At 38.5% G+C, this 72,089-nt stretch overlaps 3 protein-coding genes across 11 annotated transcripts in view; all 3 read right to left on the bottom strand.

Annotated features, from left to right (window-relative positions):
• LOC131351819 (NACHT, LRR and PYD domains-containing protein 3-like) overlaps positions 1-3,873 on the bottom strand; it is a 17,178-nt gene extending 13,305 nt beyond the window's left edge. For 2 of the 9 annotated variants that reach the window (XM_058387430.1, XM_058387436.1), the window contains exons 1-5: positions 3,804-3,873; positions 2,061-2,147; positions 1,528-1,629; positions 910-1,002; positions 559-616 (exon numbers count right to left, since the gene is read on the bottom strand). In XM_058387430.1, the coding sequence (XP_058243413.1) occupies positions 559-616; positions 910-1,002; positions 1,528-1,629; positions 2,061-2,089 (282 nt within the window). In that variant the 5' untranslated portion in view covers positions 2,090-2,147; positions 3,804-3,873. The other 7 variants (XM_058387438.1, XM_058387437.1, XM_058387432.1 and 4 more) reach the window with 6 other exon arrangements.
• Positions 3,874-21,281: 17,408 nt separating this feature from the next.
• LOC131351823 (NLR family CARD domain-containing protein 3-like) lies at positions 21,282-29,636 on the bottom strand. The gene is made up of 8 exons (XM_058387445.1): positions 28,814-29,636; positions 28,566-28,658; positions 26,497-26,595; positions 25,875-25,929; positions 23,942-25,782; positions 23,521-23,697; positions 22,947-23,117; positions 21,282-22,404 (listed from the first exon to the last, which is right to left on the bottom strand). Exons 2-8 carry the CDS (start codon positions 28,598-28,600, stop codon positions 22,398-22,400), a joined length of 2,385 nt encoding a protein of 794 aa, XP_058243428.1. The 5' UTR covers positions 28,601-28,658; positions 28,814-29,636; the 3' UTR covers positions 21,282-22,397.
• Positions 29,637-29,786: 150 nt separating this feature from the next.
• atosa (atos homolog A) lies at positions 29,787-66,599 on the bottom strand. Its single transcript, XM_058387441.1, has 12 exons — positions 65,743-66,599; positions 40,068-40,252; positions 39,781-39,974; positions 38,894-39,019; positions 37,002-38,595; positions 36,514-36,639; positions 33,802-33,890; positions 32,811-32,907; positions 32,467-32,625; positions 31,412-31,480; positions 30,998-31,197; positions 29,787-30,885 (listed from the first exon to the last, which is right to left on the bottom strand). Exons 1-12 carry the CDS (start codon positions 65,756-65,758, stop codon positions 30,732-30,734), a joined length of 3,009 nt encoding a protein of 1,002 aa, XP_058243424.1. The 5' UTR covers positions 65,759-66,599; the 3' UTR covers positions 29,787-30,731.
• Positions 66,600-72,089: the final 5,490 nt, after the last annotated feature.

The following is a 72,089-nucleotide window of genomic DNA, read 5'->3' as shown; positions in this document are numbered from 1 at the left end:
ACAAAAAGAACAAATCATTACAGGCAGACACAAACAAAATCAGAGATGGAAACTAAGATCGAGGAAAGATATAAACTTTTCCAATGTTAGAGGAAGACCCAAAGTACTGAAGAAATAAATGTGGTTTAATTTGTGATTTAAAAGATAAGACAGAGTTTCTGGAGGAGTGAATTCCAAAGTTTTGGAGTTAAGGCCACAAATGATCTACCAGTCATGGTGGAGAAGGTGAAATGTGGTAGCGTGAAAAGGCCTGTATCAGTGGACCTGAGAGTCTGCGTTGGGATGAAAAGATGGAGAAGCTCGGATAGATATGAAGGAGTGAGGCTGTGGAGGGCTTTAAAGGTCAGTAGGATTTTGTTAAGTGACTGGAGAAAAGGTTCTTATGTGGTCATGAAGAGAAGTACCCACTTTAAACTAAGGATTAGACCAAAAGAGGAAATCTCTACATACTCTAGCAGATATATCGAATTTAACACAACATGGAGAATTCATCAGGTTTCAGATCAACAAGCCTAATAAAACTTCCTCTCCCAAACTCACACACAATACAGTACATACCAGGTCCTGGGAATCAGCATCGAGCACCATCGAGGGATTTGTTATGCCATGTTCATCTCTTTAATAAAAACAATTTTATGCTAACGTTAAGTAAGTAATAAAATATTTGTTAATGGGTTATTCAGTGGATTTACCAACCTGATATTGATTATTTTGAGGAACAAGCAACGATTACATTCATAAATAGCGAATATTCATATTATTTTACATTCAACTAACTGAGTGAATTTAATTGTGGATTACACATACTCTGTATGTGTGTGTATGTGTGTGTGTGTGTGTGTGTTTTAATAGACCAAAAAGGTTTTCCTATAGTCCGTTTACAGAGTATTATTTGTAAAATAAACTTACCTTTCTTTCTCTCCCTGAAACACTATTGGTGCTCCCATTGAATGATGACTCCTCATAGACACAGCGCTGGCTTCAGGAGTTTTTCTGGATGAACTTATAAGCAAGATTTCATGTGTACAATAACATTAATAACAAGCCCAAAAAAAGCTACCCAAACAGGTGTGTAAACTGACTCTGAATATGAGGAAATCTACCCACATAAGTAACAACAATTTTTGGACTCAAGTCACCAACACTGACACCAACACACTTTTGTAGAAACAAAAGTATTTTTTACTTTATCTATCTTTGTGACATAAAAAATACACACACCAATGTGATAAAAAGTAATTTACGTTTGTTTTAAACATTTCATTATACACAAGCATTTTCTTGTTCATTCATAATAACAAAATTGCTCCTATAGAGAACTTTTTCTGTGGTTCTGTGTTTTTTTTATTCCTCAGACACATCTGATTTTAAATTACATGCGAATATTCATATTGTTTTACATTCAACTAACTGAGTGAATTTAATTGTGGATTACACATACTCTGTATGTGTGTGTGTGTGTTTTAATAGACCAAAAAGGTTTTCCTATAGTCCGTTTACAGAGTATTATTGGTAAAATAAACTTACCTTTCTTTCTCCCCCTGAAACACTATTGGTGCTCCCATTGAATGATGACTCCTCATAGACACAGCGCTGGGTTTAGGTGAGGCAGGTCTTTCATTCTGATGTCTAATTAAATACAATGTGCATTGTGTATTTCTGTTATTACACAGCAGGTCTACAGCATTAAAGAAAAACAAGGACAATTATGTCACTGAATAGTGCTTTCATTTTAGGTTTAGCGTGAGACTTCCCTTGGGCTGCACCAAATTGCAATGATATGGGCTCAGTACTCATTACAAATGATCTCTGTCTGATTTCCTCTGTACTCTGGGCTATGTACACTAAGTACAGTGAGGCAGCGCCATCTAGCGATCATTGCAGATGTTTAACCTGCTATACGTAGGAAGGCATTTGGGAGACGCTGTTATCCAGAGCGACGTACAAAAGTGCTTCAGAGTCTGTATCAATGAATACATTAACAGAACTGTCTGTTCTACATGTTCCATTCTACCAATTCTACATGTAAAGTCTTCCATGAGATATTTTAAATGTCTCACCTCTCATCTTTCTCATCAGGGGAACTCATTTTCACAGGACTGTGCTGTGTTTTCTTAAAGGTGTGTTCGTCAGGAATAAAAGCAGATCTGCAATCACACAATCAATAAATAATAAAGTACAAATCAAGACAAATGAAGACTGAATTGAAGAACTAATCACTGACGACCATCATTCCCAGTAACCTTTCACTGATCACCATTGTTCTCACCAAACATTCACTAACCACCCTTATTTCCAACGACTTTTTCCTTTGTGTCTACTTTTTTACCCAGGGCTTAATCTGTGGTCTTCATAGAAATGATCTCATTGGCCAAAGACTTTATCAGAAACAGAGTAAGACGCCTGCCAACACAGACTAAACACTAAGACATAGATGAAGTCATTTAAAACACGAAATGCACTGATTTATATTATTTATACTCGGAATAATAATTTCCCGGGTTCATTCCACAGGTGTAGCTGAGCAACAAATGATCAGCTTAATCAGAAAATAAAATTTAGTTAAAATTTCCGAAGTTTCCGAATGTTTGAATAGAAACCTAACAACAGGTTCACACAGACGCTTTACTTCGATCCACTCCGTACAATCAGTACCAGATACACACAAGAACAACTTTATAACTCGGTGAAAAAAAAAAGTGCTGTTGTTTACTGTAATCATACCAAAGTCCATTCATAAAACCTTACGGGAAATATGAAATTTAAAGTACTTACCGCCGACGGAACAAAAGCGAGTAATTTATTCACTTTCGGTTTAAGAAACGGAACATCAGGAGGAAATTTCATAAATTTCTCGTATTCACTGGCTGCCATCCCAACACCGTGTGTAAAAAATAATCACACTAAAATTTAAATAAATCAGTAAGATATTAAAAGATCATTTCCCCACAGCAAAAGTAAAGTTTCTCACAGATGTCAGCTCTGTATCTAGTGACCATTTAAAACAAGGCAGAGAGAAAGACGGAGAGAGAGATTCTTTATTGTCATTGCGCAGAGCACAACAAACTTAAGTGTCTCTCTTTATGGTGTAATAAAAAAAAGAGAATACCAAAAAAATGAAGGATAAAAATTACATAAAAAAAAATAGCAGAAATGCAGACAACCTGTCATGTGACACGCCTTAAGAGAAATATGAGGAACAAAGACTGATGGACAATCCCTTCGTTAATTCCGTCAGTATCAGCAGACACTACCCTTTAGACCTGTGATTTGTGTGTAAAGCAGGAGGTTAAAACAGTGAGAGGATCATGTTTATCTAAACTAATTAATAGATAGTCTACACATAAACAATCAATCAATCAAACAAACAAAAACAAATAAATAAATAAACCACATTTGCTTCATGTTCTTATTTATATGTCTTTAAAAATTCATTTATAAGTTATTACATGATTTTATTGGGTTATCTTATGTTATTATCTTATATTATTACGTATATCTTACGTTATGAATTAAAACATGTTAAAGCGTCTGAAGGTCTGATGTATAGGACACAGGAATCTGGAGAAACAGCAGTCTGTAAGTCGGCATCTGGTTCTACAAGATTTCCGGACTCGTGTTATTCAAAACAAAGCCGTCGTGATGCTCTACTTCTCTCACGGATGAAGGAAGTGTTTATAAACGAGACATTGAGAGCTCATGAGGATCAGCTAAACGCTGGAGTTTCTAAATGATGTTAATTTCACGTTGCATGATCATTCATTTACACGACTTTCTAATATAAATAATAGATGGTTCCTTACCGGAATGTTTTTGTAGAGACTTTACATTGCCACAGCTCTGAACATGACCCCGAACAAACCGAACTGTGATTGGTTGCTGTACATGTCAATCAGACTGGAGTTTGAGCTTTGTAAAAAACCGCAGCCTGTTGGTGGCGCAGTCGTGCATTGTGGGAAATGGAGTTCAGAGCAGATTCTGGTGACTACGTAGAGATCCAGAGTTAATTAATTAATAAACTGAATAACAGATCGATTGAATGAATAATTAGTTAATTAATCATTACATTTTCTCATTTTAAGTGTTGAATATTACTGATGCTGGCTATTTTACTATAGAGCATGTGAGTGTTTTTCCCCTCTTATAACACAGCAAATCGACCATGATTGCATTTTTAATTTAATAAAGAATCATATTTTTTGTTGTAGTTATAGTTAATGTTGTATTGTTATAGTTAATGTGGAACGTCCATGAAACCTCAGGCAGTTAGGTCCTGTTCTCATTTATGCTATCGCAGCTACAAAGAAAGCGCAAGTTCTTCTGTTGGAAAACAAAGATACAGCTTTACCTCTGAAACTGAAAAATAGCAAAATATTTAAAATATACATATAAAATATGTAAAATGAGACTTGAGAACAATTTTTCTGTTAATATTTATGTTATACCTAAGATAGTAACAAACTAAAACCTGATAAAACACCATACAGATGTTGAGGTGACACATTTGTTTGTTTGTTTGTGTGTGTGTGTGTGTGTGTGTGTGTGTCATTGTTTACAGAGTACAGGTATTTGTGCATGGGCACTACACAAGAAAAAGGACCATTATCTAAAGACAGGGTCTGCGGCTTGAATGGTGTTTCCTACATAAAGTGCTTAAAAATGAAAACATAAACATCACTGCAAAAGAAAATAGTAAGTAATACAGTGGGTAACTAATGTGTGCTGGACACACCTGTGTCCTGGGAATCAGTTTTAAACAAATGACAAGCAGGGATCTAAGCAGATTAACTTTAACAGAAACCTGGTGCTATACAGATTACAAAGAAAAAAAGTTTAAAGAAATCTTATAAGACAAATTCTTATGTTACTGAGGCAGAACAAGCATCTGAATGTGAAAGACTCTATCTTCTGTTCTACACCTTAAAGCAAATCCTGCAGGTATGGTCAAGGGTAGGGATAGGATCAGGAATTTCTTACATCATAAACTACAGTATTTCAGACTGGGACAGCGTAGTTTTACTGTATTTTAGCATTTGCAGCATTTGTTTTGATGGGGACCCAAGGTTTCTCAGCAAAACATTGCCCAAAGTATGACGCTGCCTCTGCTGAACAGTCTGTGGCTATGCAGCCCCAAACACAACAAACTGTGATACACTGTGTATTCTGACACCTTTCCATCAGAACCAGTATTAATTTCTTCAGCAATTTCAGCAGTAGTAGCTCATATGTTGGCTCAGACCACACGAGCTAGAGTCATCCACAAGGCTTTGCGGATGCAGCGTGTGGTGTAAATGTCCACGATAGAGGGAAGAGAGACTCCAGCTGTCCTCACTATCCGTTGCAGGGTCTTTTGTGATCCGAGATGGTGTAATTCCCAAAACAGGCAGTGATGTAGTTGCTTAGGATGATCTTAATGGTCCATCTGTAGAATGATGGGGAAGGGAGAATAGCTTTAGTCAGACTTCATAGGAAGCAAAGTTGTTGCTGGGCTGATTGTTTTTTATGCCGAACTGAAGTCTATGAACAGCTTTCATACGTATGTGTCCTTTTTTTTCAGTTGGCTGAGGACCAGATGGAGGCTTGTGGCAGTGGCATCATCCATGGAATGGTTTGGATGATACACAAACTGCAGGTGGTCAGGTGAGGGTAGTAGCTGGGTCTTGACATGCCTCATGATGAGCCTATTGAAGGACTTCATCATTATAGGTCTGAGTGCGACAGGATGATGAAGCAGGATACTGTAGACTTCTTTGGCATGGGGACAATGGAAGGTGTTTTGAGGCAAGTAGGAACAAAGGGACACTGCTCTGGGAAATGTTGAAGATGTCAGTAAAAAAATCTGGGAGGGAGGCATCATTGTCACAGGCAGGTGAAGTTGTCTTGTAGTTTGTGATCTCCTGGATGCCCTGCCACATACACCAGGTGATTCTGCTGTCCTGGAAGTTTGGCAGTGCATGCACCTTTTCATTTAAGATTATTTATGCTTCATGTTATCTGACATACAACATGCATCATTAGGAATCCCACATTTTATATATACTGATCATCCACAACATTAAACCCACTGAGAGGTGTAGAGAATAATGTTCATTATCATATTACAGTGGCACATCTCAGGGGGTGGCATATATTTAGGTAGTTGGAAAAAGGAAATATGGTCTAAAAGAATCTGAGAGACTTTGACAAGAAAAACCTTTCTAGAGGACTAGGTCAGAGCTTGGCCAAAACAGCAGGTGTTGTGGGTGTTCCTGGTGTGCAGTGGTTAGAACCTACCAAAAGAGCTTCAAGAAAGAACAACCACTGAACCAGCACCAGGATCATGGATGCTAAAGGCTCAGTGATCCTCAAGAGGAGTGAAGTCTAGTCTGTCTGGTCCGATCCCACAGAAGTGCTACTGTAGAACAAGCTACATTTCAGCTACAGAAAGGTTTCAGCTCAAGCAGATCATCACAGTGCAGAGTGGCTTAAGTATGTTAAGACCCTCAGGAACTACAGCAATATCTCTGAGGGTATATACTTGTGAAGTTTCCAAGACAATAGATGATGTGCAACCTCTGAAACCAAGTCCTAATTTGGTTAGAAGACCTGTAAGAAATCGACACAACCCTGGAGTCAGATTCTACATGAAGGGAATTAGACAAATAACTTGGGGGAACTAAAGGAAATAAAAAAGAAACCTCTAAAGGGGCAATTCAAGGACATTTTGTTTAAGAGTCTAGGACAAAACAGCCCTGGTAGTATTTGATGGGAGATATCTGAAGTGAATAAACTTACAGTAAAATAACGGTTTAAGTGTTGAGGCAGGACTTGAAAGAACTCAGGAGCCAAAAACCTGGACTGTGTGCTATAGGCCAAAAAATACTGGACCAGCTGGATCTCCAGGATAAACCAAAAAAGATAAAGAAAAAGAGTTTTTGTTGTGTGTGAGTCGTGGTAAATGGGACGTGGTAAATGGGCCAAGACTCACACACTGAAGCAATGACCGGAGAAGGTAGTTCATAATAATTCACTTTATTCATAACATAAAGATTAAACTGAGATGAAACCAAAACATATATTCAGATCAAGACATGTTAGAGCAAGCATGGACCAGAGCAGCAACAGAACCTTAATCCTCACACACATGCAATCATACTGTAAATACATACCTGGAGTTTAGTTTCCTTCCCCACTGGAGGACTGGAAATAGCAGGTTTGTCACTTTAATTAAAGACAGCAATAAGTTAGTGAGGCAAGTAATTCAGTCTTGCAAAAAGTTACTGAAACAAATAACTGTTAATTTTGTATTATTATATACATATATATGGAAATATTTTATTACAATTGTTTGTTTCTGTATTATTTTAAATAGTCTAATGAAACATCTGTACTCATATAAAGACTGTATTGTTGTCCAGTTTAAAAAGCTTTAGCACCCATAATTGTTCAAGAGACATTACTTACCTTTCTTTCTGTGACTGTTGAAACGTTATTGGCAAACCTATTGACTGGTCACTCATCACAGACACACTGCTGCGTTCAGGTGAGTTTGAGTTCTTTTGCTAAATCAGCTCTGACTCCTGTCTCTTCCTCAGTGATCACACAAAATTCACCAGGAATACACATTTCACTGTCTTTTTCATCTTTCTCTGAATCTCTCTCTCTCTCTCTCTCTGCACATCTAATTGCTCTGCAATATGAAATAAACACATTGAATAATATATATTTATATTAATTGTATATTACAGTCCTACTACTGAAGATCTCATAAATCATAAAAGCACATATTTTCCTAAGAGTATAGCCTGCATGTTTAGGTTTGCTTAGCTTAAACTTAAAAAAAAAGAAAGAGAAGACATTTATGGTCAAATTTGGCACTAGAAAATACTCCATCTCCAACATGCTCTTTAAAACTTCTATATATTTTAAAAATATATATATTTTGTGAACATCATTAGCTTGCAGTTAGCCATGATGTAGATGCGCATGTGCAGGTAATTCATTTTTATTTATTAAAAAAATAAAATCTTTATTTTTTATTTAATCTTTAATCTTTTTTTATTTAATCTTTAATTATTAGTATAATAAAACATGCCACAGTATTGCGTTAGACCACACGAGAGCTCGTTTCTTGGTACGATTTTATAAATATGATCATTATACCCAAGCATTTTCTTGCAGTTCATTCATAATACCAAAACAGGAAGTTGTTCCTATGTTCCATACCTTTCTTCCTCTGCTTGTTGAAACGTTACTGGTGCTCCCATTGAATGATGACTGCTCATAGACACAGTGTTTAATTAAATTCAATGTGCATTGTGTGTTTCAGTTATTACACAGCAGGTCTACTGAATCAAAGAAAACAAGGACAGTTATGTCACTGAATAGTGCTTTCATTTTAGGTTCAGTGTGAGAAAGAAGCAGCGCCATCTAGTGATGAATGCAGATATTTAACCTAAGGCCTGCTGCTATACAGAACTTTCAAAGATTGTCCGTTCTACATGTTCACATCTACCAATTCTACATGTTAAGTCTTCCATGAGATATTTAAAATGTCTCACCTCTCATATTTCTTGTCAAGGGAACTCATTTTCACAGGTCAGACCTGCAATCACACAATCACCGTCAATAAATCAAGACAAGAATGAAGATTGAATTGAACGACTAATCACTAATGACCATTCCCAGTGACCTTTCACTTATCACCATTGTTCTCACCAATCACTAACCACCATTGTTTTCAATGACTATTTCTTTTGTGTCTACATTTTTACTCAGGACTTGATCTGTGTTCTTCATAGAAGGTATTGTATCTCATTGGCCAAAGACTTTCTATAAAACAAAGTAAGATGTCTGCTAACACGGACTAAACACTAAGACATAGATCATTTAAAAACTACAGGAAATGTACTCATTTATATTATTTATACTTGTCTATAATTGTCCAGATTCATTCAACAGGTGTAGCTGAGTAATAAATTATCAGCTTAATCGAAAAATAAAAATTTAGTACCAAAAAAAAGAAAAGAAAAAAACATGCATTTGTTCAGAGTTTTCTGAACGTATGAAGAGAAACATAACAGCAGCTTTACATGGATCCAAACAGAGCAAATCTCAGTACAACACAAGCACAAGAACAACCTTATAACTCGGTGGAAGAATATGTTGTTTACTGTAATCATACCAAAGTCGGTTTATAACAATAACTTTAGAGTAGTGCTTCCCAAACTGTGGGCCGCGGCCCCCTGCTGGGCCGTAGCGGTATTGCAGGGGGGCCGTAGCTAGGCTAAATCAAAATATTTAAAATAATTAAAATATTTTAGAATAGAATATAAAAAGCTTCTGTTACACACTTTGATTCAATATAATTGTAAATAGTATGCAGACAGTATGTAGTGTTAAGGATTTAAATATATTTGTAAAGAATGTTTACATCATTTTATTTTCACCAGCATATAAAAATATTACATTTTATGGTAGTTCTCATAATTCACATGAAATTCTTACAAACTGGTTAATAAATGTTGATAATTTTCGTGCAAATAGACAATCTGCTTTATTAAATATATCTAATATACAAGTATATGTATAAATATATGTTTATACTATTAATCAATATACCGTATTTTTTAAGCAAAGAGGTGTGTGTGTGTGTGGGGGGGGGGTTGTGGAGCTTTTGCTATGTATTTGGGGGGCCTTACCCCTCTGAAGTTTGAGAAGCTCTGCTTTAGAGGAAAGATGAAATTTAATGTACTTATTGTGATTTCCAATAACCACCGACAGAACAAAAGAGCGTAAATGTTTTTACTTTTGGTTTAAAGCCAATACACGTGGAAGATCAGGGGACGCTAACAGACTGCATTTACTGGTTTCTATATGATTGAATTTCTTGTATTCACAGTACTCTGTTGGTTACTGCTGTTATCAGGAGAGACTTACCCTCAAGACACCAGCACCTTTAGACTTCATCTGCTCTGTACTGTGGCTTGTGTGTAAAGGAGGAAGCTGAAACAGTGAAAGGATCCTGATTGTCTAACCTAATTCATAAATAGTCTACACATACACATCATAAATATATAAATAAATAAATAACCAATTGCTCCATTTTCTTATTTATATTTATTACAAAATATGTGGTGTGCAAACATTTGAGACTAGCTTCTATTTGTTTTATTATAATTATGTGTTTCATTGCTAGCGATTAGCACTAAAAACATCCTGTTAGAGATCGAAAATAGAACACATTTGCTGAAGAGAACAAAACAAATAATGAACTTACTTAACAGAAATTACTTTACTTTAAAACAGTAAACAAATCATGTTATATAAATAAACTACAACCACATTGTTTGTACAGTGTTTTTTACACAACAGCTTAAGAGAATATAAAAATTCAGAATAAATTATTTTATCCCTAATGAGGGACAAGCCTGAGGCAATAGTGACACTGTGTTAACTCACAATTTACTACAAATACAGGTAGCTAAGTCTAGCAATCATTAAGTGATCATCTTTCAACAACCTAACAAATTTATCCATTTACATTTACATTTCTGGCATTTGGCAGACGCTCTTATCCAGAGCAACATACAAAAGTGCTTTAAGTCACTATCACTGAAAACATTAACACATAAAATATGGCAGAATTATAGTGGTACAGACGTGAAGAAATGACTCGCATAGTAGAGAAGAGTTTACATAAACATACATTCTACCCTAACATTGTTTTACTATACCGTAATATTCTTTTTGCTGTACAGAGATCATATAGATTTATATATATCTACAGCTCTGGAAAAAATCAAGAGATCACTGCAAAATAATAATGTTTTTTTCTTCTAGGTTCATGTATTGGTGAGATGAACAGTTTTGTTTCATTTTTTGCGAACTGCTGATAATATTTCAGAATATAAATAAATTCAGAATATAACTTTTGTTATTTAGAGTGTATATTTAAAGGAAATGACAACACATCACAATAACCCAAGATCATGCAGTATCAGCTTTACTTGATGGTTTGTGACCATCCATCTTCCTCTTGATGACGTTCCAGAGGTTTTCAATAGGGTTCACATCTGGAGATTTGGGCAGTGCTCTCTTATTTTTTTCCAGAGCTGTATATATATAATGCTATTATTGTTTTGTTATGTTGTGTAGCCTCCAGAACACCACTAATGTTTTCTTGATTAGATAAAAGATCACTTCCCCTAACAGTATAACGAACTCTTTAAAAATAAGTTAATTGTACTTAAAATTGCTTAACAGTTCATTCATCTCAAAACTTTTGTGTTTTGACCTCCAGTAACTCAAATAAAATAGTTGAAGTCATTCAACTCAAAAATTTTAATTATAACTTCGAAATGATGTAATCTCATTACCAGACTTATTATTATTATTATTATTATTATTATTATTATTATTATTATTATTATTAAAAACAGAGAATAATTGTCTTTAATCCACGGGTTGCATTATGGCATTCTATTTAATAAAATAATGCGAAGAAGAAGAGTCTTGAATTGCAAATGCAATTTATTTAAATTTTAAAACATATAGGTAAAAAATCTCTATAGTACTATAGAAAGAGAGAAACATTTAGACTATCGTGCCGTGTCAGATTATTTATTGTTTTACATAAAGTACTATAATTAACAGCGGATTTGAAAACGCGCACGCGTATTTGAATTTGGAAACCCGCCATTTTTTAACGGTCGGTCCTGCAGGAGTCATTGCCTCAACACGTTTCTCTGGAAATAATATTGGCCATCGTTGCCGTGGTTGCTGCGGGTGGTTTAGCAGTTATAATCTGGTAATTACTTTACAAAACATTCTTACTAATAGACCTAGATTATTTGTATTATCAGGAACAGTTTACATGTTGTAATGTTATTTTTGTTAGCTGTGTATTATGGGTGAACTAAATTTAACCATGATTTAGGGGTAGACTTGTTATATTTGCTGACACTGTGGCCCTGTTGGTTATCGCGGTTACTTGTCTTGAAGCTTTTCAGTTCCAGGAAAAAAAGGTCAATGATTTTGTTCATTTTGTGCAACATAGCCATTTTTCAAAGCTTAGCCCTTTACCTTGTCTCTGTGACTCATGCATTTGCACATTTGTTTCATTCGGTGCACTGAAAATTCATGTATCACGAGAAGGATAAGAGAATGAGAAGGATAAGATGCATGCATGTCCAGGAGTCCAGCTGGTGTACAAATGTCCTTTATGTGGGTGCAAGCAACCTTTTTCAGAGAAAACTCTCTTCGGTCATTTAAGAGGGCATTTGAAAACTCATGAAATGGTGATATGCCCATATAAGAATTGTAGGTATAGCACAAATGTCTACTCCTCATTTAATGCTCACAAAAGCAGGGCCCATGGAATAGATGTTAGTTTAACTTGGGTAGATCTTTTTGATGATGTAGTTGCTGCAGATGATGTCAGTTCTGTAGCCACAGAGCCTGTGTATGAGGATCCTACACAGTCTGAGATCACAGATATGTTGAATGTCGTTGATGATATTCAGTGTGACATGGGCCAATTAAAAGTGCAACTACAACACAATTTAGCCTCTCTGTTTTTGAAGATGCAGGCTATACTTCATGTGTCAGATATAGCTTCGCAGGAAATAGTAGAACATTTGTCTCAGCTGTTTTCTTTGTCAAGACCTCTGCTGAGAGAGGCGGTAAATGGCGTATTACAGAGACATTGCAATACTGTAAGTGAAGCTGCTCTTGATGAAATTGTTTGTGTTGTTATGGACAGTAATGTTTTTGTCAGTGCAACTGCTAAAGGAGCAGAATTATCTTCAAATAAGCGGCGGAAAACCTTTATTGAGAGAAACTACCCCATGGTTATGCCGTTTCAGTATGTTGTAGCACCTGGGCACACAGCTGTATATGTTCCTATACTTCCCATGATTCAGTTGTTGTTCAAACATACTGATATATTTGACCGAATACAAGAAGCACATTCTCCACAATCCAGTCAATACAAAAGCCATCGTGATGGTTTGTATTTTCAAGAAAATAAGCTGTTGTTAGCATCAGGTGAGTTTAAATTGCCACTGCTGTTTTATATTGATGAGATAGAAGTTGCAAATCTGTTAGGCACTTCAAGGAAAATACACAAACTCTGTTCAGTGTATTGGGTACTTGCTGATCTACCTAGCAAATACCGATCAGCTTTGCATGTGATACAGCTGGCAGTGCTGTGTAAAGTTCCTGTTGTCCAGAAATGTGGCTATGAAAGTGTTTTTGGCCCTTTGTTGCAAGACATAGGTACATTAGAACAAGATGGTGTGTTCATTGAATCTCTTAGTCAGTCTGTTAAAGGTACTGTTCTTTTTGTTGCAGCAGATAATCTTGCAGCTCACGGATTGGCAGGCTTTGTACAGTCATTTCGTTCTGAGTATGTTTGCAGATTCTGTCTGGCCACTCAAGACCAGTTTCAATTGCATGATGTTGCTGAGGGTGAATTCAGTCTAAGAACTAAACCAAGTCATGATCTGCATGTCCAGAAAGTCTTGAGTACAAATGGGGCAAGTAGTTGTGGTGTGAAAGGTGACTGTATCTTAAAACAAAAGCTGCAGTATTTTCATCCCATCACTGGCTTCCCCCCTGATATTCTCCATGACCTCCTTGAAGGTATTGTGCCACTAGAGTTGGCTTTGTGCATTCAGGAAATGATTCGTCTGAAACACTTCACACTTGATTATTTGAACAGGAAAATAGAAACATTCCCATATCAACATACAGACAGGCTGATAAGCCAAAGCCAATTTCCAAAACATATACCACAAAAATGACAATAGGTGGTAATGGGCATGAAAATGCTGCATTACTTCGACTGCTTCCATTTATGGTTGGCAGTGCAGTACCTGAGGGAGATGGTGCATGGGCAGTATTAATGGAATTGAAAGATATTGTGGAGTTAGTGCTGTCCCCAACATTTACTGAAGAGATGATTCAGTATCTACAGAGTAAAATTAGGGACCACAGACAAAGTCTTCTTGAAGTATTTCCAGACTTTAAGCTTCGGCCAAAGCATCACTACATTGAACATTACCCAGAGCTGATCAGTTGTTTTGGACCTCTTGTACATTTATGGACCGTGCGTTTTGAAGGCAAACACCGCTTCTTTAAAAAGGTTGTTCATGATACACAAAACTTTAAAAATGTGTTAAAGACACTGGCAAGCAGACACCAGCATATGATGGCTTATCATCTAAGTGCTCCAGCATTCTTCAAACCACATTTGCAGGCATCAACTGTTACATCTGTTTTAGTTTCAACACTACCTGAAGTGGCAAAACAGTATGTTGAACAGAAGACTGATAGTAACACTATATACTGTGCATCTAGAATCACAATTGATGGGACAAATATTTGTACTGGGGATTTTTTTGTGGCTGGTTTTGAAGCAGGGTTACCTCAGTTTTGTAAAACTGAATCAATCCTCCTTGTGAATGATCATGTGGCCTTCCTGTGCAGGGAGCACAAATCCCATTATATTGAACACCTAAGGGCCTTTAATCTGTGTTTAGGTAATATATCTGTTAAAGCAATAGCGGATTTAAGTGACACATCCCCCCTTTCTGCGTACACTATAGAAGGCCAGTTGCGATTTCTACCATTACAATAAGGTACAGATTTCTTCATTATTTGGAAATCCACGTACAGTCCATCTTGTTGAAAACTATTTGTTTAACCTCACTTTTTATCTTGTTGTATTGGTCTCCTAGATGGCGGAGTGCCAGAAACTTTTATTGAGAGTTTATATTGCTTCTGACATTGCCCACAAGATGACCTTTTCTACACGCCCAACTACAGTAGAAGAGCTGATTACAACGATTAGAGAGAAATTCAGACCTCGTCTTGATTTTGATTTCAGCCTCCAATATGAAGACCCAGATTTTGGGGGGCAACTCTGCTTTCTAACAGACATTTCAGAACTTCCAGAGAAGGCTGTATTAAAAATACACATATCTGAGAGTGATGCCAGCTCAGCTGCAACTTCAGACACTGAAATACTCCCTCATACCCTGGAACGCATGCAGAGTTGGCCTGACGTGTTCCCAGTTCCTCGATTTTCATATGATGTTGAGTACAGACTAGAAGCTGGAAATGCAGTCTATGAAAACAGCAGAAGGTCTTTAAAATTAACAAAAGGCCAAAAACATGACATTCTAGAAAATATGGCCAAGGCAATGCACAGCTTCAAGGCTTACCCCAGTGACAAAGAAGTTGCAAAAGCAGCAGAGGCTCTTATTTCTAAGCACCCATGCCTCACAGAACCAGGAAGTCAGTGTGGATGGTATGGCTGGAAGACAAGTTTAAAGTTTAAGATGGGCAACTATCGCACAAAACTCAGCAGATCTGGTTGTGAAGAGGTGGCTGTAAACTCGGGGAAGAGAAGCCAAAGTAACCCAGAGAGTGAGCCTCCCCACTCCAACATCAAAAGAGCTCGTCGAGCTGAGGTAAACTACCTACCAAACTTTCCAAGGCGAGAGAATGCTGAAAGCCTGGAACAGCTAAGATTGCAAATTGTTGAGGAAGTGTCCAAAGCAGAAAGAAGTCATGGGCTAATAGAAAGACTCATGCAAACTACATTTGCTCTGCGTCGCAAACAGATTGTTGTAGATAACCCATCACAACCAGTGAAGGACTTTTTGGAAAAGTGGCCTGCACTTCGACTGGAGTCTCAGGTAGTTTTCTCAGTTCCTTTTTCTTAAATAAAATGCCTGTTTCATTTGTTTTCTTGTTTAACATATATTTTTAAATGTTTTGTCTCTATGCTTGCTTGCAGATTTCTGCAGAATTTCATAGAATAACGAATATCAACTTGAAGAACAGGTTCTATGCAGAACTGGACAAACATACTCCTCGACTCATGGCTGTCTACAGGCGGAAGGCTGCCCGCACTGGCCAGATAGCAGAAGCATTGAGAAGCATATTTAATGCCTATGATCTTCTGGTAAATTTAAATGTTAATTACAATCATAGTATGTTAATTGGTTAATGGTCACAAGTTTCACTTCATAAGGAAACACTGCAAGCTTTGAATTCTGTCACTTTAAATGTATTTCCCATTGTCACCTGTCCTTTATCACTACTTTTTCTCTGTTCTTTTGCACCTCTAATACTTATTTTACAGGAGCACTTTGATATCAGTAACAGACGCACAGCTGCACTTCGAGCTCTCCCTGTTTACTTGCGTGAAGATGACTCTGTCTTTTTCAAGACGTGGAATGTAGGTTTTATATATCTCATATGACTTATAAAATTATTTATCTGCTTATGTTCATGAAGTTCCCTCATGTTTTTTAGACTGAAGAGATGGAAGAGCCAGACATCGCAGATTCAGCTGTAGCTCTTCTAAACATGGTGAATGGAGACTCAAGGTCCACTGTTCAGTTTGACCCTGCTGGGATCGTTATTGTGCTGGAAGGTGACATTATTCTGAGGGACATTTCCAGGATGTCTGATGCTTTTCTTTTGATATTTGGCATGATATATGCATTACATCTGGATTATCCAAAAGAGCTGACTCACACCTTCAACTTCATTCAGAAAGTGTTACTGGGCTTAGATGACTCAAAGCCACTAGCACCCCGATTGCTAAGCCTTAAAAATGATCTACTGATAAAGGAGTAAGAGATGTGAATGCACGATCCCTGTACACTTCATTTTCTTTCTTTCTTTTTCTTTTTTCCAGTTGTGACTAATATGGCAATGTTCTGTTCAAATATTTGAAGATTTGAAATATAGAAGTTTTGAAATATTCCATGACACAGGAAAAAAAACTGAGTAAGAGATTTTTACTCATCGATTATTATTTCACTTGTTTTGACTAATACAGTCACGGTATATTGTAACTGAGCTCAGGTTTTCAAAGTTTTCAGAAAACAGATTTTTTTGTGTTCATGTATATTTGATTTTTGTTTAAGGGCAGAAAACTATTCTGTTGTGTATTTCCAGAATTTCCACATATTGTGTCACTTTATTTATTTATTTTTTTTCAAAAGCTAATGGCAAGATGTTAATTCATGAAGATTGAATGCTCCTTTTGATTGAAATATTGAATTCCTGTTGCAAAGTAAAACATTTGCTTCTGCATATGGAGTTGAAAAGTCTCTTCATTTCTAATGTTTAAGAATGAGATTTTGTTATTGAATGTAAATTTTGAGGTAATATATCTTAAGTTTTTTTACTTTTAATTAATGAAAATTTTATTTTTAGGGAATTAAAGACTGTAAGTATTGAATACTTAGAAATATATAACAAACATGTAATATCTTTAATTTTTGATAAATTGAATTAATTGAGCTTATTTATTATGAACAAAAAAAGTTTATTCAAATAAATAATTTTGAGTTAATCTGTTCTTATGTATTAAGCGTGCTTAATTTAAAGCAATTAAGTTTATCTACTTATAAAAAATTGAGGAAACTTATTACCTCAAAACTTTTGAGTTATCTTAACTTGCCGGGGTTTGCAGTATTGATATATAAAGAACTGATAAAAAAGATAATAACAAACTGCAGTAGAGTTGGTCTGTTCCGTTAGTTGTGATCTCTGCACAGCTTCATCCATACATCAGGTCTGGTCTGGAGATTCAGATTCTGTAAGATAATTGGTCAGTATTGTCAAACATCAATACACACTGCATTAATATATAAAGCCAGGTCCATGTCCCACTACACATCTTTTCAGAACTTTTAAATAAATTTCAATACAAAATTGGGTAAAAGGTTAAAACAATGAATTGTTGATAGAATTTGTCTGCTGGCAGCTCTAGAGTGGACCTCTGGAGCTTCCTTCCATAACTGATCAGTATCAGCATCACTAATTCCATGTCCAGCTTCATTCTCATCATTAGATATAACACTGCATTCAACTTGGAACTTGGAATGATCATGAACAATCATTTCTGTGCATTCGAGCCACAAAGTGGGAAAAATATGAAGCCTCCATGTTCATCTTTAGTTTTAGCAAAAATATAGCAAGCTAACTGTGATGAGTGAAGAATATTTTCCTCCTCAAAATGAACCCAGTATCATGGGTTCAGCCAGAGGTAGGAAATTCTATGTTATTAAATTTCAGTAAACATTAATTATTCTGGGTTTATTCTGGTTTCACTTTGTTACTTGTTATTAAGTTCTTATTAAGTTATTTTTTTTTTGCTGTTAAGTTGTTTGCTGACATGAGGATTGTTTATCTTTCTGGGCACTTACAGGCAACAGGTGTTATGACGCTCTTGATCATTTGTCCTTTGCTGAATTTTCTGGGCTCTGGGGCAAAACAGAAATGTAGCTAATTAATTAATTACTGAATTCATGACAGATTAATAACGATGTATAACAGGAAATACTGGAAGTGTTTTTCTATCAGAATTCACTCAGGTACTTCAAATAAAAGGTGTATAATAATAATAATAATAATAATAATAATAATAATAATAATAATAATAATAAAACACCTTTCCACTTTTTAAGGACAGCTAATAGGAAGACAGAGACACTAACAACCAACATCACACAAAAGTGTCACCAAATCATTACAGGCAGACACAAATAAAAGAAGAATCAAAGTGCTGAATAAATAAATGTGGTTTAGTTTGTGAAATTAATATATCGATCTTAATTATCTATATTATTAATTAATATAGATATATCGAAATTAACATAAGAATGCATCATCCTTCATATCATCAGGACCAATAGAACTTCATCTCCCAAACTCACATAAAATACAATACATACCAGGTCCTGGGAATCAGCATCGAGCACCATCGAGGGATTTGATGTACCATGTTCATCGCTATAATAAAGACAACATTAAGCTAATGTTAGCAATAAAACATTTCTTAATGGTTTAATACAGTGGATTTACCAACCTGGTATTGATTATTTTGTGTCAAATATTCAGAAATAGTAAATATGCATACTGTTATAAATTCAAGAAACTGAGTGAATTTAATTGTGTATTAAAATACACATACTGTGTGTGTGTGTAGTAGTAGTAGAAGTAGTAGTAGTTTTAGTAGTAGGCCAAAAAGTTCATTTACAGAGTTTTTTTTTTTTTAAAGAAACTTACCTTTCTTTCTTTCCCTGACACACATTTGTTGCTCTCGTTACCAGTTGACTGCTCATATACACAGTACAGGAGACACACAATGCAGTTTTCAATTAGCAACAACAATTCCCTTTTTTTTGTAACATTAAAAAAAACAGTCCAGCGTGGACAAAGTTACTTTTATTTTTACATATCCTTATAATACATATATTTAAATTCCATACCTTTCTTCCTTTGGTTGTTGAAACGTTATTCCTACTCCCATTGACTGCTGTCTCCTCACATGGCGATCACTAGGTTCAGCTGAGGAAGATCTTTTATTCCCATGTCTAATTAAATACAATGTGCATTGTGTATTTTTGTTATTACACAGCAGGTCTACTGCATTAAAGAAAACAATTATATGGGCGCTATGCTCATTAAAAATGATTTGGGTCTGATTTCCTCTGTACTCAGGGCTATGGAGTGTTTCCATTTTCGAAGGAGTGTGTCTCTGTAGTGCTGTTTACATTCAGCAGTACAGTGAGGCAGCGCCATCTAGTGATCAATGCAGATATTTAACCGAAGATCTGCTGCTATTCTTACAAACACTGTCTGTTCTACATGTTCACTTCTACCAATTCTACATGTTAAGTCTTCCATGAGATATTTTAAATGTCTCACCTCTCATCTTTCTGGGGATGAGGGGAACTCATTTTCACAGGTCAGACCTGCAATCACACAATCACCGTCAATAAATAATAAAGTACAAATCAATACAAGAATTAGAAGAAACCTTTATTATCACCACACATTCATTACAGCACAGGGGAATTCTTTCTTTCACATATCCCAACTAAGGTAGTTGGGGTCAGAACGCAGGGGTAGTTATGATACAGCACCCCTGAAGCAGAGAGGTTTTAGGGCCTTGCTCATTTACCCAGCAATGGCAGCTTGGCAGTGCTGGAGCTTGGACCCCGATCAAGAACCCAGAGAGCCTTAACCCCTTGAGCTACCACCACCCCTAGACTATACCATACAGAGCTGGGACACATAAATAGAAACATAACAATAGCTTTACATGGAAAACCCCTTTGATCCAAACACCCAGGATGGAGCAGAGCAAATATCAGTACAACACAAACACATGATCGACTTCATAACTCGGTGGAGTTTATTGTACTTATACCATAGCACTCGTTTAATTGTAATCATACCTCCGGAAGTCCGTTCATAAAGTTTACACGAAATATGAAATTTAAAGTATTTACTTTGTGTTTTCGGATATCCGCCGATGGAACACGCAGGTGCAAATTTCTTACACTTTCGGTTTTTAAGACAATAAACACGGAAGACCAGTGCAATGTATGCACTATTGGTTATTATTATTTTTGTGATAAGTCTGCCCTCTAGTGGTGACCTACGTAAGCGCTATGGAGAAGTAAAACAGTTCAGTAAAAAACAGTAATGCGAGTTGTGCAGCAGATCAGTGTGCCGTGTCTTTACTTATCTGCCAGCATACACCACAACCAGGGAAAGCTAACAGACTGCATTTACTAGTTTCTGGTACGATTAAATTTCTCGTATTCACTGGCTGCCATCCCAATCCCATCCGTGTAAATAATAATCACACTGAAATTTAAATAAATCAGTAAGATATTAAAAGATCATTTTCCCGCAGCAAAAGTAAAGTTTCTCACAGATGTCAGCTCTGTATCTAGTGACCATTTAAAACAAGGCAGAGAGAAAGACAGAGAGAGAGATTCTTTATTGTCATTGCGCAGAGCACAACAATACTAATTGTCTCCTTATGGTTTAATAAAAAAAAAGAGAGAAAAAAATGAAGGATAAAAAATAAATAAAACTGAGTACGAATGTTTACTACCTGATCAGATGAGACTGTTCAAAGAGGTGTGGTCATGTGACAGCAAGTGTAGTGAGGATTTATTTAGAATAAGTAGCTTTATCAAACTAATCCCAATCACTGGGGAGAACAGAGAGCAGGCAGTGGGTCAGTGATCTGAATATATAATATTTGATTGAATCAATTCTATTTGTTTTATTATAATTATGTGTTTCAGTGCTAGCTATTAGCTAGCAGATTACAGATCAGAAATAGAAAACATTTAATGAATAGTACAAAACAAATGGTGAATTTAAATAAATTACTTCACTTTACAACAACAAAAAATCAAAAAAGAAATAGAGCAGAAATAAACTACAACCATGGTCAGTATAATTCAGTACAAATTTATTTGTATAGTGTTTTTGACAACAGCTTCACAGAATATAAAAAATCAGAATAAATGATTTTAGCCCTAACGATCATGCCCTAGGTAAGAGTGACAAGGAAAAACTCCCTACGCCAATATGAGGAAGAAACCTTTAGAGGAACCTTAAGTAGAAATGTTTTACATAGCAAACAATACTAATCTATCAGACTCTAATGCCACAGATAGAGTTTAGACTTAAACACAGTCAACAATCACACTGCTAGTGTTAGCTCTCGGTAACAATAAACACAGTTAGCTAAGTGTAGCAACAGGTGCTTTGAGTGATCACCTTTCAAACAACCTGCTGTAACTCTGATGGCTGTGAATTATTCCATGAAGATTTTCTTTTCTTTTATTTACTGTGTAAAATTTTCTTGCAGAGTCCGCTAACTTTTTTTCAGAGACATTTTACAACATTATATCTTTGCAACATAGACAAATACAAGGAGAAAAAAAAAATCTTTTCACTGTGAGTAAAGGTGATAACACCAGTAGTAGCAATTACTTTACTGGAATTTAGTACATCCTGTATTTTCTGTTTCATTTATCCATAAAATAGTGGTAGTATTAAAGTGGTACAGAAGTAAAGAAATGACTTGCATAGTAGAGTTTACATTAACATACATTCTACCCTAACATTGCTGTGCCTGTAATAATTTTGCTCTACCATAACATTCTTTTTGCTACACAGAGATCTTAACTAAGTAAATATTGTTAAAATCCATACATAAAATAACAGAGCTGTCTTTTAGGGAGCAATTCAGCTCCTTAGTCACTATATTAACAGCACAATATACAGTAGTGTATGATATAAATGTAGTACTTTACCCTATGTAGTGAGTCCCATGAGATTGAGTGACATGATATATAAAAAATGCTATTTGGTTTTGTTATGTTGTGTAGCTTCCAGAACAACAAACACCACTATTTTTTTCTTGATTAGATAAAAGACCACTTCCCTAATTCCCTCTACTGTACTGATATAAAACGAACTGTTAAAAACAATAATAACAAACTGCAGTAGAGTTAGTATTTTCCGTTAGTTGTGATCTCTACACAGCTTCATCCTTACACCAGGTCTGGTCTGGAGATTCAGATTCTGTAAGATAATTGGTCAGTATTGTCAAACATCAATACACACTGCATTAATATATAAAGCTTGTTGTTAAATTACTTGTAATTAAGTTGTTATTAAGTTATTCTTTCCTGAATCACACTACGTTATTTGCTGACATGAAGATTATCTGTCCTCCTGGGCACTTATAGGTAGGCATCCATCCTGTTTTTCGGAACTATTGCATTTTACAGACAAATGTGTATATTTAGGCCATTATGGGCAAAAATGCAAACAATACTGACCATTGAACAATATACACAATTATCCCATAACACCATAAATACATTTTTTACTTGCTCATGCCAAATAATTGCTTAAAGGCTACATATTAAGCTTGACATTCCTTACAACATGTTAAGTATTGGACATGCCACAAAATTTATGGGTACAAATTTAATATGAAGCCATAACCATGCTAACATAATGATACTGGCTCCAGAGCACATGCACAAGGAAAATTCTTTCAAGCCTTTCCAATGTAATTTATCGATATTTTATGTGAGAAAGGATTTGCATTAACTCACATCAACTTCTCCAGTGCGTATTTTTCATCCTCCTTTATATCAGTGAGCAGCTTCACTCCCTGGCCTCCTAAATCATTACTGCTCAGATCGAGCTCTTTCAGGTGTGACTCTGGCCTCAGAGATTCAGCAAGAGCGACACAGCCTTCGTCTGTAATGTTGCAGTTACGCAACCTGCAGGAGAAAAAGACATATGACTTTGTTGAACAATAATCTAACACTTGCTGCTGGGGGTAAAGATTGTTTTGAATTTTTCAGCATTTCCCACATATGATCCCCAAATGTTTTATTCCTTTTATCCCTCAGCACGAAACACTCATAGGGACAACAGACAGCACACAGAGAGATAATACAAGAAGAACTCACATGAATAATTTTAGTTTGGATCATCCATTATATTTTTCAACATACCTAACATTGCTCAGTTGTATATACTGTAAATCGCTCTGAATTACGGCGTCTGCTAATTGCCATAAATGTATCTCCACCCTTTCTCTCTTAGTTTTGTTTAAACTATTAGGACTATAGTCACTCATTAATTAATTTGATTAACATAATTAGTAAATCAAGCTCTTACCGTAGGATCTCCAATCTACATTTTGGGCTTGCCAATCCAGGACAAAGCAGTTCGACTCCTGAATCCTGCAGTTTATTGTCACTCAGGTCCAGCTCTCTCAGACATGAAGATTCGGATATGAGAACTTCTTTTGCTAGAACTTTACAGCTTTTCTCTGTGAGATTACTATCACACAGCCTGTAGGAAAAAAAGTTTATCATTGTATGGCCTTTAGTGTTTAGATTTAATCCTGTTAACACAGCACAACTCTACCAGCATTTGGCTACAATAAGATTTACTAAAAATGTAAAACATAGATGTCATTTTGGACTAACCAGCTAACTACTGCATGGGAATGACTCCAGTAGGTTAAATATGATGTCATCATTACTGAAATTCAACAAATAAACCACATTCACAGAAAATGCCAGGAAAAACTTACAGAGCTTTTTTGGATGCAGTGATAACTGGGTGCAGGTAAATCAAACCCTCATCTGATGCTACATACTTCTGTAGGTGAAACTCTTCCAGCTCCTCTTCTGAGCCCAACAACAAGAAAACCACAGCTGACCACTGAACTGGAGAAAGTTTGACTCCATGGAGGCAATGATTTTCTCTTTTATTCAAAAAGGCTTGAACTTCCTGTATCAGAGTCTGCTCATTCAGTTGATGCAGACAATGGAACAGATTGATGGTTCTAGATTCTGTTGGATTCTTTCCAATCTCCTTTTTGATGTATGTGGTTATTTCCTCATGTGTGACAGCAGCATCTTTGGTCAGAGAGCTGCGTCCTGTCTCTGTCAGTAGATCTTGTAGGAGAATTGAATTGGACTCTAGTGAGAGACCCATAAGGAAGCGGAGGAAAAGGTCCAGGTGTCCATTCTTACTCTTTAGGGCCTTGTCCACTGCCCTCTTCAGGAGGTCTATCAGTGTTGCCTTGCTCGAGAGTCCGAAGATTCTAGAGGATTGTTGTTTTGAGAGATTTCCATTGATACATGAGAGAAATGCATACATAGCTGCAAGATGCTCCTGAACACTCAGATGCACAAAGCTGTACACTTTCCCCAGTGAAGTGATTTCCTCAATAAAGATCTGAGTGCAGACTCCTGAGTACACTGTGGCCTCTTGGACATCAATCCCACACTTAATGATGTCGTCCTCATAGAAGATCAGGTTTCCTTTATCCAGCTGCTGGAACGCCAGCTTTCCCAGTTTGAGTACAATGTCTGAAATCTGTCCAGGATTCATTTCCTGTTTTTTGTATTTTAGTGATCTATGTTTGATCTGTAAGATCAGGAAATGTGTGAACATTTGAGTCAGGGTCTTGGGGACCTCTCCAGTTTCTGCTTCACAGAACATTCCCTCGAGAACAGCTGCTGAAATCCAACAGAAGACTGGAATGTGGCACATAATGTAAAGACTTCGTGATGACTTTAGGTGTGTGATTATTTTATCAGCCAGGGTTTGATCACTGATTCTTTTCCGGAAGTACTCATCTTTCTGAGGGTCATTGAACCCTCGTACCTCTGTAACTCTGTCAATATAAACAGCAGGAATCTGACTGCATGCTGCTGGTCGAGATGTTATCCAGAGGAATGCAGATGGAAGGAGATTCCCTATAATAAGATTTGTTAACAGAACCTCTATTGGAGCTGACTCTGTTAGATCAGTCAACATTTTGCTGTTTATGTAATCAGGAGAAATACGAGACTCATCCAGTCCATCAAAGATGAGCATGATTTTGTAATGATGATTGTCTATTTGAAGTTCTTTGGTTTCTGGGAAGAAAAAGTGGAGAAGCTCCAAAAAACTGAGATGTTCTCCTTTGTTATAATTCAACTCCCTAAAGTTAAATGGAAAAATGAAGTCCAAATCCTGATTTGCTTTTCCTTCAGTCCAGTCCAGAACAAACTTCTGCACAGACACCGTTTTCCCAATTCCAGCAATGCCTTCTGTTAGCACAGTTCTGATGGGTTTCTTGTTTCCAGGTAAGGCTTCAAATATTTTATTATAGTTGATGGACTCCACTGTTGTTGTTAGTCTCCTACATGCCTTTTCAACATGTCTGACCTCATGTTCATCATTGATGTGTCCACAACCACAGTCTGATGTGATGTAGAGGTCTGTAAAAACCTCATTTAGAAGTCTTTCGTTTCCATACATTGGAATTCCCTCATTAATCATCTGAAACTTGATCTGATATTTCAATTTGAATTTGTGAATGACGTTCTGTACTGCATCTCTGGTACTGCTGTGATGCTCTTCATCCGCCATCACTAGAATCTAAAGATAAATATTTAATCAATTGACCAAATTAACTAGTTAATGAACTAAAGAGTAAAAGCTAAACTTCTTACAAACACTGAAGTACATACCTGTGATTCAGCTTCCAACTTTACAGTGGAAGGACTTGATATGTCATGTTTCTCTCTTTAATTCAAGATAAAAGTAAGTGAGTGTAAAACGCTTTAGGATGTGCTTTCATAATAAAAGCAATAAAAAACAACATGGTGTGATGAAATGGTGGGAATATAAACATTCCTTTATATAGGACTTCTTGACATAATTGAACTGTCATATAAACAATATACATACTGTACATGTATCGACATACTCTATGCAGTTATGCTGGTACACCTCCTAATTACTGAGTTCAGGTGTTTCAGCAACAGTCATTGCTAAACAGGTGTATAAAATCAGCACACAGCCATGTAATCTCAGGAGACAAGCACTAGCCATAAAATGGGTTGTACTAAAGAGCTCAGTCACATAAAATGTGGCACGTTTATAGGATGAAACCAACTGGTGAAATTTCTAGATCTCTGCTTGCTCAAATCTGGGCTAGTATTGAGAAACTGTAGTATCTAGAAGCAACAATAGCTTAGCCACAAAATCACTTTACCAGTTTTCAGTCAACAGCGGTTCATATTTTGTAGAATAAAAAGGATAATGAAGCATAATGTCAGTATATGAAACTGCTTAAGAAAGTTTACTCACACATCGGGTTCTCGAAACATTAATGGAAACTCCATTGACGTGCCACTCTTCATAGATAAGACACTGGGGTCAGGTGGTCTGAGTCTTTCATTCTGATATCTGAGTGTAAAAGTTTCCAGTTAAACAGAAGTTTTCAGATGAATGTTATATGTGTTATTAGAGACTATGATACTATGGTACCTATAAAGTCTTGAAGTTTGAATTCACAATAATTGCACAGTGATTGCTTATTTATGTTTCAAACTTAGCGGCTTAGCAAATAATGGACAAATCTGTCAGTCTCACTCAACTCACCAGTGTGTAAAGACATTGACAAGCCAACACTGATCATCATTGGTTCTGATGACCAACCACTGATCACCACTGCTCTCAGTGACCAATCAATGTGACATACACTTATTTATGCATATACTTTATTTTTTTTAATTTCTTATTCACAACATACTCTCTACATACAGTATATTCTGCACATTTTCTCAGCCACTATTTCATGTTTTTGCAGATTTTGCTTAACATATTCAAACTGACATTTGTTTAACATATTCTTCAAACATATTTCATACACTTTTCAGACAATCGTTATATAGTAGTGTATAATTATATATCATACAATTACTATTATAATGTTACCATTATAATGTAATATTATAGACTGTTTTCATTAAGTATTACTTTTCCTTAAAAAATAGCAATACAATTTCCTCTCCAGATCAACGTGTCAGCATGATGATTCATAATTTATGTCTATGCCATATTTCTCAATTACCATTTTTACCTGTTTTTTTTTTCTATGAATTAACCTTTATTTGTTTTGTCTGTCTATGCACTTACCTCTTCAATGGACTTTGATGATATTTAATGGACTGCCCTTAATAAAATCTAATGCTGAATTTAAAATATAGGAATTCCCTTCTATTACAGCAAACAAAACATCCATAGATACAGCAGATGGTTCAAGATTTTTTTTTTTTGCATCAGACTAGGTCCTTTTACAGCAGTTCATATTTTGTAAAATAAAAAAGGAACTTCAATTGGGGTTTAATTAGAGCTCCCTTTAAGTGGAGCATAATGTCAGAATATTAAACTGCTCAAGAGACACCTCTTTTCACCATCTTCCCCTTTAAACATTAAAGGAAACTCCATTGACAAGTCACTCTTCATAGACACACTGCTGGGGCCAGGTGATCTGGATCTTTCATTCTGATATCTAATTGTAAAAGTTTCATGGTAAACAAATGTTGATCTGTGTTATTAGGGTCTGAAGCTGAAAATGTGGTAGAACAAACTGGTGAATGGTCGCATTTTGTATTTTAAATAAACATCGTTCTCACTAAAGCAGGGGTGTCCAATCTTATCCGCAAAGGGCCGGTGTGGGTACAGGTTTTCATTCCAACCAAGCAGAAGCTACACCTGATTCCAACTGGCTAATCAACTGATCTTGGCTTTCAGTAGAGTCTCAGGTGTGGCTTCTGCTCAGTTGGATTGAAAACCTGCACCCACATCGGCCCTTTGCGGATAAGATTGGACACCCCTGCACTAAAGCCTCATAAACACTCTGCTTACAGAGATGATGAAGGTCGTTGGTTGTTTTATTGTAATATGATTATAAAGCTATTATAATGCAATAATGTCATATTTTTCAGCAAGACAGCTATGTGGGGTCTAATAAGAACTCAAGACTTTACTTACCTTTTTTTATCTGCCCCTTTAAACATTAATGGAAACTCCATTGATGTGTCACTCTTGATAGACACAGCGCTGGGGTCAGGTGATCTGGATCTTTCTTTCTCATTTCCAATTGAAAATAGTGTGTATAGAGTAAGTCCACTGAGGTGCAGAAACTGAGAACACTGGATGGTCACTGAACCGAGCTTTCATATTGGTTCTCATAATGAACTTTCTGCAAACACACTAATACTGTATGCTTTTACTCTTCTACACCTGAATAATGTAATGATTAATAATCTCAGTGTCTGGTGTCACCCAGAAGAGGACAGGTTCCTTTGGAGTAGAAATGAAAATTGAATGCTGCATGATCAATGTTTTAAACAATACTTTAAATGTCTCACCTCTCAGCTTTACCCTCATTATCAGGGGAACTCATTTTCAGAGGTCTGTGTTGTGTTTTCTTAAAGGTGTTTTCTTCAAGAATAAAGGTAGACCTGCACAATCACACAAGATAAATGATACCAAGGTAAATATAAAGTTTTGAAGATTGTAGATCTTCAGTTTTGCAAGCAGAACTGTCGGATCTGTGAAACACTTTGGATTTTAAGAGATAAAGACATAAAAATGAAATTTTATTCTATTCACAGACTTGTGTAGTTGATAATGTGCCTTATGCCGCCATCTACAGGTAAGACCATGTAACTACAGGAAAGAGAACCGAGAAAAAACATCGTCACAAGAAAGACCATTACAGTACTCAAAATTTCCAATTATACAGAATTTTGTCCTAAATTGTCATCTGTGTAATTAGAGACAGAGAATGTAGTAAAGCAAACTGGAGAATGATCGAATTTCAGATTTCAGATAAACATCGGTCTCACTAAATACTCTGTTTACACGGAAAATGAAAACCTTTGGTTGTAAGCTTTATAGATTTAATTTATAGTTTATAGTTTAGTTGTATGTCTGTCTGCGTCACCCTGTGTTTTGTCTTGTGTCTCATTGTTGTTTCATTTCACAGTGTTTCATGCGGTTGAAAAGACAATAAAGCTTCTTTGACTTTCATTAGAATGCTTAAAAACAGGGGCGGACTGGCCATCAGGAGCGCCGGATAGAATGAAACAACAGATAAAATGAAACCAACAAACGAGGAACAAACATGTAAGTACTGTGCTGTGACAAGTCTCGCTTAGTCTAACTTAGTACATGTAGCATGGTTTATATAATAAATAAAAAGAATAAAAAGTAGATAGAATAGAGAGTACTAGTGTTAATGGGTCAAGGTTTTTATATAATAAATAAAAAGAATAAAAAGTAGATAGAATAGAGAGTACTAGTGTTAATGGGTCAAGGTTTTTATATAATAAATAAAAGAAATCTAGTAGATAGAGTAAATCTCACCACGTCAATGGTTGAGATTAATGCGGAGAATCCGCAGTACACATCCCTGTGAATGAGCGGTTACTATAGCGACAATAACGCATCAGAAGACACACATTAATCTCTACTGTTATACAGATCTACAGTTTATTGTATGATCATATGCACATTTATCAGGATTAAGTACATGCCCTGAATGACTGTATTGTTGTTCTGTATATAAAATAAACACACACTCAGTCTTTTTCATAGATATATATATAGATATAGATATATTTCTTTTATTTCTGATTTGAATATTAGTCAAAAATACACGGTATGATTGAAACATATTGCACTACATCATAATGCTGAGCACGACAGGCGTCACGTGTGCAGTAAATGAAATATCATCTTAAATATTAAATAACTGACAAAGTAAATATGTAAACACTAAGCTAGTTAAGATATTCTTTTTTCTCTATTGCAACACTTCCGATTAAAGTGGTTCGGTAACAGTACAAAATCAAATAAAAGAGAACAGAGAGAGAGAGAGAGAGAGAGAGAGAGAGAGAAAGAGGAGATTATGACTCATTTCCTTTTCCAGTTGGGGTGGAGGAACACAGTGCTCTATCCAAAGTCTTTATTCTGTTCATCTGCTTATCGGTGGCTTTTATTCTGTCATTAAAAAAAAAGAAGGTCCATAATCGGGTTATATTTTTAATCTTTAAACTTCAGTACGTTTTTTTTTGTTTTCCTTCACAAACGGCACCAAAGCTCGAGGATGAGCTTCAAAACTGCATCAAAAACTCAACGTCCCCACTGAAGCACAGAGGACAGAGAGAGAGAGAGAGAGAGAGAGAGACAGGTGATAGAAAAATAAATAAAATAGAAGCAGTGATGGAAAAAGAAAAGGAAAAAAAACAAGACACAAGGAAACAAAAAGGAGAAAGAAAGACAAGAATGATAAATAAAGTCTAATAATAGTTATATAGAGGGAAAGGAGAGAAGAAAAGAGGAAAACATATATAAGGGGAAAAAATAAAGAGAAAACAGTGAGAAACAGAGATATGGTAGATAGAGAAAGAGTGGGAAGAATATGAACGTGTGTGTGTGTGTGTGTGTGTGTGTGTGTGTGAGATCAGACTTCAGTAAGGCCCCTGTGCTGGAGTGGGAACAGGACGTTAGTTAGACGGCTCGTGAGTGGATCAGCATCTCGGGGAGAAAGGAGGATCAGCTGGAGTCTCGGTGAAGGATTTGAGCTCGTAGGCAGCACCACTGTCCACTTCCATAGATTTGCGTGAGAACAGAAGCCGGATGTCTCGATGGAGGTAGATCTTTCCAGATTTGGAGCTCTGGAACCTGACCGAAACATCAGAGGGACATCGGCTGATTAGCGATGATGACATCAATCAGACAGAAGAATATCAGGTGAGATGTACAGTACAGTACAGTACAGCAGGGGTGAACTCACCTCAGGTGTATGAGGTAGCGCAGGGTCCGCCCCTGGCCAGGGGGGAGGGGCTTCCTGTGGTTTTGTCCGTTTGATTCGCGTTTGACGGGGACGGAGAAAGTCCTCTGCCTCAGGAATGTCTGATGGCCGGCTGGCATTTCTCTCAGATCATACATCACCACAAACATCTTCACCACCGTCTTATTGGGGTTAAATAAGGTCTGAAACGAAGATGACATCATTATTACGTCAGGAATTAATACACAATTAATGTTATGTTACACCATTTCACAAAAGAAGTATTATAAGAGTCATGCAATTCCCATGTCCCGCCACCAGATGGTGCTGTTTAGTGTTTAAAGAGCAGGAGCGCAGATTTGTTCTGTTTATCTGAAGACATTTCAGTGGACATTACGGGTCCATTAGCATTCTCACCACTTGAATGGTTCCTGATGGAGGCACTCGATAGCCCCTCTTCCCCAGAGACTCCAGGTTTATGACCCCCTGCAGGATGCAAAAAAATATATATATTTTAATACAGAGCTTTTAAAAAATATAAAGAATAAAGTAGTGTATAAAAATACTCATAAGGAAAAGACTCTCTTCTGATTGGTTCTGAGGTTATAAAATGATAGACAATATACACAGAAAAATATTTAATAATAATAAAAAAGGTAAAAGTTTACACAACCCACTTAGAAAAACGTTTACAATTTTTTTTCTACTTTTATTTATTTATTTATTTAATATAGATTCAGCTTATTTGTGTGTGTTTGATATTTATATTAATTCTACTTTTTTTTTTTTTTTTTTTTTTACATAGTCTTTTGCACTCTTCTGGCATTCACTATGGACAGCAAAGAAAGAATTTCATTGTACAGGGAAACTTGTTTCCTCACTGCGCACAAGACAATAAACGCTTGAATCTTAATCAGAGGCACTGACGATCTCCATGATGGATCTTTTAATCAATAAAAGGATGCATAATATTCAAGATGGAGCTTTTACTGTTACATTACGACTTCATGACTTCAATTTAATATCTCGTGGTTCATTAAGTTGAAAGCACAAGTAACTGCTGAAGCATGGTATAAAAATAAATAAATAAATGAATGAATGAATAAATAAATAAATAAATAAATACATAAATAAACGAGTGCGTTCTGGCTCAAGTGCAGTTCTAGTGTGTTGCTGTATAACAGACATCTGGGAGAACTTTATTAAGATTAGACCCATGTTATTTATTTTATTAATTTTTTTGTATTGAGCCTGTTGTGTTAACGTCAGTGTTGTACTGAGTGCTATATCATGTGCAAAACAATAAAAATTAATTTATAAAAAAAATAATTTAAAAAAATCTTATCATGGAGCTAAAGGATATCCGCTTCATCAGGTGTGTAACCTGACACAGAACTTTCCCCCGTAACACCGATGTCCCTGACTCTGAATATGGCTCATATATAATCTGTGTGTGTGTGTGTGTTCTTTACCATGTAGGGAGACGGAGCGTTATCGTCTGACACGCTGTAGAACGACACGTCTACCGGGAAGGTCATGTGACTCGGGCAGAACGAACCACTGGCGCCGACTTCAGCCGTGAAACCCTCGACAGTACCGAGCGGCTCCAAGCGGTAGTTTAGGACACACTCCTACACACACACACACACACACACACACACACACACACATGAATAACACTTCACAGTAGTGAGTACTACTCAACAGTGAGTCAGTGTGTGTCAGTATATGACTCAGTAACAGCGTGCATGTGTCTGACTGAACAATTCAGGGCCTCTACTGACAAGCTGCTCTGTGTGTGTGTGTGTGTGTATACCTCAAAGTTTCCCAGAAGGCTGAGACTGGCGGGAGGGGCACTGGCGCTCAGGAGCTGCTGAGGTTCCTCTGAGTCTTCAGATCGCTTCAAACACACTCTATACACACACACACACACACAGGTTAGATAAACAAGTCAGGTTAGTGTACTCTGCTTAACCAGGACACACTAAGATAAACCCGTAACTCTACAGAAGTCCTGAGTAAACAGTGTGTGTGTGTGTGTGTGTTTGTGAACACACAGCAGTACGGTGTGTAACACACAACAGATGGAGCTGATATTCAACACCGGAGCTGTAATGAGTGCATATGGAGCGCAGCTTTCTCCCTGAAAAACACTGAATTACACATTCACTCTATTCTGCTCTCAGAGCTACATGCTCTTCTGGAAAACGGGATTTCAAAAGAACTGAAATCAAGAACAAAAACAAAACAGAACTGGAAAAAAATGACACGTGTGTACGCACTGGATCTTTTAATATGGAACATTATTACTGGATGGAAATATAAATAAATAAATAAATAAACAAACAAAGAAAAAAAAAATAGAAAATGTTTAATTTAAATAAAAACAAACAATATAGAATTTTAAAAAATGACAGGTGTGTATGTACTGTATCTATGATATGGAACATTATTATGGGATGGAAATAAAAATAAAATAAATAAATAATATAAAAAAAGATCTATTTATAAACTAAAAAAAATAAAAAAGCACTACAGAATACTTTAAGTATATATGTATATATGTAGCTATATGTAGATCCATAGCTAAAAAAAAAATACTACTTTCTGATTGGCTGGCAGAAATCTAACCTAAAGTGAGCTGCAATTTTTTTTTCTTTTATTGTTCTGAGAAACGAAACCACACGCCAAAGATTTAAGAGGTTTTGTTGGTCAGAATCAGTGGTTTGGTATTTGATATGGGTTTATAAGGTATATAACGTAGCAGTAAAACACACGTGTGTAGGCACGTGTCACAGAACTCCTACCTTTTACTGGAGGCCCACGGTGCTCCTTTACACTGAGTCAGAGACGTGTCCAAGTCAAAATATCCCGTCTGACTTCTCCTCTGAGGAACCTGAACAAGACAGGAACAAGTCAATGTCAGCAGCTGGTTACTGAAACGCAGTAAACGCTTCATTTGTGAAGGTTCCAGACATGAGGGAGGTCCTACTGCAGTGTTAGTGATGAATCTGTACACATACACTGCGTATATACACTAAGTGTAGCGCTGTAGCCTGTGATTTCTCATTTTAAAGACAATTTACTCGCATTCACGCTCGCCACTGATGTTTGGCTCTTGTGGGCGCGGCCTTCTGACAGTGATACATCCCTGGATGTATTTTTGACTTTTAGTGTGTGTGTGTGTGTGTCTCTGTTTCACAATTGGAAGAAAACTAAATCTGATTGGCGGATTATGAACGTCATCACATTAGAAGAATAAATAACGGAGACCGTCAGTGACCACGTGCTTGAGAGCATCACAACAGCCGACAACCACCTTCATATCATTTATGTGCTTAGTCTGTACTTTGTAGTAAAGTAGCTTCATACTTTGTCGTACGTAACTTCGTAGCTCCCTGCGTGTCTGAACTTAGTACACTTGTTTTCTAACGTGTGTGTGTGTGTGTGTGTGTGTGTGTGAGGATAAGCTCTACACTCAGCTGTACTCTTCATACGTCAATATTTTGTATTAGCTTCTTTGCGTATACAGTTAAAAAAGATATTAGACATCACAGACGAGGATAATTTACCTATTTAATTGTAATCATTTTAATTTAATAATGTAATATTGTAGCTGCCTGGATTACAAGGAGGGTGCCATTTCTTTGTCATTGTTTTCCTACCCATATTTTGGATCGTTTGGTTAAAAAAAAAGTCAAAATACCAAAAATGTCTTTTGCTTTTTTGTTTGGAATAAGGATAAAAATGTTATTTAGTGATATTGTTGTTAATGATTATTTTGCTATGTTGCCATTACTCGCCCTGTAACAGCAATAAAATCCATAAGAAAAGCTGAAATTTTCAGTTTCTGTGCATGAAAAGTTGTTGTGCAGAAACTAAACTGCAAGAAAGTAGTAATCTGAGACACTGTCACCTGATCCGTCAGAGAAATTTACCTCAGCCAATCATGTGCTTGTGTCACTTTATCTAATTTGCATATAAGGGACAAAAATCCCATCAGTCTCTTTGCTCCTCTGAGGAGTTTATTTCAGCCAATCACTTGCTTTTGTCCCTTCACCTCATTTGCATATAATGCAGAAAATCCTATTTTCCAGCTGTTAACTTTAAACACAGGAAACAAAGAACTTGGATTGTTTTGTTGCTTGCTTTTGTTCTTAACAGCACACGTGTTAAAGTTTGACTGAATTATGCCTTGCCAATATGATTAGAGTTTTGAAAATAAATTGGTATAAACAGGAGATTACACCAGAGTGATGAATTCTTTCCAAACATTGAATCATCATCATCATCATCATCATCAGAAGAAAATGTATTATTTGTCAGTGATGGATAGTGCGCTCAGACGAGTGAGTAACGCCGAAATAATCAGAGTTCTGTTTGGAAGAAGACCAGCCGCAGCCCTGAGGAGGAGGAAGCGGGATAATTCATCCCATAATACTCCACCAAGGTGCTACCGGCAACAGGAAACAGCGTGTGTGTGAGAATCTGGACGCCATTAGAGACACACACAGGAACACACGAGTCACAGGGTGCGGGGTCACATCACACACACACACACACACACACACACACACACACACACACACACACGCTGTATAACAGACTTGAGTAATACTTCAGGAAATTAAGTTTTGACTCATCATTTAATATTTAGTTAAATCTTTTTTTCACAAAAAAAACCCCACAAGCTTAGGAAAATTTATATTTATATTATATTTAAATTTAAAATAAATATAATATATATAATATATATTTAAAATTTATACTTAAATTTATATTATATATGCTATATTTAAAATATTTATATTTATTATAAATGTATTATATTTATACTATATATTTGTTTATATGCTAAAAAATCTCTTATCTAATTTCTATATTTTATTAAATAGATTAAATATAATATCAGTTGATAAATGTACTTTTCTATGTAGAAATGTACATTAAAATTCTATAAAATATTTCTAAATAAAAGAACTTTTATAAAAAAAATATATATATTTTTCCATATATTTAAATTAAGAGTAAAAAAAAAATTTGTTTTTATTTCATTCAGCCAAAAAATATCATGTAACTTTCTAAGTTAAAATGTACATTTAAAAATCTTATTAAAATATTTCTAAATGAAAGAGAAGCTTATTTAATATTTAACTTATTTTTAAAATAAGAATAAAAAATATTAATCTTTTATTAAACCAGAAAATAAAAAAAAGACAAAATTGTGGATCGATTTTACTTGATGCTTTTCCATAAACACAGCCACAAATATTTATAATCTCCTTTAATGACTTCAATTAGCGCTGCGAACGGATTTAAGACGGAGAAAATCGATTGTGTTCTAGTATTAGAGTAGAAGTGGATAGAGTTTGATACAGAAATGTACAGATTTTGGGTGAAACAGAGACAGAGCCTCATTGGTGTGAATGTTGTACAGTGAAAGTTTCTCAGCTGATCGAAGTGGAATGTAAACGTGATTTAGCGCTAATCTACCCATGTACCCCGAGTTCGGTTCTCACCGGGCTGGAGAGCAGGGGCAGGCCGGTGCACGGGTGGAACGCTCTCGTGGCCGTACCATCGATGGAGTGTCTGTTCTGCTTCTTCCAGTTACTACTGCATGGCTTCAGTGAGGAGGCGGGGCTTCGCTGTTACACACAATCAGCACAATTAGCTTGTGTCCACAAACATGTGACCCTTTACTTTTACAAGTGTAATTACTTTATATATCACTATTTATGTGTGTTTAGGAAAACACATAAGGTACTTCACGTACAAAATATTAACTGAAACAACTATTAATGCCTAGTTGCTAATAATCAATAAAAATGAATTATACAGCAGAGATCAAGCCATTAGCTTCCATTATTATTCACAACAAGAGCATTTGTTTCACTCTTTACCTCACACTCAGGACTCCATAAACCCCCCAGGACTCCAAAGAGGGAAAACAGCGACTGGAAATTAAGTACCATCACCATTAATAAGGTAGAACCAGAGGAAGACTCACCAGTGTGGTGTGGGCGGTGTTGTTGAGAGTCCAGTCTGGGCTCGGGGAGTGTTGGGTATTAAGGCTGGTGGGCGTGCTGGAGAGGGAGGACCAGGGATCTTGGTCCTCATCCTGACCAGGCACGGTATACTCTGGTTGGATCTGTGTTTCTACCCTTCTTCTGCCCAGGTTTTCCTTCCCAAACTGGTGGTCCTGAAGGTCCTGGAGGTGGTTGAGGTCGTTGATTCCTGCCACTCCGTTCAGGCTGTGGGAATTTTTAGGGCTGTTGTGTAAAGAATTCCAGGGATCGTTTTTGGCACTGTATGCATGGCTGGTTTGTGTTAGTGGTTGAGGTTTAGTGATACTGGGTTCTTTGTTCAGGTGTCCAGACCGGCCCTGGTTTTCAGACAAGGTCCTTTTCTCAAGTGTCTCAGTGTGAACCCGAAGGATTGAGCTGGTTTCACCGTTGGCTGTGTTTATAGTTCCGTTACCATAGCTAGAGTGACTGTTAGTTCTAAGCTGGTGGTTCTGGTTTTGTGTCTGGCTTTGATTCTGATTTTGTCTATGGTTCTGGGTCTGGTTTTGGTTCTGCGAGGAGGTGGGTGTTGATGACTCACGACATTGTTTGTATTTGGCGTACAGGAGCTCTTGAGACAGCTGAAGACGCTCCTGAATTAAACGTGAGATGTCCTGAACAGCTTCAGCGATCATAGAACCTTCTTTTGAATCAGCCGACAACACAAGCCGCCTGCAGGACGTTGGTTTGGGTGACGTCCTGGACTCGTCCGGTTCACTTCGGTCCACTCGAGACCGGCTCCTGGGGCTCAGTGGAGTTTGAAAGAAAGAAGTCTGGCTCCACTCTCCATTCCTTGTCCCATTTCTGTCGTTCGTTTGGAGACTGGGAGGATCTTTGGTCTTCTTAAATGGCCCTTCATCCCCTGGAGGTGTGAAGAGAGAGTCGGGAAGAAGATGAGGTGATGTGGGGTCACAGAAATTCAGCCTCTGTGCGATGCGGGCGATCACTTCCTGCCTCTCCTGGAGCAGCGAGCCAATCAAGGGGTTGGTTTCGGCCGAGGAAGCGCGAGGACTTGGGCTAGAGTTGGAAAACAAGGTGTTTGAGAGTGATTTGAAATCACGCGTTGGAGACGAAGACGATGAGGGCAATTCCACACTTGGTGTCTTTCCTGTGCTTTCCAAGACGCCATTGGTTCTAGAGAGCAGTAGCTTTGCGGCTTTGCCAGGCAGGATGGGCGATTCGGGGCATTTACGCTGGTTCAGAGGGCTGGTTCTGTCATGAGAAGGTAATGAGGAACGAAGAGATCTGCATAAAAGTGGTGAACTCTGGAGTCTGAGGGGGTTTGGAGGGTCACTGACGGTCTGACCCCGACTATATGCGCCCACTAATGGAGCCTCGGCAGGGTCAAGGGGACGTTTGCCAAGGAATGAGAGGTCGGAGTGGATGCTGCACTTCAACACAGGGTACTTGGGCTGGCGGGGCAATGACTGAACCCGCACCTTCAGTGCTACGCTGTGGGACACGTTGGGAACTGGGAAGGCGTGCTCCGAGGGTGACTGGGAGAAATTCCATATCAGCTCTTCATTGGCTGCACTTATTCTGGGAAAGTAAAGGAAACACTTTTGATTGCATCGGAATTAAAACCAAAATATAAAACCAAAACACCATTATATTTCTGATGGATTGCTGGACCACGTCTCTGGTGTAACTTCATCTACTGTACAAATGTCATCAGTGACGCCAGACTCAGTCACCCATCTAGTGTTAATCAGTTACAAATGTGTCTCCTAGATCGTCCATCAAAACAACTCACAATTTACTTAACACAATTATACTAGATTTAATCTGTAATTTGATGTACACACACACACACACACATCTGTACACAGTGAGTTACCTATAGAGGATGTTTCTGGGCACGATGCCATGAGAGGCGCTGAGCCAGGCACTCAGCTGAGAGAAAAACACGTAGGAACGGACGGCCAACAGCAACGTCTTCTCCTCGATAAACCGATCGCCGCTCCTGAACACACGCACACAATTAGATTAGATGCATATTCATAAGATACTGAAATAGTAAGATAAATATACACTACACACCACAGAAATTACACACACAAACACACACACACCACACAAACAAGGTGTAAATAACAACACTGACTCACGTTACACAAACACAAGGGTAAAGAAACAAAACCGACCCACACCAAGTGAGAAGCACAGGAGAGTTAATACAAATGACCCACTTGTGAAAATAAATTATTAGAAAAATGTCCATAAAATTATATGAAACAAACAGGATGAAAATAACTAAAATGACCCGCAACAACTAAAAAGAAGGTATAAGTGAGCAAAATGACCCATGGCATACAAACACATGGATAGAGAAACTAAAATGACCCATGAAATGATAATGTCATTAAATGTTTTACTGCTTATACTCCATTATGAGAGTGAGGATAATTGTACAGGTATAATAAATACACCTGTGTTGAGAGTTTAGATGTGTGCAGACCGTGTGTGTGTGTGTGTGTGTGTGTGAATGGCTGGACTGTATAGAACGAGAGTATTTAAGCCTATGTTTATACACATATGTTCATATTACAGTGTATGTGTATGAATGAATGGGTGGATTGTAGTCCTGCTGTGGAGAAAATGTGTGTGTGTGTGTGTGTATTAGCATATACTCAAATGAAGGTTTTGTATGATTGGTCAGCTGTTGAATGCCTTACACTGAGGATTATGTAAACACGTGTGTGTGTGTGTGTGTGTGTGTCGTACTGTCTCGGGACAGGCTGTAGTGTCCATCTCTCCAGCAGCAGTGCGTCCTGTTTAATCGCCGGGTCGTTCAGATCCGTGGCCAGACCCTCGTCGCTGTAGCAACAGTCAGGCAGCAGCATCACTTCAATCATGATAGGGATGTGATTTCGCCATAGCAACATCACCTCTGACCTCGTCCTCCTCGCCTGACGACACTGTCAATGTACAAACAACAACAAAACGTTTAACTCTTACTTCCTCTATAAGCAAATAGTATTAGTGGTATTTTTATACTCTGTGCTCTTCACCTGAGGCAGTTTGTCGCTGCATTCGTGTTTAGTGAGGACCGGTCCACCGGACTGCGCGGGGGGGCAGTGCAGGCCCTCGGTTCGACCTTTCACGGAACATTCCGGCGTCCGGCCCTCTGTGATCAGGAGTGTGAGGGACACCAGGAACTCCTCGGCATCATACTCAAAAAACTCCTCCGCCGCTTCTGGAAACAAACAGACGCACACACAAAGACACACACACGTTAGTGTCCAGTCCAAAGAAATGTTCTGAAGAGGTGCAACAAGATGACATCATCACACACACACACACACCATCTGACACGCAGTCTGTTTATCATATTTGTACAACAGAGTAAAACAATCACAGATTCTCTCGCGCTTCTATTTTCCATAACAGTTACACTGTTTGTCCCCATTTTATTTTTTTTATCAACTCGAAAGGTTCTGAAGGCCTTTGTTTCCTCAACAGGCTGTCAAACTCTTTACTTCCTTAAAAGGTTCTGGAACATCTTCAGTTCCTTGGAACTCTTTACTTCATCAGCTTTCATTAGGTCTTTAATATTTCCTTAGAAAGTTTCTGAAATCTTTGTTTACTTGGAATGTTCCAGAACTCTCTACTTCGTCACAAAGGTTCCAGAACTCAGAACTCTCTACTTCGTCACAAAGGTTCCAGAACTCAGAACTCTCTATTTCGTCACAAAGGTTCCAGAACTCAGAACTCTCTATTTCGTCACAAAGGTTCCAGAACTCAGAACTCTCTATTTCGTCACAAAGGTTCCAGAACTCAGAACTCTCTATTTCGTCACAAAGGTTCCAGAACTCAGAACTCTCTATTTCGTCACAAAGGTTCCAGAACTCTAAATTTTATCAGAAAGGTTCCAGAACTCTAAATTTTATCAGAAAGGTTCCAGAACTCCCTATTACATCATAAGAGATCCAGAACTCTCTACTACCTTGAAAGTTTTCCTAAGACCTCATTTGAAACACAGGTTACACTGTTGTGTAGGAAACAACTCTGAGTACATGTACACACACACACACACACACACACACACACACACACACACCTGTACATCTCAATTACTGTCTGAGAATTTACTGCTTTTATCTCTCTCTCTCACACACACACACACACACACACACACACACACACACAGAGCAGCTGATCTCACAGTTCCAGTGAAGCCAACATCTTGCCATCTGTGTGAGAGAACACGCCCGCATGCCTCCGGGTGTTTTCGGTGCTCGTACTCGATAAATGTGGGAGGAAAAATGTGTGGAATGTGGTAAAGTAGGACAGATTACTGACGCTGAAACAGCACCCCAACACACACACACACACACACACACACACACACACTCAGGGAGCTGACAGGTAGATGAGGAGTTCAGTCAGGTGTGTCAGAGTGACGCTGTGACTCTGATGGATACAGCTGCAGTCACTGTGATCACATTCATCTATCTGAGAGATCACCCTGAACTGACAGTGTGTGTGTGTGTGTGTGTGAGTGCGTGATTGCATCATACCACGAATTAAATTAATATATAGTGCTTAATGATGTCGTAACATGTTTTCTGGGATATCATTCTGGGATTCTGAAGCTGGTGATGTGACGCCAAAACTAGATATTCAACTCATAAAAAACAGCATGTCCCAGAGCAAGGTCACGACCCGACCTCATCGCTCATCACGACGCACCTGAATCCAGATGATTTTTTATTAGGAACTGGACAGACTTGACCTGAGCTGCAGGTGAATTCAGGCTGGAATGTTACCAGCCAATCGACCTTATAATTGAAGCTGGGTTTCACATGCTGTTAAAAATACATCACACCTAAACTACACCTTCGGGTTAATTCTATGTTGTAGTTACACCAGATCCGATAACACAGTGTGACTGTACACAACACCACAAATATCTCAGACTGCAGAGGAGTACATATGTGTCGTCATAATTACGCTTGGAAGCAGCAAAAAAGACGATTCACGGGTTAAAAAAACAGTGATATTTCAAAATATGATTATATAAGTCGACTTATACCCTCTAATGACACTAATTACTAAAATAAACACTTTATTAATAATTGCTGCACATAAAACATTTTTTTCTTGACCTGGGTTCTTGAGCAGAGGATCGGGGTTCAAGCCCCAGCACCACCAAGCTCTACTGTTGGGCAATTGAGCAAGACCCTTAACCCTCTCTGCTTCAGGGGTGCTGTATCATACCTGCCCCTGTGCTCTGACCCAAACGTCCTCAGCTGGGGTATGCAAAGAAAAGAATTCCACTGTGCTGTCATGTATGTGTGGCGATAATAATGGGCTTCATGCCCTCAGTTCTTCTAATAGTATTAGCATCAGTTAAATCTGATACGATTTCGATTCTAAATACAGCGTTCCGATACGATATTTGATGATACCAAACGATACAATTGATCAATACATGACAGGAAGCACTGAGCACGAAGGAAGGTTTTTAAAGTGTCAGAGTTATGCTCAAAGTGCCCAGCTAGCCTATTTACACATTAGCATATTTAATAACATGAATGTCTTTACACACACCAGTTGTCCTTTTCCTGTAATAATCCGTATAACAGTGATCATCAGTTTTCTAAATCAATCTCAGGATCTGAAACTGCTAAAATAATAACAATACCCATAATATTATGCTTGTAGTAACAACACCATAATAGTCTCATCCTGTCGAATGAAGACATATGTAATTTTACTACATTTATTTCATATTTCTGTGCCAAAGGTTTTTTTCTAAAGAAATGATTCATGTTATAAAACCATTCGATCTATTTTGAAGACATTTTTGGCACTCCAGCTCACACAAACACACACACATGCAGAGCTGGCACACATGAACGTGTCCACTTTTCCAGTTTCCACCACACTGGGGTTAATTTTAGCCGCCGCCCGTCAGTTGGTCATCAGAGGGGCGTCCACAGTCGCCGCCTGACTAAAATAAAACCTCCAGCAAAACCACAGAATTGCACAAAAGACTGAAACACACAAACACACAATACTACAGTGCTGCACCAGATAAAATTCCCATTCTTTTAAAATAAAGCAAAAACTGAGCCGATCTGTCGAAGATGTGTTCAGTGTCTGATGATGACGCTGCTGCTATTATAAAGCTAGCATAGCTAACATGTCATGGACGTATATATAACTACCAGGTTAGCACAAAAGTCTTTATAAGCACACATACTTAAGTAGAATTAACTTCAGACTTGAGTAGTGAGCGTGGCATGAAGTCAAATGTTAGAAACGTTCATACGAATTAATGTATTAATGAACTAATGTATAGTCTTAATTTTAATACAGACTTATTTAGCTGTTTTATAAAACCTAAGGTTAATGTGCGTTAGTTTTTCAGCAGAACACACTACAGCACAGGGGTAACACACTCTGTCTGCAATGAAAGCAGGGCATTGTGTGTGTGTGTGTGTGTGTGTGTGTGAACTGACCCATTTCATGTGTTTTTTTAAACAGCTGAGTCTTTTCCAGGAAAAAAAACCTTCCCACCAGGGGGCACTAGTGCTCTCACACTTCACTGAGATGTTTTGTTTCCAGTATACACGGGATATATATATCAAAGTCAAAGTATATATATATACACGTCAAAGTATATATAATGTGAGAGTTACATTATATATAATACATAAGACTTGTATATGATGTATTTTGTAAAGTTGTGTGGATTTTATGTTACAACTCTGTTCAATTCTCAAAGTCCATAACATCGACAAGCAATGCCTAAAATATCTCAATTCCCTGAGCAGAAAAGTATGTTTTGTTACTGTGGTCTAATGTCGAGACTCTTAACCCAGACTGTGATTTCAACCGCAAGAGAAATCTAAAAACAATATGCGTCAAAACCCGACAAAAATCGTCATGGATCATATTTTCTAATTTTATTTTAAACAGGGAAATATGTCAAATACGTTGCTGTCAACGTGATTTGATTCTTTCTTTGTTGTACTTTGTTCCTTTGTCATTATTAAAGTGCAGCCGTGAAACAGAGATGAGCTGAGAAGCTTCGAATTTCAGTGTATTTATCTGATTTATGAAGCAGATGCCTGATAACACGCCTCTCTGTCAATAAGAGACTTTATTCTGAAGCACAGTCAGCACTGGAAAGGTCAGCGAGTTCAGTGCTATTTCTCAAAGTGTGCAGGACATCGGAGAGTTTAAAGCCTGCATCTGTAATTTCAACAGCCCTTAAAGTCTTCTTATACTTTGATTTTTTTTCCTTAACACCCTAAAACAACTTCAGACCTTTCACCCTAAAAAAATCCATAAACATTACAATTTTACCTCAGTACACTAAACCCCTATCCCCTAAACCATAACAAAAAAGACCATTAACCCTTAACATTTACCTCAGCACATTAAACCTCTATGCCCTAAACCATGAAAACAACAATAACCTTTAACATTTATAGCAGCACACTTAATCCTAATCCTTGTACCTAAAAACACTTCTAATCCTTACAGTTGTACCTCAGTAAACTAAACCCCTACAAAACAACCTTAACCCTTAAAATTGACCTTAGTGCACTAAACCACTATCCCCTAAACCCCACAAACAACAATAACCTTTAACATTTACCTCAGTACACTTAACCCTAATCCCCTAAACATAAAAACAACTCTAATCCTTACAATTTTACCTTAGTACACTAATCCCCTATCCCCTAATCCCTAAAAAACTACCTTAACCCTTAACATTTACCTCAGTACACTAAACCTATATCCCCTAACCCCTGTAAACAACCTCAACCCTACATACAGCCCTAAACCTTAACATTTACCTCAGTACACTAAACCCTGATCCCCTAAACCCTAAATACAGCCCTAAATCTTAACATTTACCTCAGTACACTAAACCCTGATCCCCTAAACCCTAAAAACAGCCCTAAATTTTAACATTTACCTCAGTACACTAAACCCTGATCCCCTAAAAACAACCGTAAACCTTGAACTTTCTTCAATGGAACAAACTCCCACTAACACACCTTAAATAAAAATGTTGATTTACTAAACACACACACACACACACACACACACACCTGTTTCTCAACATTATTATTGTTAATGGCTTCCACCTTCCTTCTGTACTGTCTCTTACTTCTTGAGAGAGACACTTAAACTTTGCTTTACTCTGACATTTTTTCCAAATTATTTTTATATTATATATTTTCTTATTTTCATTCAGACGTGTCTAATACACAGACTGAGATCAGACGAACACCCGAAGTAAAGAGAATAAACAGACTAAACAGCTTTATCAGCTTTTCTCCATGTCTTTGTTCACTCAGATCACGCGAGATCTCGGTCAGCTGTTCGCTCTGGACGAGACTCTGCATGCACGTGGCCTGACTCCGCCTTCTGTCCTACCTCACATGATTGACAGCCGGTGTGAACTGTACTGGTTGGGCAGCGCTGGTCTCTAAGCACCGCCTCTGGGCTAAAATAGCTTTACTGGGCTGTTTGTCTTCGTGCTGAGGGAATGTTACTGAGGTGTTGTTTAGCGTCGTTTTTTTCCACAGTAAGAACCAGGGTTAGTGTTTGGGTTTCTGAGATATATTCATCACGGTTCTTCACTCTCACTCAGTCCATCCTCACCTCTAAATGTCATTTTTAAACGAATATTTTCTTTATCAACGAGTGAAAACAATAAGCCTCTGTATTTTGGAAATATCCAAATATTACAGAGAAAAAAAAAGACTTCTGTTTTATGTCATTTATAAACTTTGATCACACTAAATACAGAACTAAAATGTCCCGACAAAAACAGGAAAAGACTGTGTGTGTGTGTGTGTGTGTGTGTGTGTGTGTGCTGTACTTTGTTTTGCATGCTCTTGCTGTCACTGTGAGCTGTGTGGGCGCTTTGTGCAAGAAGGAGTGTGTGTGTGTCTCAGACAAGACAGTCCTGCACATTCTTACAGGGAGCTCCTCCCACAGAGAGAGAAAAATAGAGGAGGAGCTGTGTATTGAGGTGAAGACGGAGAACCGAAAAACAGGGGGGCAGAAATAATGAATTCACGTGAGAAAGAAAGACAGAGACCGAGAGAGAGAGAGAAAGAGAGAGAGCGAGAGAGAGAGAGAGAGAGAGAGAGAGAGAGAGAGGAACAAGTACCTCCTTCTCCTTCTTCTTCATGCCCCACTCATCTGGGTGAAAGGTAACGATTTCTGGGTGAGACGCACAATACACAAAAGCACAGCAGTGCTCTCTCTCTCTCTCTCTGTCTGTCTCTTGCCCCCTCTCTCTCTCTGTCTGTCTCTTGCCCCCTCTCTCTCTCTGTCTGTCTCTTGCCCCCTCTCTCTCTCTGTCTGTCTCTTGCCCCCCCCAACCCCCACCTTCCCGCTCCTCCATGCTGTGTTCACCAAACAAATCCTGACAGATTAACCAGGCAAGAGACACACAACAAAAGCTCATTTGCATCGAGCTGAAGGGAATCTCACGCTGACACACACTCACGCTTGCTCACTCCCTCCCTCACACACACACACACACAGAAATCTATAGCACACACTGCACGGATTGCTTCATTGCTGCAATTTCCATCATGCTGACTGAAAGAAAACGTTCCCTCCTCCTTTATTATCTCTCTGTACTTTTACTCCTTTACTCTCAATGCTTCTTTCCAATACCTCTTCTCAAAAAAGAAAAAAAAAAGAGAGAGAAAGATATGGGTGAATTCCTCCTTGATGACTACAAACTCCTACACACTTAAGTATCTAGATCTGACAATTGTGTCCTGAAAGTTCCAAGCTTACAAGCTTGGAAGCTCTTTCTCATGATGTTCCAGCTGCTGCTCCTGAACCTGAGGAGTTCCTGCTCCTGTTTATGGAGGTCTATAAAGGTCTAGACGTTATTCCTCCCATGCCTAACTTCCTCTTCTTGTCATGAGGTCTAAAGTCCCTGTTTGTTCAGAAGCACAGATGTTTTTTTATGTAGTTCTGGGTTGTTTTTTTTTACTAGTCATGATAAATAATTCACAAGTCAATAATTGGTTCATAATTGAATTTAATGTTGATTCATTACACTTCAGTGCCACTAAGTGACTATTAGTCAGAGCATAACCTCGAATTCACACCGGATGTGTCACGGTAATGATGCGTAGCCACCGTCTGTTTAATCCACACCTCACACACACACACACAAATGCATGGCAACACACTTCTAATACACAACTGTAGTGAGTAAATATTTCACCAGGACAGTACACTGTTGTGACATCTGTAACTGAAACAAAACAGTGCATTAGTTAAGGCAGAGTCTCCTTAAAGAACAAGAGTGAGTTTAAAAGATGGTGTGTGTGTGTGTGTGTGTGTGTGTGTAGTAGATCCCCAATCACTGAATTCTCCATACGTTCAATAAAAAGCAGGAATCTCTGACTACTTGATGTAAAAATAACTCATAACTGCTGGTGTTGGCCAGAAGAGTCTCTGTTCCTGCCAATGTTTTTCCCCCTACCTCCATCCTGAGGAGCTCCTCCTTGCTCTTAACCTCTGCTAATGTGTGTGTGTGTGTGTGTGTGTGTGTGTGTGTGTGTGTGTACCCTGCACTAATCATAACAGACTATACTGTTCCTGGCTCAGAAATAAGTTTACAAATCACACCAGAACATTTTGTTTTGCCTCTGTTCTTTAAATCATCAGTGTGTGTGTGTGTGTTTTATTGATTCCAGGTAAATGCAAACTGGAAAAATAAAAGATGATAAGGTGTGATGGTACGTGTGTGTTTGTGTTTTTTTATTACAGAATACATTATTCAATGCACTTTGAGTGTGTGTGTGTGTGTGTGATTGTACTCAGTCACATGCCGAACTTGTAGCACAAAATTACAGGCAACTCCTACACAATAAAACAGCTCACTACAGGCACTTAAAATAAATTTAAACAGCATGTGAGTCTACACACACACACACACACACACACACACTGTAATCATGCACACAATGTAGGTGCAGAACCTATAGACATGTGGTGGAGTGTGATAAGGCTTCTATAGTCAATGTTTAACAACCACAAGCACCTCTGTATTCTCTCTCTCTCTTTCTCTCTCTCTCACACACACACACACACAATAGGAGAGATGTTTCCATTAGTTCTTTGAATAAACTGAACCAAAAACGAGAGAGATAAAAACACAATTACAGCAGGATATTATTGAATTCATGCTAGTCAGCTAACATCCATCGATTTAGCTAAATAAATATCTAAAAATATGTAAATAAATATACAATAAAATTAGACAAGAACTTCAGTCCATGAGGAGAACCTTAACCCTTTCTACCAGCTGTGAACTCTGCTAGTCTCCAGTTGCAAATACAAGCGCTAACTTAGGATGTCACCTCTCACATACACACACACACACACACACACTTAAACATAAATAAACACTATAGCCCATAATTGGTGTGTGTGTGTGTGTATACAGTGTTGTAAAAATACTCGGAAGAGATGATGGAGATCACTGAGGTGCTCATTTGCCATGTTTAGATCCAACACACTGCACTGCTATTTAAAGCAAAATGCTAACCTTTCTCAGCACGCTAGCAGGCCAGGCTAGGTGTAATTAAAGTGCAATCCGAGTCTTTCAGAAGAAATCTAACACCACTTCTGAGGTAAATGCTGATATTTCTCATAGATTTGTGTTATTTTTTAAGTCATTTTGTCTACACTTCAGCCATATTGGATGCAAAAAAGTCTTTCTATAACAGTTCTTTTTTGCAAGCTAGCTAAATCACAAGCCAGTTTTATGCTTAGTATACATGTTTCCTGGTTGCTTAGCAACAGTGTGACTTGACATGACTTTACCTGCTTGAACAAGTTCACTTAAGCAGTGACCATATGTCGGGTCATAAGTTTGTTTCTGTGTCATAGTTTTTTGGTAAAATAAATAAATAAATAAATAAATAAATAAATAAAATGTGTGTGTTTGTTGAAAAATAAAATTACTTCACATCCCACAAATTCATATTTAATTTTTACAAAACCTTTTAGCCTTGTACCATATTTTATTAAAATGGAATATCTATTTATTTATTTATATATATTTTTAAATATTATAGATTTAGTTGTACTGGGTTTAATGGGAGGGGAAAAAAAGAACTTAGCCACATGATTGATGTTATCACCTTGTTCTGCTTGAACAGCTAGATTTTTGTGGCTACAAAAGCTAGCTACCAGTTTACATACATGTGTATAAATATGTTAAATATTTAACATACCTAACTCTTTTAAAACATCTTCAGTCAGATCAGTAGCAGTGTCTCTAATATCTAATACTTTAGTCAGCATCGGTGCTAGCCATTGACGCTAGTTTTACAGAAGCAATCCTGCTAGTCAATTTTAGTCAGAGTCATTCATGGTAGCTCGGTTTACATTCTAGTTGGTTTTAATTAGCATTCATGCTAGCCAGTGTCACAGTTGGGTTTGATTAAAGTGGTGTGTTTGTATCAGTATGTCTCCTTTAACATACTGCTCTTTAACAGCTGATAAATATTCTCACACTGCCAGTCAAATCAGCATGCAAAGTCTGCAGTGATGGAACCGGAGTACAGATTTGTTTAGAGAGCCAGGAAAAGTGTTCCACAAACCTTACAGTGTGTGTGTGTGTGTCCAGACATGGTGAGTTCTGTGTTTTACAGAAAATACAAAATATATAGAGTGTTAGTGACAGCGGGCAGCACGGTGGTTTAGTGGTTAGCACTAATAGCCTCACAGCAAGAAGGGCCTCGGTTCGAAACCCAGGTTCGAACAGGCAGGGGCCTTTCTGTGTGGAGTTTGCATGTTCTCCCAGTGTACCCCGGTTTACTCAGGGTACTCTGGTATCCTCCCACAGTCCAAAAACATGTACATTAGGTTGATTGGTAATTCTAAATTGCCCTGTGATGGACTGGTGACCTGTCCAGGGTGTACCCCTGTCTTTCACCCAATGTGTGCTGGGATAGGCTCCAGCAGATCCCTGTGACCCTAATGAGGAATGAAGAATGGATGGATGGATGTTAGCGATAGCTAGCTAACATGGGCAGCATCTCTCAGCATGCATTCAAGCTAGTTTGACTCAGCATTCATGCTAGTCAGTTTTATCTGACTGTTTTCTTCTCATCCAAATTGAATCCAATGATTCAGTCACTTAAAAAAAACTAAACTGAATCACTTTACTGAACTGAATCATTCTAGCAGAAAAAACTACAGAAGAATTGAATGAATTATTTCCTAGTTTATATTCAGACTAATAAAAATCACTGAACTGTTTAGTGCAACTGTATCAAACCGAGTGATTCTAAATATAGGAATGCTTTCAATAAAACAGCTGCATCTAACGACACTGAATTGACTCATGGTTTTCAATTAAAATGAATCATCGCACATATAAAACACTTCCTTTTGGCTGAATCGAGAACCACAGAACTGAATTCTTTTTAGAGATTTGGATTCAGTTGAGTAGAGAACCAACGAATCATGAAGTAAATCATTTAAAGTTCACAAAGCTCATTTCCAATTGAATCGAAACCAGAGGAAAGGTCAGTCGAATTCATTCTCGGACAGTGCGATTGTTTGTTTTGGAAGCAGCTCCATGACAGGAGTCTATACAGTAACCTATAGAGATGAATACGAACAACCTCTGTCACGAGAAAGGGAGAGATGGCAAGAGAGAGAGAGAGAAAGGGAGAGAGAGGAAGACAGAGAGGAAGAAAGAAAGAGAGAAAGTGGGAGAGAGATAAGGAGAAAGAAAGAAAGAAAGAAAGGGTGAGAGAGTGAGAGAGAGGAAGAGAGAGAGAGAGAGAGATGTCGTGTTCTCGGATAACTGCTGTGGATTTGTCAGTATGATGTCATCGCTCTCTCGATGGAAAGCAGAGCAGCAGTACCGCAGTGCTCCTTTTTTTTTTTCCCTCCTCCAACTCGATCACGATGCATCACACAGCTACATCACACACACCGTCTACTCTTCCTCACGAGCTGTCCATCAAACACGGGGGCGGGGTCGTGGTAATAAACAGGAAGTGGTGATACAGTGAAAGCATATTTTTGTTGTTTTGCGTTTCGGTGGAGAGACGAGGATGCCGCAGCTCTACGTGTCTCCCAAAAACAACCTACATATGACCTTTGACCTTTCTACAAATGAGACTCTGCGCGTCAAAGCCGTATCCCCCTCACCTCTTCGTGCATAAGCATCAACCAATCGCTGCAAAGGAGGGCGGAGCATTCTGACGTTTACTGCTGGAGTGAAAGATGTAATGTAACATGTGAGTGCAAGGAGGACACGATGATGTAACGCTGCCAAGGCCAAGGACAATGAGGGTGTGTGTGTGTGTCTCACATCCCACTCTAGACCATCTCCTCGCTTTAAAGGAGACAGCAGTATTTCTCAGCCCACGACATGTTCTATAAGAGCATCGCTATCGCTCCTTTAACTCCATATTCTATACCTCATAAACAACAAGGTTTTATTTGTTTACTTATTTATTTATTTACAGAAGGAGTCTCCAGTGTACGTGCTGTGGAAGAGTTAGTGCTGTGTTTTTATTTTATTTACTTGAAGCCAGAGAATGAACAGACGCTGGTGAGGGGATGACCTGCTGCTATAACACAAGCGACAACAGGAACAAACCTGCTTGTTGGGATGTTCCACAGAATGACCTGCGACTACAAACAGATAAGACGTGCACCTTGATTTGTTAACAAACACAAAGATGAAATCAGACAACATGCTGTCTGTGGAATAGGAGGAATAAAACACACGAGGATGTGCTGTGGAAATGTGTGGAAAATAATCGACAGATAGACAGATATACATATAGATATACAGATAGATAGATAAATAGATAGATAGATAGATAGATAGATAGATAGATAGATAGATAGATAGATAGATAGATAGAAGGAATTTAGTACTGAGTCCAATCTCTGTTTATTTTCTTGGTCAGAAATGAAGTAAGTGAATAAGCAGCATAAAGTGATTAGCTGCTTTAATTTGCCTAACAGAGAGCAGTGTGTGTGTGTGTGTGTGTGTGTGTGTGTGCAGACTTTGAACAGTACAAGCTCTGTGTGCATCAGTGTAATACCCTCTTTGTGTTTCTCTATTTACTCAACATGAACAAAGTCTCCTTACTGACCCACAGCTGACACAGACACACACACACACAGAGATACACACACGGTCACAGAGGCCATAATGCCTCTGCACAGGACAATTCCATGAACACACACACACACACGTCTTTGTGCATCTTGAGGGTGTTCAGTTCAGTTCGTGGTCACAGCCTGGTTCAGGACGTAATTATAGCAGTGTATTCAGGTCATCCAGTGAAGCTCTCTCTCTCTCTCTCTCTCTATTCTTTTTGATTATCCATTTATCTGTGTATATATTTCCCTACCCATCCATCCAGTTATGTGTCTCCATGTCTACATGTTGCTGAACACACAGACGTTAATCTCTAACTATTTACCGAAGTCCAACAGTTCAGCTGTGAGCTCCTTCCTTCCTCCTTTGTTCCCTTCATCTCTTCACTTCTTTTCACCGACTGAGAGGAAAAAAAAAAGCCTGGAATTAATGAGCTCTGGGTGTGTGTTTGTTTGTGTAATCGCTCTGTATCTGTCTATGAAGTTGTTTATGTTGTCTGCTAAACTCTTTTCTGTTTTTTTCTTCTTCATTTAATCAGTGTTGTTTTTCATCTAAAAAGCTGCAGTGTGTGTGTGTGGTTTTGTAACAAATCCGTCTCAGTCTGCTCGTTACCTCCCTAAACTTTCCACTCGCGAATAAAGAGGGGCAGACTCAGAACTCACATAGCAACAAGAGCCGCGCACTGATTGGACGGGGGTTTTGCTTAGCAAAACCAGAGAACTACTTCCTGTGTGTGGAGGGCGAGAGACAGAGAGAGAGAGAGAGAAATGGGGTGGAGGGGTTTAAAAAATCCACCCTGTGAGCTCAGGACTAGAAACTCTTTACAACAAACACCAGACTGTGTGTGTGTGTGTGTGTGTGTGTGTGTGTGTAAATGAATACTTCAGTGAACTTCTACATGAACTCCTCTTACCCCCGACTTACAGTCCAGGATATATTTAATAGGTCTTTAGTTTAATTCCTGAGCTAGCAGGCTAATGCTGCAAACAGACAGCGAAAGCGTATAGCTACCAGTTTAGCAGCATATCAATAAACCGCGTGTCTTTATCGTTACACACTTTCTTCTATTTTTGGAGACTGAACAGTAAATGAGAACTAAAAGTAATGGGTGAGGAACTGAAGAAATATCTGATCACAACCTCCAAGGGTCTGAGGACTCGTTCCTCAACAATCACCAGATCGGAGTCTCATAGCTAATTAGCTTAATGTTGAGAACATTTTAAATCTATCTAAATGGCAGCTCTGTGTGTACGTTTGTCTGTCCCTTGCTAGCATGAACGTAGATGTTTGTGTGAACGTAGTGATGTCACAAATCTGAGACAAATCTTTCTAATCCGAATGAACTGCTGGCAGAAGTGGAAAGTGTTCAGTTCCACGCTGCAGAGTTCAGCGGCACTTTACCGAGGTTAAACTCAGTGAGTCGGCTAGCGTACTGGGAATTTATCGCGTCCTTGTGGCGCATGAGGAAGCCCATGGAGAAAGCACAGGTGCTCAGGTTAATGAGTCGGGCACTGAGAAAGCCACTCGCTATAAATCTAACTCCACGGATTTTCGTCCTTCGGAGTGTTTCTCGGACATTAACGCTAAAAGGTCCGAGTCAAAAATAGCCGGCGTGTTGAGATGAAGTGAAACGGAGTGAGTGCCGTCCCCTCGTTTATAATCCCTACAGTGTCTTTAGCCCTCTGACCTCAGACTGAGACAAAAAGGCATCATGGGAAATCAATCCTCCGCAAATTAATTCCCCCCTGGAGAGAGGTTTTTTGTGGTGGGCAGCCTCAGGGTGAAGGGGCGGGGCTTAGACATAAAAGACAGAGAGAGAGAAATAGATAAAGAGAAAGAGACAGCAGGATAAATAGAAAGAGAGAGAGAGAGAGAGAGAGAGAGAGAGAGAGAAAGAATCTATTTTCTGTCACACTAATGCTGATTATGTAATAGGATCAAAATCACGCAGGAGGAACTGCAGAGTAGAGTAGGAGGAGAAAGAGAGAGAGAGAGAGAGAGAGTGAGAGAGAGAGGTTTGCTCCATGCAAAGAAAAAGGATGATGTCATTCACTATATATTTTCGTAACACAATTATCCAATCAGCCAATCATGTGGCAGCAGGACAAGAGCTTCAGATACACATTTTCACATCAGACATCAGAACATGAAGGATGGATGGATGGATGGATAGATGACATTGACCTTGAATGGTGCAAAAAAAACAAGAAAAATCCAGTGAGTGATTGTTCTGAAACATCTTGCTGATGAGAGTGAAGTGATGGAAGGCTGGATCTAACAGGACGGATAGAGTAGAGTAGCTAAAGTAATCACTCTTTATAACAGTGATGATCTGAAAAGCAGCTCAGCATCACATGAACGTGTTTAGGTGTTCCTAATAAAGTGGACAGCTAGCGGAATTAGCATCTGAAATAAAATGGCTGCTGTCTTTAAGCCTTTTGAGCAGCAGAGTGTACTTCACTCAAATAATAACCAGACTGAAGGTCATCTGTGCAGCCTCGGCTATTCTAGTCCAGGTACTGGCAAACACACACACACACACACACACACACACACACACACACGAATACATCTAAACACACACACACACACACACAGCTCTCAAGGCCTTGGTCTCTTACCATTAGGTGAAATGAAGGAATCATTCTCTCATTTCCTCCTGCTCCACGGTTTCAGCTGTTACAGGAAGTGACCTTTAACTCGTTTATAAATTCAGATGAACTTTATTATCATCTTTATGGTAATTTTACGCACATCGAGTGCTTTATGTGACCATCAGAGCCGATCATTTCAAACTACTTTCAGGATTTTATTTCCCACAGGACATTGAATTATATCACCAATGTCATTTAATGGGGTCACATAACTCTATTGCAATTCTACTATACTCTATGCTAATTATACTCTACGTGACTGTATTACCTTCTTATTGTATCTAAAATCTCCTTAATGTATGAAGCAACTCTCCAGTCTATTCATATTCTACACTACTCTACTCAAATTCTATTCAGATTCTGCTCCAATCCACTGTACTCTATTCTATTGTAAGCATTTCCATTCACACTATTCTGCTCCATTTTATCCACATTCTACACTTTTTTTGGACCAATTTTATTAATAGATTAACGTGTATTTTACTTTACTCTATTTTAGTCTATATAATTCTATTCATGTGCTTCACTATGTTATTCCATTCTATTCAGTCTACTCCAATCTATCCTTTTCAACAGACTATACTCTCTTCTATCCTACTGTGGTCCATTCACTAAACATGATACTCTATTCTAGTTATAGAGTATATAATTATATTCTAAACTATTCTAGTATATTCTACTTCACTATATTCTACTCTACGGTAACATCTGGTATTCTATGTCATTTTATTCATATTCTACTCATTTCTGTGCCACTGTACACCATGCTGTTCTATTCCTAGTCTATCATTCATCTTCTACTCTACTCCATTCTGTTCATACTCTACATGACTACACTGTATTCTAGTCTAGTTCACTTTATTTCTATGCTACTATCCTGCGCATACTTAGTTACTTACTTCTAGTTCCATTCATTTAACAAAAAAATCAGTAATATTCCATTCTATTAATATTCTATTTTATTTATGCTCTATTCTACACCATGCACTGCATTGTATTTCTAGTCTACTGTACTCCATTCTATTATAGAATAATAATAATTCGACCCTATTATTGTTTTAATCCACCCCCCCCCCCTGAATTCTAATCAATTATCTGCACTGCATTTCTATTCAACTCTATTCAATTATCTTAATCTTCTGTTGCATACTATTCTATTATACTCTACTGTACTCTATTCTAATCATTTGGTCTCATGATTTGGTTTCATGGTTTGTGACTAAGACTTTTGTACACCTTGTACAATACACACACACACACACACACACACACTTTGCCCCTAAACACTTCAGCTTTAGTTTGTCTGTCATGAATGTCTTAGCAGGTCAACAAGTCACGAGCCACCACTTCATTTTAGCTCCTCTTAAGGGCAGGGGTGTGTGTGTGTGTGTGTGTGTGTAATGCTGTCCTCTTTCCACTGCACACGATCAGCTGATTAGGATGTCTGTGTGTGTGTGTGTGTGTGTGTGTGTGTGTGTATGTGTGCAACAGTGTCCTTTTTCCTTTGCACAAGATCAGTGGATTACGACTCATGTGTGTGGGTGTGTGTGTGAGTAAGTCACTGATAATACACACACACACACACACACACACACACACACAGCTGAAGGGTTTGGGGGGTTTGCATAACACCAGTTGAGCTAGAGAACACACCAGGTGTTCAGTAACGACACCAGGTTTAGTTTTACCTCCTGGGCAGTTTTCCACGCACACACACACACACACACACACACACACTTTGAATAGAGATTTATTCTGCCGCTTTATACACAAATTGTGTTACTGAGCATTATCTGAGGCGACCGTGTGCTGAATTAGACACACATTGTTACACTATTTCTACAATGGTTGTGATAATGTTGCACTCACTCCACTTCTATTCTATTTCTATTCTACTTTTAGGTTCAGATTCTACAGAGTAATATTTTACACAGGATAGTTCTAGTCCTCATTGTTCTCGTTCACTCTAACTCCATTTCTGTTAATATTTTATATAAATTCATCTACTACTCTATACTGCTTGTATTTTACTCTAATCAGTTCTGTATTCTATACATAGATGACAGTTCTCTTTTCAAATTCCATACACACTCTACACTCTTCTGCTCTATTACTCTATTACACTCTACTCTATTTACTCATTACACTCTGGTCTACTCTATTATAGTCTTTTCTACTCTATTACATATATTCTGCTCTATTGAACTCTATTATAGTTATACATCTTTATTACTTTAACATAATTTGTTCTAATCTACTCTATTATACTCAGTGCTAATCCATTACACTCTTCTAATCTACACACTTCTACTCTCCTCTCTTCTTTTATACATAATTTTACTCTATAATAATCCGTTCTACTCTATTATTACACTCTTTCCTATTCAGTTATTTTCTGCTCTACTAAACTCTATTATACGCTTTCTCTACTCAATTATACTCTGTTCTATTCTATTAAAGTCTATTATACTCTGTTCTAATTGGTTTTGCTCTATTATACTTAATGCTGCTTTCTTATATTCTGCTCTACTCAACTCTATTATACTTGGTTCTACTCTGTTCTGCTCAGCTTGTTTATACTCTGTTCTGTTCTAATCTATACTGTCATACTCAGTGCTAATCCATTATACTCTCTTCTACTCTATTATACTCTATACTGTTTTACTTTACCATACTTACTCATTATACTCTGCTCTATTCTTTTATAAGTACTCTTCCTCTATAATAATCTGTTCTACTCTATTACACTTTTTTCTACTCTATTATATTATAGTCTATTATACTCTATTCTAATAAGTTCTACTCTAATCTGCTTTACTCAACCCTATTATACTGTTTTACTCTATTGTACTCTCCTGTACTCCATTATACTTTCTATTAGTCTTTTATACTCTGTTCTACTCAGCTTGTTCGTACTCTGTTTGCCCAATTCTATTATACTCTGTTCTAATCTATACTATTATACTCTCTTCTACTCTATTATACTCACTACTACTCTATTGGACTTTCTATTACTCTTTTCTACTGCATTATACTTTTTATTACTTTATTATACTCTATATTATTCTATTATACGCTGGTCTACTCCATTATACCTTCTATTTACTCTATTGCACTCTATTCTACTCTGTGGTACTCTACTGTACTCCAGAGAACCCACCGGCAGCACCAGCTGAAAGCGTGACTCTGTGAGCAGTTGTTTATGAGGCCAGGGCAGGCAGAAAAGGAAGGAACGCGTCCTGTTTAAAGCCCGTGTGAAAGGACTGCTGAAGGGTACAAGTGAAGGGTACAATGAGGGTCATGTGATCTTTTGTGCTCTGACTCGCCTAGACTGGTTAGAGGAGAGCTCATGCTGTGTGACTCACCGAGAACGACTTCGCAACACAACACCACCAACCTCTAACATCATCACCCTCGGCCTGCTGGTGTGACACAATCGACCGGTTTGTATCATTAATGCCGCTAAACACTTTTTTACATAACCACCATCTTACAGAACCTCAAAATGTTGCTCCACGTTCGAAAAGCATCTGTCTTTCTATAGAATAAAGATTTGATTTTTTTTGTTCACAGCTTTTAGATTAATTTTATTTTATTATTATCATATTATTTGTCCTCGGAACACATAAAGCAGCGAGCAGGACGTGACCCTGATGAAGTAAAGACGACCATCATCCTGCTCCAGCTCGGTTTCTAACAGGCAATGGATCTGAGTGATAAACCTCTCCCAGCCTGCAGGGTGTGTGTGTGTGTGTGTGTGTGTGTGTGTGTGTGTGTGTGTGTGTGTGTGTGTGTGTGTGTGTGTGTGTGTGCGTGCGTGCGTGCGTGGGGCCAGATCATATCAGCGTCCATCTTTATCTTACACTCCACTCTCTGGAGAAAGTTCTTCTGAACATTATCTCTGACACAAGAGAGGCTCCAGGAAACAGCTGAGTGTCCTGTGAAGCACTGAGCTACAGCGCTGCATTCGGCTCAAGCTGGAATCCTCCAACCTCATGCTGGGAGGAACCTGAGAAACTTCATGGGGAATTTGGGAAGGTGTCATAAACCATGAGTTCAGCACAGAGATGTGATCTCAGAACGGCCGCTCAGACTAACAGTGGGGAAAAAAAGCAGGTCTGCTTCACTTTTAAACGAGATGATCGTATCAGTATATGATGTGTATATGAGTATAGTGTATAGAAATACAGGGATGACCTTCTGCTTCCACTGAGATCTATCCCATAATGCAACAAGGCTGGGCTAGAACAGCAGTCAGAATCAAAAATAGCAGATGGAAGAGTTTTAGCACTTTTTATAGATATTAAACATAGCTGTTTGTTTCGTACTTGTTTAATAACACATTAGAAAATTGTTAAAGGTACTGAATCAAATACTATAGGTACTGAATCAAATACTATAGGTACTGAATTGAATACTGTAGGTACTGAATTGAACGGTGTAGGTACTGAATCTGAATTGAATTCAGTTGCTACTGAATCAAATGCCGTAAGGACTGACACGAATGCTGTAGGTACTGAATCAAAAGCAGTAGGTACTGAATCGAATGCTGTAGGTTCTGACTCGAATGCTGTAGGTAACTGATTCACATGCTATAGCTCCTGACTCCAACGCTGTAGATATTGACTTAAATGCTGCAGGTACTGAATCGAATGCTGTAGGTACTGACACAAATACTGTAAGTTCTGAATCGAATGCTGTAAGTTCTGAATCTAATGCTCTAGGTACTGAATCTAATGCTGTAGGTACTGACAGCAATTTCAGATGCATGCATGGTGTGTAATAAACTTGGCCTTAAAGAGGAAAATTGTATTGTAACTAAAGGTAAATATAAAATAAACAGAAAACCAATTTCCAAAGCTCAAGGAGGTGTTTTGAAGAAAATAATATCAACAGCACACACACACACACACAGAGACGATGATGATGATGGTAGCCTGTGGTGGTTTTCCTCTCAAGCTGCCATGCAAATGTTTCATATGAAAAGCCAGTTTTTATCCGTCTATGTAAATCAGCTGAGTAATTCTTTAAACGTGTGGCTCTCCACAGAGCAGAAACTACAGATATAAAAGTCCTTCAGGAAACAGAGCTGGAATTTCTACATTTCACCGGGACAATCGATCCTGTGACCGAATGAGAATGGGGAAAAAGGAGGTTCCGTGAAATGTGACTCATTTTTCTGGGTGTAGAGCAGAAACAAAGCAGACGTCATTAAGGAGCTTCCTGTTCAGCACTGAGGCCTGAAACCACTGGAATGATGATTATAACAATGTAATAAACTGATAAACTACATCAGGAGAATTTTAATGGATTTTATAATTGATTTAATTTTATTAAAAGGGCTCTCTGATTGGTCACGGTGTGGATTAGTTTTCTAGAACAGCAGCCATGACAATAGCGCATGTTTATATTAAAACACTCGTTGTTTCTATAGCAAAAGCTCATTCACAGGAATGTGTACAACAATAGCGCCACTAAAAAACGAGTGTAATCACCGATTCAGAGACTTTTATTTGTGTGAGATGTATGGAAGGAGTCTCCAGTGTCAGAGGTAAAGCTGTAACCTGTTGTGTAAAAGTTTCAGACATCTCCGGGACAGAGGATTTTACACTTCTGTGCAGTTTCCATGGCAACACAACAAGCTATGAATTTTGTGTTCATAGAGAGCATAAAGAGAGGCTGGCGAGGGAACGAGTGTTTAGAGCTGCTTTAACGTACATGCACACTACTGTCTCACTTAAAGTATTAAAGGATCTGCTGAAATGTCATCGCTGAGGTTGGACCTGATTACAGAGGTGCAGCTCTGTCTATACCTGCATTCCTACTATTAGTTAAAAATGCAACAAACAAAGGAGGCGTGGCCTTCTTAAAGCTAACACTTTTTCCTTCTATTAAAGTTTTTGTAAAACTCTGAATAGATTCAACAGACGAAAGTTAGACAGAAAAACCCTGCGAGTGGAACAGATCCATGAAGCCGAAGCAGAGCGGAGTTTCGAGTTTCCTCTTCTCAAACACACCTGATTCAGCTTTAATGATGAATTATTGAGTGAGGTGTGAGGTCACCTCGGCACCCAACGCCACCCTGACGTCTGGTCAGTGGAAAAGCTTACTGTAGAATTAAATAGTGAGGGATCAGGTTGGGTGTGATGACCACGCCATCGATAAACGTCTTAATCAGGTCAGATCTGCGGTCTGTCCTTCCTGAGATTCCGCACATCTGAACCTCATCATCAGAGCAGAGACGACAAAACCGACAAAACCGAGAACAGACAGAGAGAGAGAGAGAGAGGGAGAGAGGGAGAGAGAGAGAGAGAGAGAGAGAAAGAGAGAGAGAGAAAGAGAGAGAGAGAGAGAGAAAGAGAGAGAGCGGGAGAGAGAGAGAGAGAAAGAGAGAGAGCGGGAGAGAGAGAGAGAGAGAGAGAGAGAGAGAGAGAGAGCGGGAGAGAGACAGAGAGAGAGAGAGAGAGAGAGAGAGAGAGAGAGAGAGAGAGAGACCAGCAAAGATCAGGGCCACACAGGAAGTGATGTCACTACACTGTCTACTACTATACACTGAAGAGAGGGAGGTGAAGGAGGCGAGAAAAAAAAAAGTTATAAAGAAAGTGAGTGTGTGAGAGAGAGAGAGAGAGAGAGAGAGAGAGAGAGAGAGAAGAGCAGTGGATGGAAGGAAGAAAAAAGGGAAAGAGTTAGAAAGAAAGAAATGAGAAAGAGCAAATGAATAAAAGAAAGTAAGAGAGAGAGAGAGAGCGAGCAAGAGAGAAGTATGAAATAGAGCAAGTAGTAGCAAAAACCAGACCAAAGAAAGAAGGAAGGAAGACAGAGAGGTATAGAAAGCAAGAGTGAAAAAGTGAATGAGGAAGAAAGGAGAGAAAGAGCAAGAGAAAGAAAAGCAAGATTTAACAAAGAAAGGAAAGAAGAGATGTATAAAAGAACGCAAGAGATAAAAAGCAAAAGATGTTCAAAGGACAGAAAGAAGAATATAAAGATTGGAATAAAGAGCAAGAGAACAGAAAGGAGAAGAAAGACAAATGTGAGGTGATGTCATTGTAAAGTGGGCGGAGCTTAGAGACTCTTTGCTTCAAGTTTCAAGTGGAGGAAAATAAGCTGTACATCTTCTTTTGAGACGGTTTTCTGATTCGATCTGAACTTAAAGGAGACGGTTTAAAAACAGCAGAACTGACTTCTCTTTACTTCACACCTGATCTGATTAAATTAAACGTTAAGATGGAAAAGATGTTCTTCAGAAACACCGTGACACGAAAGCGTGAAGATCTTCACCTTTCACTTCTGCATCACTGCTTTAGATTCTCGGCAAGGTAAAAGATACAGAAGGCAGGAAGTGAGTAAATAAAGCCCCAGGCTGCAGATCCTCCACCCCTGTATCCGTCTGGAGATGGTACGTTCCGGTGTGACCTCATTCAAATCAGGTCTCTGTTTGTAGAGATGATGATGATGATGATGATGATGTTAAAAAGTCTCAGTTTTGTCTTGGGAGATTAGACTGAACCTGAAGTGATGCGAATGTGAGTCGAGACGAGTCGAGTCGAGTCGTACCGCGCCCTCTGTGTTCGTCTGGACCTGACGTGACGTCTGAGGAACTTCTTGGAGATGCGAGAGCGTGTGGTGTTTATTTAGGTGTTACTGAAGATCCAGAACAAAACGTTTTGATTAAATCTAGGGTTTTTTTTAACATTACTGTCTGTAACGCTTTTAGCTTCCTGCCCTGTTTGTTTTCCTATCTTTACTCTTTCCCGAGGAGGAGGTTAAAAATAAAAATGTGTCCTTTTGGGTCACGTCACGTCAGGTTGCAGTGCAGTGTGTAAACACGGTACTCAGGTGTGAACAGACCGGTATTTCAGGAGCGAGTGGTCACCGCGGTGTTAGCCAGGCCGTGCCCAGTCACACGGCTGCTAATAAAAGCACAGCACAGTGAGCGCTCGTCTCCTGAAGCGCAGAACCGACGGGTCCAGATGGTTCTTCATCTGCGGCTTCAGTGGCACCAGGAGCAGGTCCGAGATCTTTACTCTGCTCCTGCGCCTCGGAGCCGAGACGAGAAAACTGATCCCAGGACAGAGAGGAGGGAAAAGAGAGAGAGATGCAGAGACGCAGTCAGGGACAATCACCCAGAGATCAGGACCACACAGGAAGTGATGTCACTGCTCTTATAGGTGAGGAGCAAGAAGAGGAAAAGAGAAAGAAAGAGAGAGAGAGAAAGAACAAGGAATAAAGAAGGAGTGAAATAAAGAAAGGAAGGTGGGAGAAAAAATAAAGAAGGAGTGAAATAAAGAAAGGAAGGTGGGAGAAAAAATAAAGAAGGAGTGAAAGAAAGAAAGAAAGAAAGAAAGAAAGAAAGAAAGAAAGAAAGAAAGAAAGAAAGAAAGAAAGAAAGAAAGAAAGAAAGAAAGAAAGAAAGAAAGAAAGAAAGAAAGAAAGAAAGAAAGAAAGAAAGAAAGAGACAGAGTCAGCGAGAGAGAGCGAGTGAGTGAGAGAGATAGACAGACAGACAAAGAGAGAGAGAGAGGCAGAGAGAGACAGAAAGACATAGAGAGAGAGAGAGAGAGAGAGAGAGAGAGAGAGGGAGAAAGAGAGGGAGAAAGAGAGGGAGAGAAACAGAGAGAGATGGAAAGACAGACAGAGAGAGAGAGAGAGAGAGAGAGAGAAAGAGATAGACAGACAGAGAGAGAAACAGAGAGAGACAGAAAGACAGACAGAGAGACAGACAGAGAGATTAGTGTGTTTGTGAATGAGGTGTGCGTGTATGTGTGTTAGGTATGTGTGAAGTGTGTGTTAGGTGTGTGTGTGTGTTAGGTGTGTGTGTGTGGCTGATTAAAGCTCCTCTGTATTTATTTAAAAGAAAAACAGACTGAAGAACACACTGGGGTCTGAAACAGGAAGTCCATGTGGATATTAGCAGCTGTTAACACATCTAATCCATCTCTCTGGGTGGAGTGAGTGTGTGTGTGTGTGTCTGTGTGTTTGTGTGTCTGTGTGTGTTTCAGCTCAGGGAGGAGATCAGACCAAAACACACGCCCCAGGACAACTTAAAGCTTAGAAACGACGCCCAGAAACTACCAGCTGACTGCAGTGACATCATCCTGTTATCTCCACATGGCCTGCATACCACAGACACACAGACACACACACACACACACACACACAATGCTCTTGAGGATCATATTACACACACTCTCCATTGTTCTTAGTATGAGTTCTAAGTTTTCGGAGTAACTTGGTTTCCATAGCAACAGGGCCACAGGTTTCCTGTAGTTAGAAAAGTCTTTGTTTAACGGCTAGGGAAGGAGTCTCCAGTGTTAGAGAGGGGAAGCTGTAACGAGGTTTTTTTCAACGTTTCTACGGCAACGAGACAAGCTGGAGCTTAATTAGCGTAAGCTAACTGTAACTGTAACCGGATAAAAACTCTTCTGTAATTAAAATGAAAATAGTACAAGTTGATAAATTAATAAATAATTGTCTTTGTAAAACACACACACACACACAGCACACACATACACACACACACAGCACACACCTAACACACACACACAGACACACACGCGTGTTTTGAGGATCGATGCAGCGGATCACAACACGCTTTTGTTTACTGTGTCGAACACGAGCTGATCGCTGAAGATGAATTGATTTGTGGCCTCGTGGCGAGATTCCACATGATCCTGTTACACATCCCAGTGTATTCCGAGAGCACACACACACACACACACTCCTTAAATAACATGCTCTTCTCAACAATCCATCTCCCCCCCTCCCCCCCCCAAGCGCTCAGTTAGTGAGGTTCTGCTGCTCTTCAATCCTGGTCACTATGGGGTGCAAAAGTTTGTACACCCCCTGTGTCAATGTACAGCATACCGCTGCATTCATCATGATTATCATTTAAAGATCACGCTGTGTTTATTTACGGTGCGTTAGCATGATACACTGACTAGATCTGGAGCTCAGAGTTAGCGTCCCGCTTCGTATGGCAGCGTAACACCATCTTATTTCATTTAAAGCTCCATTTCATCGCTCAATAAAAAAGCGAGCTATCTATTTACGTTTATCTACTTTAGCAAGAACCCTGTGATATATTACGCTCTATTTATGTCACTAACAGACAGCTAGCTATCGGACTCTGCGAGCTCCAGGATTAAAATGACTGTCAGCACATCTAACTTATTTCTTATGACACCAGAGAAACCACTGAAACTAACCTACAGGCTAATTTATTAACCGCGAGCTTTTTATAGTGCTAGTTACAGTCTGCTAATTAATTATCACTAAACTTCTGTCTTTGGGGTTTAGAGCTGAACACATAGCTAATATTAAAGGTTAGCAAACATCATCACACATTTTTAAGTCATACAACATGCTTTGAAAGCTGGGTTTTGTGACACATACCTGGCAACCCTGCCTCTGAATATGTGTAGTGTGTGTGTGTGTGTGTGTGTATGAGAGTATTGTGACGTCACACGTGAATGTATTATCACACAAATACAATTTATTTGCTTGAGCTGAATCATTTATTCGCTAAGAAGCACACACACACACACACCACACACACGTGTTAGTGTAAAACATAAACAATGTAACACACACACACACGTTTATAAAAAGTCGACGATAGGAGGCGCCAAATACAACATCCTTCAGGACGCTTTGTTCCTCTCTTAAAAAACACACAAAAACACACACTTACACACACTTTAATCCTTCCTGGAAAACCTAACTAATCAGTTAACAATGGCGTGCTCGGGTTCACACACACACACACACACACACACATTCATCATTCTACCATTTCCTTTTGATCACACTGATGGTATTTACACACACACACACACACACACACACACACACACACAGATGTTGTCCGTGGAGAGCAAACAGTGTGTTTACCTCTCTCAGGCTTCATGGTTCCCTCGGTGTCGTCCTCCAGCTCGGCTCGGCTCGGCTCGGCTCCGTCCTCCGTCGGCACACTTCAGGCTCAGGCTCTAATAAAACCTCTCAGAGTCTCTCTCTCCTCCAGAAGCCCTGACCATCCACTGACCATCAGCAGCTCTCCAGTAGACTAATATCAGATCCCACAGTCCCGAAAAAAAAAAATCACTCGTGCAAATGAGGATTATGCAAAGAAGTCACCTTGCCCACAGCTGCAGAGAGAGAGTGTGTGTGTGTGTATTCATATGAAGGAGTGTGTGTGTGTGTGTCCATCTCTTCATGTCCATGCCAACACCACTTTAAACCTTGATCGAAGCACTAACACCGAGATCTGACCGAATACACACACACACACGCGAGCTATGAACCATCCCAAGCCTCCATAGCACCCTGACACCCCTTACACACACACACACACACACACACACACACACACACTAAGAGCTGCAGCAAAGCCTGAATGTCTTCACTGCGACTCTAATTCTCCATCAACACGCCATTCCTCCATCACATGTGTGTTTATCCGGCCATGCCAGCTGTCCCAAACATCATCTTCCTCTTCCTCTTCCTCTTCTAAAGCAAAGCTCTAGTCACTAACCACAACTAGGTTAACTAAGTTAAACCCGCTGAACAACCAGGCTAGTTCCGCTAGACCTGCTAACTAAACTAAACGCGCAGGAAGCATCCTGACTACTGCGTTAATAAAGCCGCTGCAGCGCTATGAAGCGTTATAATCTTCATAATAACAATAATAACCACGGACGATCAGCTGACGCAAGCCTCCAGTTCCTCTGCTTCTCCAGGGCTGCTTGTCAAAACATTAAGAGCCTGGCCGTCAGGTCACGTGACCGCCCCCAAAACCCCAGAACTCCGCCCCCTGTCGCCACTTCCTGTTCCGCTTCATATTCTGCAGCAAAAACAAACTATTAATAATAATAATGATAATAATAATTTAAACATTCTAAAATATTTAACAGCAACACACACGAGAAGCATTGTTTTTAGTTTAGCTTAATTCTTTCATAATTAATTGGTTAATAAAAACAATTAAATAATTACATCAGGAACACAGTAGGGTCGATTTAAATAAAGAAGGGCTATTTTTAGGTCACGAAACTCTAAAAAAGAAAAAGAGTTTTGTAATCAGTTCTGGTCATTTATTAGCTCTAGGCCTTAAATAAATAAATGATTCATTGAGGCAACAAGTGAATCTTTTGGACTGGACTGATCAACAACTAACAATAGGGTAGCATTATGTAGGGGCGGGCACACACACACACACACAGACACACACACACACACAGACACACACACACACAGACACACACACACAGGAGAAAGTATCTTAAGAGACAAATCAAAATGTTCATTTTTTAGAATAGACACTGTTATTGTAGATAATAGACAGAGTGAATAATGACTCTTTGAACCGACTCTTTAGGTCAACCGATTAGAGCCGACTCTTTTTTATCATAGGTGTAAACAATGCTATTACTCGAGCTATAAGATATTATTGATTAAAGAATGTTTAAATGCTTAAAGAAATGCTTATTGTATTTGTCGTTGCACATTTGTGGTGTTTTGCTGATTTAATAATGATTTAAATTGAGTTTTATAACATGCGAAGCAAAGTAATGATATTGTGTTAACTAGAAGGAAAAGTGAGGGTTTGTTTTTGAGCAGTTTCAGTCGTAGTTAACTAATGAAGAATGACCGCTGGTCAGATTTATTCAGAGTTTGTCCGGTGTCGAGCAACAAAACAAAACAAAAACGAGTCGCTTGTGAGCCGAAAGAGTCGAATCTTCCGCCTGAGCCGAGTCAAATGATCTGACTCTGACTCTTAAAAGAGCCGGATTCACTTCGCTTTAAATAACTCTGCAGGCAGAATTCTACAAACATTTAATCACGCTATGATTTTATTTATTTATTTATTTATTTATTTATTTATTTATTTATTTTATTTATTTATTTTTATATGTATTTATTTGTTTTTATTTTTTTCTTAACAGAAATGTTAAATGTTGTATTTGTCCTCTGTATAAGGTTTAATAATTACATGATTTAACTACATGATTGTTCTTATATCTCAGAACACTGACCTTTTAGACGTTATATTAATGATAGAAATTATGATTTAGCGAAATCATCTACTCAGTAACGATTTAAAGTCGTTGATTGAATGAAACCAGAGAAATTATTATTTAGGATTACAGGTTTCAAAACCATTTTAAAAATTCATTTATGCAAGAAAAACACACAAAGCAGCACTAGCTCATGTATAAGCGGGAAACGTGAGGCACAGCGCCATCTACTGCGGAATTGTAAACAATACAGCGCTGCAATGTGTTAATATGGACTTTGCTTCCACCTAGTGGCGATTTATGAGCATTACATCTGAACATAGCTAGCTAGCTAGCTAGCTAGCTAGCTAGCTAGATAGATAGATAGATAGATACTTTATTGGTGGATGATGTCCTCTAGGTGGAGTCAGTATGTTTACAATTTGGGATATTTTTTACAACCAAACCCTGATTGATGATTTTCAACTATTGAAAATCAGACTTGTTCTAAAAGCTCCTTCATGTTGCTGTTTATTTAGATATGGACTTTAATAAGAAGGTTTTGGTAGCTCAAGTGGTTAAGGCTTTGGGCTGTTGATCAGAAGATCTGCGTTCAAGTCCCAGCAAGCTGCCACTATTGGGCCTTTGAGCAAGGCCCTTAACCCTCACTGATCCAGAGGATCTGCTAGGAAATTGTAAACAATACAGCGCTGCAATGTGTTAATATGGACTTTGCTTCCACCTAGTGGCGATTTATGAGCATTACATCTGAACATAGATAGATAGATAGATAGATAGATAGATAGATAGATAGATAGATAGATAGATAGATAGATAGATAGATAGATACTTTATTGATCCCGAAGGAAATTCCAGATATCCAGTAGCAATAGAGACAGAAACACAAGACAGATTGCAAATTGCACACTGTATATCAAACAAATAGTCAGTATACACAGGGTAATGTGATAACTGACCAGAAGTTACTAGTGCAATGCTAAGAACAAAAACTACAAGATATATAAGAAGCAAATAAATACAGTATATAAATCACAATTTAAAGGGGGGGGCACGAATAAGAGAAATTAGGTTAATTGCAGTGCAACCAATTGATTGATTGATTGATTGATTGATTGATTGATTGATTGATTGATTGATTTTTACAGCGAAGGGACCTGTAATCCTAAATAATATATTTCAAGGAAAAAAAAATATTTTACAAAGTAAGTGGCGCTGTTCATTTATTTATATTCACTCTGCTACCACCTAGTGGTCATCTGTTAGTATTACACTATACAATGAATCATGTTCAATGTTGAAATGCACTTTAGACTCATATTGTATTCAAAGGAGCCAGAAATAATGGTCTGAGATGATTGACCTATTTTCAGATACTTGATTATAAGCTGATGATTTAAATCTGGTGTGTTAGATCAGGAAAATCACCAAACTGCGTATAATCATCACAGGACTCAGGTACAGATTGAACAACAGACTGAATGAATTGCTCAGTAACATGTTTTAGGTCTAACACTGATTACAATTTTTTTTTTTTTAAATTTATTTAAAGAAAAGCCCTCTAGCTTAGTGGTTAGTGCATTCGCCTCACACCTCCAGCGTCCTGGGTTCGTGTCTCTCTCTCTCTCTGTGTGTGTGGAGTTTACATGTGCTCCCCGTGCTTGGTGGGTTTCCTCCCTCAGTCCAAAGACATGCTTCTAGGCTGGTTGGAGTCTCTAAATTTCTCATAGTGTCTGTGCCCTGTGATGGGTTGGCACTCTGTTCAGGGTGTATCCTGCCTTGATGCCCAATAGTCACAGGCTCCCCGTGACCCAAGTATAGATCGGATAAGCGGTACAGAGAATGAAATGGGAAAAATGCCCTCTAGTGGTCATTATATGTTAAAACAAATATACAAAATGGAAAAATTATATGTTAAAACAAAAATCCAAAATGGAGAGTCTCGTTCCTACAGAATGAAAACACCAGCGATTCATTCAGCGATTATTTTCGTCCATTCCTCAGTTTCTCAGTGGATGGTGTTGAGTGATTCTGCCCAGTGTACTGCTTTACATCAGGGACAAAATGTTCAGAGTTCCTCTTGGTTCCTCTCTTTACCTGGTCACTTGGTGGATTATGTCCTGTAGGTGGAGTCAGGATGTTTACAGTTTGGGACATTTTTTACAACCAAACTCTGATTGATGATTTTCAACTATTGATAATCAGACTTGTTCTAAAAGCTCCTTCATGTTGCTGTTTATTTAGATATGGACTTTAATAAGAAGGTTTTGGTAGCTCAAATGGTTAAGGCTTTGGGCTGTTGATCAGAAGATCTGCGTTCAAGTCCCAGCAAGCTGCCACTATTGGGCCTTTGAGGAAGGCCCTTAACCGTCACTGATCCAGAGGCACTGCAGCTCATGCCTGACCCATTAAATGAAGAATTTCACTGTGCTCTAATGTATATGTGACAAATAAAGGGTACTTAACTTAATATGTTCTTGGCAGTGGTAGGTCAGTGCTTAAGGTGTTGGATTAGTGATCAGAAGGTTTTAAGTTTGATTCCCAGGATCACCAAGGTGCCACTGCTGGGCCCCTGAGCAAGGCCCTTAATCCTCAGTTGTATGAAAAATTAGATGAATGGAAGGTACTCTGAATAAATGCCCTAATGACCTGGCAGTGATAGCTCAAATGGTTAAGGCTCTGGGTTGTTGGTTAGGGTTCAAACCCCAGCACCACCTATATCCACTGTTGGGCAATTTAAGCAAGGCCCTTAACCCTCCCTGTTCCCGGGGTGCTGTATCATAGCTGCCCCTGCACTTTGACCCCAACTTCCTCAGCTAAGACATGTAAAGAAAAGAATTCCACTGTGCTGTAATGTATGTGCGATGGTAATAAAGGCTTCTAAATGAGATCGTGTGACTCTCTGCATCTGAACCAGATCAACTATATTGATTTCGATTGATTTTGGCTTCGACAGCAGGCTGTGTCACCACAGTGCTGAGGTTTAAGCGGGTGAACACTTACACAAAGAGCTACACATTCATTTCACCATGTACACCGATCAGCCATAACATTATCAGTGAGAAGTGAAGTGAATAACACTGATGATCTCCTCATCATGGCACCTGTTAGTGGGTGGGATATATTAGGCAGCAAGGCAACATTTTGTCCTCTAAGTTGATGTTAGAAGCAGGAAAAATGGACAAGTGTAAGGATTTGAGCGAGTTTGACCAGGGACAAATTGTGATAACTAGACCACTGGATCAGATCATCTCCAAAACTGCAGCTCTTGTGGGGTGTTCCCGGTCTGCAGTGGTCAGCATCTATCAAAAGTGGTCCAAGGAAGGAACAGTGGTGAACCGGAGACAGGGTCATGGGCAACAAAAGCTCATTGATGCACGTGGGGAGTGAAGGCTGACCCGTGTGATCCGATCCAACAGACGAGCTACTGTTGATCAAACTGCTGAAGAAGTTAATGCTGGTTCTGATAGAAAGGGGTCAGAATACACAGTGCAGGACGGGTCAGGGCTGTTTTGGCAACACCAACACAATAATAGCCAGCTGGTCATAACATCACGGCTGATCGGTGTTTGTTTATAAACACTTTCGTCAGTTACGCACACTAACAAGTGATCTAGAAGCGTGAATATCGGCATGCATATTAAAACAGAGCCCGAGTGAGTAATAAAGACAGACAGAATAAAAGCGAGTCTGCTCTTTGCAGTGCTGGAAAACCCAACTGTTTTTATTTTCTACATTTTTTGTGACTACAGAAATGCTGAAACATTTCAACACTGAAAAAAAGCATGATGACATCATCACTTGCTTCTGTTTTTTTTTTTCTCTTTTTTTTTCTTGCTTAGCAAACACAGTAGATGATATTGCACGGCAGAGGAAGAGAGAGAGAGAGAGAGAGAGCGAGAGAGAGAGAGAGAGAGAGAGAGAGAGCAAGAGAGAGAGAGAGAGAGAGAGTAAAGTCAGACAAGAAAGTAAAAGCACATTGTTTAATTAACGCAAACTGTGAGGCGTTACAGAAACACAAGCGGAGAAGGACGCCTAGCGCGTCGCTCCCGTTTTATTATTTTTTTCTTTAACAGACACAGAATAGATAAAAAGCACAGAAGATGAAGCGCAGACGGATAAAAAAAACATAAAAGTGCGTGACACAAGAAGTGCTCAGCTAGTAAACTGGAACAGTTCGCAGTTCGAGCCACTGCTTTGGGGGGAAAAATAATAAAAATAGAAAAA

This window comes from Hemibagrus wyckioides, linkage group LG04 (assembly GCF_019097595.1).
Source record: "Hemibagrus wyckioides isolate EC202008001 linkage group LG04, SWU_Hwy_1.0, whole genome shotgun sequence".
Classification (NCBI taxonomy): Eukaryota; Metazoa; Chordata; class Actinopteri; order Siluriformes; family Bagridae; genus Hemibagrus; species Hemibagrus wyckioides.
This window is presented reverse-complemented; position numbering and strand designations above follow the sequence as displayed.

Excerpts from the sequence above, each read along its gene's own strand:
- atosa (XM_058387441.1), bottom strand. Across the intron at positions 39,975-40,067 it reads GCAGCGACAAACTGCCTCAG|TGTCGTCAGGCGAGGAGGAC; the intron begins GTGAAGAGCACA and ends GTACATTGACAG. Across the intron at positions 39,020-39,780 it reads CTACAGCCTGTCCCGAGACA|GAGCGGCGATCGGTTTATCG; the intron begins GTACGACACACA and ends GCGTGTGTTCAG.
- LOC131351823 (XM_058387445.1), bottom strand. The coding sequence starts at position 28,600 with ATGAGTTCCCCTGATAATGAGGGTAAAGCTGAGAG. Across the intron at positions 25,930-26,496 it reads ATGTTTCGAGAACCCGATGT|AGAGAAACATGACATATCAA; the intron begins GTGAGTAAACTT and ends CTTGAATTAAAG. Across the intron at positions 23,118-23,520 it reads TGTAGATTGGAGATCCTACG|GTTGCGTAACTGCAACATTA; the intron begins GTAAGAGCTTGA and ends TTTCTCCTGCAG.